The 72,089-nt window shown below is 39.6% G+C and overlaps 1 protein-coding gene across 1 annotated transcript; it reads right to left on the reverse strand.

The window, feature by feature from the left end:
- Nucleotides 1-3,261: 3,261 nt before the first annotated feature.
- Nucleotides 3,262-47,381, reverse strand: LOC127568721 (uncharacterized). Its single transcript, XM_052012791.1, has 6 exons — nucleotides 47,315-47,381; nucleotides 45,004-45,105; nucleotides 43,051-43,149; nucleotides 40,691-40,765; nucleotides 13,062-13,196; nucleotides 3,262-4,121 (listed from the first exon to the last, which is right to left on the reverse strand). The coding sequence occupies exons 4-6, from the start codon at nucleotides 40,710-40,712 to the stop codon at nucleotides 3,403-3,405; spliced, it is 876 nt and encodes a 291-aa protein (XP_051868751.1). The 5' UTR covers nucleotides 40,713-40,765; nucleotides 43,051-43,149; nucleotides 45,004-45,105; nucleotides 47,315-47,381; the 3' UTR covers nucleotides 3,262-3,402.
- Nucleotides 47,382-72,089: the final 24,708 nt, after the last annotated feature.

The following is a 72,089-nucleotide window of genomic DNA, read 5'->3' on the forward strand; positions in this document are numbered from 1 at the left end:
AATGGTTTTATAATCTCACAAAGATGGCCACAATACGTGAAAATATAACAAGCATAATAGAAAAATAATTTGTGCCAGTAAACAACGATGCAAGCTTCAAACACATTCTGTACTCAAAAGAGGTAACCTGTGCCATTTTATTTCAGTGATGTATGCAAATGCAAAAAGAGTTACATTGGGCGTTTTTTTAAATATTACTGTTATCTTCCACCTATCATAGGATCTCCACTCAGTTCTTTATTCATTCATTCTTTCATTAGAGATTGTCAATAGAACTCACATTCACAATCTTTATAAACACTTGAGCAATTTAGTTATTCAAAATCACCCCGGCCATTTATGTATCAAGAGCTACTACATTTAAAGGGACAATGTAGTGCAGCATCTTTCCATTGTGGGCTACCTACACTTACGTATGTTGGAAGAAATCTACATGCCACTTGCCTTGCTTTCACATTGCCCTTTACAATTTCTCCCTTCAAAAGCATATCTGGTGTACAAGAAATGGTACAGAACTACAACTACATTAGAAGGACCAGCACTGAAAACCCAACATATTCATCAAGGGATGGGCAAGACAGGGTAATTGTGAAGTTGGTAGTAACCAAAAATAAGTAAAATTTCATTTTTGGTACTTGTAGTTTGTTTCTGTTCCCTCAAAATGCCCCATTATAAGCAGCCATTTTAACAAAGAGAACTGTTGCTGTGTGGTACTAAGCAGATCTTTCTGTCCTTCATAACAAAGAGTATGCTATGCTGGAAATGGCTAGTCACAATGGTGAGCAACCAACAACGTTTCATTATGGAATTAGCTTCCACAGCAATACTTTCAGCTGTTGTCACATCTCCACTGAGTCTGTGTGTGCCACAGCATCTGACTGAAGCAGGCACGAGCACAGAAAGAGAATCACTTTGGAGGACGGATCATATCGTTTTGCAGCACAAGAGCCACAGAACAACCAAGCAGGAAGACTGAGGACATAAGAGAGGAAGTGCTGTTCCCTCTTCCGGGAGACAAGAAATCCAGAGTAAAGAGGCCAGTTTTCAAAAAGGGGACAATTAAGGAATATCAGTCTGAGTGCAAGTAAGGGAGAGTTTGCCCTTGCATATGGTACAATTTCCAGAAAACTGGGATGAATGCACTTTCATTTCTATAATTCTAATAATTTACAAGACAGCTGGAGGCTGTAAAAATATAGCTGACAGTTGTCCAGCTGTGATAGTTAGGTGGCACATTTAGTAGAGCTGCTGTGTCCTTTCCTGTGCTGTTGTAAGTATGGGATCTTTAAATGTAATCAGTAAATGTCCCTACCATCACTAATCTTCAATGGCTATTTAGTATCTTCAATGGCATTGTTTCAAGGGACAACCTCTTGGCATTTCTGTGCTACTGGGCATTCATGTGTATTTACCAACTAAATGAAAGATTAGCTGTGTGCTACATGTTGGCTGTTGCACCAAGATAAGAATGGACTTTGTCAGCCTTCATTGTTAAAGTCCTATATTAAAAATAGGCAAAGTATGAGTGCATTCACATAGAAATATTCTTGTGTTGTGAAAACTTCTTCCTTGCCTCCTGCAACAACCTCTGTCTTTGCAGGACAGCACTGATATACTCTGCAATCTCCACCCAGACATTGTGCATATTTGTAAGGATCAGAGGGGCTCCTGCATTCTAAACTGAACTAGCTTTTTTTGCAAAAATCTCAGATACCAAGATCTTCAGTGTTAGATCCTCTGGAGAACTGGTCCTGGCCCTAAGTCTTTTAGCTGCCTTGGGTAGTTTTAATATTTATTAGCAGTATTTAATCCTACTCTATTCTAGGGGAATAGCATGTCTTTCAAAATTAGCTGTGCAAACATTTGTTAGAGAACCATTGTAAATATGTTCTAATTAAGCTCATATGGCTTTCTTAGGACTCCTGTGACATTTAACGATTGACTCAGGACATCATCTGCTGTGGTAAGGAAGGAGGAGACACCCACTAAATTTTTTGAAAAAAAATTACTGAATAAGGCCAGGAGAAAAAGAATTGCTCTTCTGAGGATCCACAACAAAATTCTGAATTTCTACAAACAACAGTAATCCCCCAAATCCTGCTTCCCAACTGCAAAACAGGACCAGTACTTCCATATTTTATAACCTTGTTGCCAGTCTGTGGTCTCTGAGCCTTGCAATTTAACTTGTCAGCCAGTAATCTTTACTGGCTTTTCTCTAATGGACAGATAAGCAACTGGGTGATAGAATGTGAAAGACATGTAACCATTAAAATTGCCTGAGTCCTTCTTGGGAACTATAAATGGGGAAATCTATTGTGTTTTCCCAGTTTCTGACATATGTTTTAACTTAAAAGAGCAGGAAACCTGAAACAACAGAGCTCACCCAATATCTTCCTCACAGACATAAATATATTCTCTGCAAATCAGACAATCTATCCCAATCAAATTGACTTTGCAGGGTGATACAGTTTCAGTTTGCTTGTTACTGTCTCTCCATGAACTATAATGCTGAGACACCTCTACCACTGCACTGGGAGTCTCATTGAGCCAGAGAAAGAGGATAGGATAAACATGACAATGTAATGAAGAGAGAGGAGAAACAATGACAAAAAAAAGGCTTATTTATCAAATGCATATTCATATAAGATTAGAGACTACATTTGTTATTATTTCCCCAAAAATGAAATTCATATTTGAATTTCCTACTTCTATAATTTTAAAAAATGGGCAGTAAACAATCATGCCTTTTTTTTATTGTAGTTAATTGAAAGGAAGATCCACCATGGTATGTAATGGACTACAGCCAGTCCTGTCTACAATGAATGCAGATTATTGGAATTTGATTGGTAAGCTTTGAATGACCAAAAATCAGTATCAAATATTTACTGAAGTCACGGAAAGACTAAGGCCTTCAACAGCTGAGAAGTATAAATAAATGCAAAATAAGGGAAAATAAGTCCTCTGCGTACATCCATTAATTTTGGGGCCTTCCCATCATTATCAAAGGGAATGCTGACAGGTTTCTCAGAATCCCAAAGAACTGAAGTAAGATGGATGAGGAAGGCAGATTTGGTACGAAGCTGGCTTGCCTTCTTATCTTGCATGCAGTTAATAGCAATGTGGAGAAAAATGTAATCCTTTAAATTAGAGGAGGACGTGCAAAGTAAAAATTGAGCTCTGCGCAACAGTGTCTTAATGTCCAGTTTCAGTCATCAAATAACAAGAGAAATATTCAAGCCCTGGACTAAATAACGTAAAAAGTAAAACTAGTTGATTTTTATTTATCTGTTGGCTGTCAGTAGAATAAATTAGTTTTATTCTGTTTATCATTTCTACTCAAGCCGTACAATTAAACTGATTTTAATTCAGTGATTTAGGTATATTTTAGCTACAATTGCATTTTTAAGCATCAGTTTCACTATCAGTAAACATATATCTAACTGTGGTGGCTTTGCTACATGGTTCCTTATCTGCGCAGTACCAGTCACTTGAATCAACCTCCTTTGCTGGAATTAATGAACCAAACTCTGGTGAATCAAGGCTAGTACAGTTTCTTGCAGGATGCTCCAGTGAAGTCAAGGATGATCCCACATATTGTAAGGTATTTTTATGATCCAGAAAATGACAATTATTTTTTAATCCCATTTTGGAATATCCTTCAGAAGTTGATGGAGAATTCATTTGGTCAGAAATTCTGCTGGTGCTTTCTCTTACATTAGTGCTATGACTGAAGTCATCACTCTGGGACTTGTCCAGAAGGATTGAAATCTTTACAGACTTAACATCATCTCCATTTGCAAAATAACTCTGCATTAAGTTTAAAAGTGCTTCACTTGGTATTGAGCTATTTAGAGAACATTCAGACTTGTTTCCAAAATCATCAGCTATTTCTGAACTTGAAGAAGTTTGTGAAGATGACTCAGATCTTGGTGTTGAAATATCAGTTGGTAAAGTAGACAGATATTCTTGGTAAGAACTCTGAGATGAGGTCGTGCTATCAGATAAGTTATTACATGGAATAATTTCTTGATTTTTGCATTGAAAATTTGATGATGCTTGTTCAACTTCATCCAGGCATGGATCATTCTTGTTTTTGCAGTCTTCTGATGGTTCTCTAGAAGCTAGAACATATAGAAACCATTTTGTGAGCATATATCAATCTGCATCCTTGGGTGTTCTATTTATTCTATACTCTGTGTCAGAATGTTTATTGTTAAGAACCAAAATGATTTCCTAAGTATGTATATTTTAGTTTGAATTAAATATGAACTAAACTTTTTTGAAAAGTTACACATGATATTAAACCATTGGTTTTTAAAAAAGTTACATTGTTGTTTCCATATACTTTATGACAACACAGAAAATGACACAGAAGTTCAATCCAAAATATTCATGCCACTTGATTTATATGTGTGGTACAGTTTGGCAGATATTGGACATTAACAATGCTTCTTTAGGAATTAACACCTCTTAAAAGGAAAATGAACTGTGCCTGTAGAATGAAGGGAACACTCAAGTGGCTGCAACATGCACTGAGAGGGCACCAAACTTCTGTGATGCTCCCTTTGAAGTCTTGGCTCAGGCAGTATATGCAGAGGGCCAGTCTCTTATTCTCAGGAATTAGTTTAGTAGACAAGGGGAAAAGGTTACAGAGGACATGACTGTCAGATGTTTAGCACCCTGATTTTGGGTGCATTGCTGAAAAATTTAAATGAGCTCTTGAAAGTCAATCACAATTTTGAGAACAATCCCAGTTTTTCCAATGACTCTACGTAGCTGAAGTCTCATCCCCAGGATTATTTTCGCAAACCTCCTCTGCAGATTATCAAAACACATAGAAAACTAGTTATCAAGGGTGGACCTATAGTTGCACAGAGGGAGGAGATGTTGAGATGATGACTTATTCAGACCATATCCCCTCTTTTACTTTTTCTTTTCATTCTATATTCTGTATTACCAACTTTAAACGGTCTCTGTAAACATTTATCTCTCTCTGCTCTCCCTTCATACTAAAAACAGACCCATTGTTTTCTCAGGTGCATTTCTGACAGTGGCCCAGATTTCACTGAAATTGCATTGATGCTGTGCTCTCATAGGATAACTTCTGCACTCCTGCTATCTATTCCTCCAGTGCCCTTCGAAGTAGCAGAAACACGATTCAGTTATAAAAACACTGGCATGTGCCCATACATTGCAGTGTGCATAAGGCTCTGAGCATCTTGATATTACCAACCACCGCCCTAAAGAGTTTCCTCAATAGAAGCTCAGCCTTCTACCTTTGAAGATGAAGCCAATTTGTGGTAGCACTGTGTTGGGTAAATAAGCACAGAAGATATGTAAAAAGTGGAGATCATTCACAAATGCACTGATAAGGAAGTGACCAGGTCCAACAAGAGAGAGTATAACCACTTCCCCATGACATCAAAAACATCATCATGAAGAAACTCACACTATGAATATTCTGGGAGTTATCATTGACTAGATCTGGCTGGGCACTCAGCAGTGAGTGATTTACCTTTTAATCCCAAATCCTTCTCAGCAAATCAGGTGTATGGTGTCTAATTAGCTACTACAACAACATAATTCAAGGAAGCAACCGCGTCCATTCTGAATATTTGTTTCCACCATAAGAGCTGCACCATGGCTACAAAGGAACAGATGTTCCACCAAGTTGCCCTTTAAGTTGCACACCATCACGACTTGCAAATATGTTGCTTTTCTTTCATTATGACTGGGTCAAAATGAATACCTAATAATGAGTACTCTGCACAACAACATCAGTGGTTCAATAAAGCATCTTGCCCTATCTTCTCATGCAATAAATGCTGACTGTGTCACCAAAGCCAATATTCAATAAGAGAATGAAAACAAAATCAGATGGTGCATATAAAGAACATTTCAATAACAATAGAGATTGTTAGTACTTGGGAATGGGAGGGATGGTTCAGGGAGCACACCTGATGATGTGCAAAGAGCTCTGACAACTGAAGAATTGGTGATTGATGTCAAGCTGCTTTTCTGCTGCTCTTTCTACTACTTTTCAGGTTTTGCTGTGGTATTGGTAACTGTAAGTCTATTAACACAGTATGGGCTACACTAAAAACCTCTGAAGTAACATATATTGCTTCATCAGGTTAGTGGCCTGCTCGGGCATTTCTGGTGATAGCATGGCTCTCCTTTCTATTGTTGTGTCTGTGTACTGTAGGGGAGTCGTCAGCTTGTTCTGAAGAAGATAGTATGGGTTCTTGAGGTTGGGGCAGTGTCAGAGGAGGAAGAGTGAGATTGATTCAATATCATCCAGCAATATACTTAGAGTTAGAAGAACCAATAGCAAATGTGGGAACAGTGCCAAGAGAGATGCAGCCAGTAAATGGGTTAGTGAAACCTGCTTACTTCACCACATGAGCTACCTGGAATAAAGTCAGCAGAGAGGATTGTTGTGGAGTCCAAGAGTCATGATTGGTGCTAGGATAAAGATCCTGGATGCAGACAGAAAGTTGGGGAACAATAAGGTAAAATAAGTGCAGACTATGGCCTTTTTATCATAGGAGAGCCTGCATATGGACCCAAGCTGATGCTCTGCTTAGGTCTGTTGTGTCGCTCTGTTGTGTTCCACCTTGTATAGAGAAGTTTTATCATATTTTTGTCACAACAGAGGAGAATAAATGGAAAATGTCACCTGGTCCAATCTTAAGAATTTCACAGCATAAGAGATGAGGCCTAGAGAGAGTTTGAAATTCATAGGAAGGGTTGTTCATGCCTATTTTGTGGTAACAGCTAGAGATGGCGTAGTCAACAAAACAGATTGGAATGAAGTGATCTAGTATCATCCAGCATTATATGGAGAGCTGAGAAAAGCAATAGCAATCTTGTGAGTGGGAACGTTGCCAAAAGATGAGCAGCCAATGAAAAGATGAATGAAACCTAGTTACTTTATAAAGATGGTTGAATAGGAAACAAGCAGATGGACAAGAGATGAAAAATAGCCAAAGGCCAGCTGCTGGTGGGCCAAAGCAGTACCATATAGCATGGACTGATTTGCTTCCCATGCCACCCATGATTCTTTGCTGTCTTAAGTGTACCTTTGAAAATTGTTGCATAGGTCTCTCAGTAACATGAAAAGATAGTTGGAGCCTGCATTGCATTTTCCTCTTTGTTTCTAATGTTAGTTTTTTTTAAGTGGGTGTTAAAACAGCACAGGAACTTACTTTGCATATTTAAATTTACCCATTGTGATTTCAGGCTTCCATTCAGGATGATTGAAAACTGTGCAAACAATATGCCGGTAGTTATGTTACCACAACACATTTCACCCAGTTATTGCACACATTGGATCCACTGAATGCTTAAAAAAAAACTGGCCAACTACATACTAATTTCTATTCCCAGTGCATTAAAGTAACTTTTGCTGTATGTAGCTCAGTGCAAGTACTAATGTGTTGGTTTAGGCCTATCAAGTATATTGAGTTTGATACCCTTGCCCAAACCTATAACAGGACTTTTAGAATGAGTTCTATTTCCTTTTTGACTCATGGCTAGTCTCACATTGAGGTACCAATTTTGCCAATGGATTGAAATGTGACTCAGAAGTACCTTCTCCGGAATAGAAATTAACTGCCATTGGTTATTGAACAAGATTTATTTGTGGGTCGTCCCATTTTGTTTATAGTTCTTGAATGGAGGTTTCGTGAGTAGAACTGAATATTATTCATGCCCCTACTGTGGATGATTACAGCCTTTGAAATTAACTCATGAAATAGGTAGGAGATGACCAATATATTAAAATCAATAAGAGATAGGTAGTCAATTATTTTTCTTGGTCAATAAATATACCATCATCCACACCTTTCTCTAATTATTTAGGGTAATTACGACAGTATTGGACAAGAACTGCAAGAAGTGGATTGGGAGAGGCTGGTTGAGAGTTCATTGACATCTGACATGAGGGAGTCTTTTAAAGTTGTAATGAAATGGCATGCAAAACAACGTTTTTCACTGTACCTCGGTACATGTGACAATAATAAACCAATTTACCAATTTAATTTAGAAATCAAGAACATGCACAAACCAATGTATGGCATTAAGCAGAGATCTCAAGATGCAAGGAGAATAGTTCCTTGATGAGAACAGTAAACACAGTGTTGAATATCTTTCATAGGTTTTGGTATATTCTGATATTCCGATTTATATTCCATATAAATTTGTCTTTTAAGGGGCAGCAGTACATCTGCCACAAGGGTTCCACAATCAGCAAATGTCTAAGTGTTTAGAAGGGCTTTCTGGTAAGGACATACCAAATCAGAACATTACGGACACAGGAGAGGAACATACAGTGTTATTAAGGGAATTGTTACAGTCTGTGATGTAGACAAAAAATAAATCCTAGAAGGCTCTGATAGGGCAAAAAGAAATACCACTTTTTGGGGCTCATGTTAAAACAAAGAGAGGAAAGGTATAGATGAGACAAAAAGGAAAGCTGTACATAAGTTATTAACACCAGAGGATGTTTCCACTTTGAAATCATAGTTATGGCTTACCAGGCATTGCAGTGAGTTTACAGAAGATTATGTGTGTATAACCAGACCTTTGTGTGCATTAACACAGAAGTCAGCTGGGTGGGAGTGGACAGAGGAACATGAGAAGGTTTTCCAATATACTCAAGGAAAAGCTGCAGAGGGCTCCAGCTTTGAGAAAAATGGACCATACATAGATTTCTGGGTGGAATGTACAGCCACAGGAGATAGTTTAAATGCAGTACTCTTAATGTTAAGTCATGGGAAACTTAGAATAGCAGCACATGTGTCTCAGGCCTTATCGTGGATAGATAGATAGATATTTATTTATTAGTCACTTGTACATCAAAACACTCAGTGAAATGCGTCTTTTTGCATTACTGAGAATGTGCTGGGGGCAGCCCGCAAGTGTCGCCACTCTTCCGGTGCCAACATAGCATGCCCTCAGCTCTAACCTGTACGTCTTTGGAATGCGGGAGGAAACCGGAGCACCCAGAAAAAAACCCACATAGACACGGGGAGAATGTACAAACTCCTTACAGACAGTGGCGGAATTGAACCCGGGTCACTGGCACTGTAATAGCGTTACGCTAACTGCTACACTGGATAGAGATGATATATTTTTCCTGTCATAGATACGTGTTAGCCACCTACTGGCCAGTTAAACATTTTGTTTTATTCATGGGAACTAGTACAGTAACTTTGAGAAATGCACACATTCCAATAAATTATTAATTGATGGGAGGATTAAAGAATATATGATATCCAGTTCCACTAATAGTACATGGTCTGTGCTATTAGGTTCATTTGATCTTAAGGTGGAATCATTAAATCACTTCACCCTGGCAGTAAACGTAGGATACATGGAGACACCACATCAATGTACAGTAGAGGGGGAAACAGAAGGGGGATTTAAGAAATTAATTCATGCGCAGGTTAGGGATATCTTTATAGCGGATGCAGTTATGTGGAAAAGGGGTAAATATGGATGGAATATAGAATTCGGGATCCAAACAATGAAACAGCTGATGAACAGAATTTACCAAGTCATCTGAGCCTGTAGTAGGCAGAACTGGCTGCAGTGGCACATGTAGTGATTTTGGTTCCTGCCTCCGTACACTACCTGTTCAGATTCTATGTTTGACTTCAATTTATTGACAGAGTTTATATTTGGGAAAAACAAGGATTTAAGTTAGCAAATGGAAAAGCACTTTCTAGTGGTCCAGTGTTAAAGACATTTTGCATGTGGTGAGGGACAATGCAGGGAGATGTGACTATTTCAGACACCTCATGAGTTAATGACAGGAAGATCTATGAGAACAACAGTGTACTTTTTGTACCAATTCTTAAAGCAAGGCGAGAGAAAGTGGTAACCTGGGAGAGATTTATAAGAGAACCAAAATGAAAATTGGAGGAGCTCTATCAGCAAGATTAATTGAACATTGGTAGAACACATTAAGGCATCAAAATGAATAGAGAGCTAAATATGGGACCAAGGAGATTTCAAGTGATGGTGAGAAAATATGCAGTTTTTGACTATACGCATAAATAAATAAATAATATGTAACATTGTGGACAAAGCTCATCCAGTGGTTTGTGCTGTACCCAAAAAGTAAAATTATTTCACATCAATTGAATGAAACAACCAAGGGTATAAGAGACCGTCATGAGTATGGTGAAATGTTGGACCTTAGGGGAAGATGATTTGCCTACAGTAGTACATCACTAGTTTCAGATCCAGAAATCAGGCAGGAGATATGACTTGAGAAGTCATACATGCTAAGAACTATTATACAAATATTGTAAATGACTAGCAACATATTTAACCAACCAGATCTGTGTAGTTTGGATCATAATAAAGGGGTCATTGCAGAGCAAGCTTTTTAATTTGCTTTATTTCTGCAGAAAGGAATGAAGAGGGAAGTGGCACCTCTTAAGGTAATCATGAGGAGCTGGACAGTGTCTGCTGAAGCCGACTGCTGCACTTCAACTAGCACATTTCTGGGGAGAGCAGTAAAAATTGGGATGCACTCTATAGAGTTGTTTTTCACATAGGTGATTTAACAATAATGTCAGTTAAACAGAGCGGGTTTTAGCTTTCATACAGGATCAAGGTTAAAGGAGGGAGACAAATTTATGTGAAATGCAAATTTGAATCATTTAGGGAAAGCTAACCAGTGCACAACATCCAAACTGTGAAAGGCCACAGACATCTCATCATAGACATCACAGACTGTTCACATCTGCACCTTGAAAACCATGGGTAGGAGAGTTGAATATAACATCTGAGCTTATATGAAACCAAATATGTAAGGCATGGTATAGTCCACTGTTGGTCAAACTGAGATATGAGACAGATACTAATGTGAACATAATGCATTCAAAAACACAGTTATATGTGTGTTAGGATGACACAATTACAATGTACCAGTGAAAAACAGCATCAAATAAGTTTCCTGAATTTAAACAACATCTTTTGCTAAAATGTCCAGAGATACCAAGATCTAAAAATGGATTGGTATTGATCCCAAATGATCAAACGTTATATCAAAATGTACTGCACCAGGAAATTTCAGCTATTTTAAATTCAACTAAAGTGAAATGTCCGAAATGGTGTAAAAGAAATACCCAAAGGCTTACAGACAAAATGTGACAACATCTGGTGAAAAGATTTTGGGAAAATAAGGGAGATTCATGGGAATTTAAATCTTTAGAAAGTCATTTTCTTATTGCTATGATCACAACTCAAGCCCACAAGGGGAAAGGAAGAAATGAGGTCTCATAAATTATTTAGTAACAGAAGTTAGGGCAGGAATGGAGTATAATAAAGTAAATTTTGTAAGTAATGAATTAAAGAAAGCAAAGCAACAAATGTTTTATGGCAAAGCAATAGTTTAACACAGTAGCAGCTTTATGAAAATTTTCTAGTGCCTCTTCATTTTGCGAAGGCTGCTAATTCAACTTTAAATTTGTCTAGAAAGACAGATCAACTCATAAAACAGTTCCAAGGCATCCCAGGGTGATACATATATGATTTATGGTAATTGGTTAATACAGCAAACCAGCCACAATTTAGAAAGATTGGAAGAGACATGTACCTGAATCAATAAGCAATGAACATTTAGCACAATTAACAGACTATGAAATTTCACCTGATTTGAGCTTTTGTAAATTAAGAAGGTTAATTAGAGTTCAGTTATTCTATCACACATGTCATGATCTTCCTAATGATTTAATAGTACTAGTGGTAGTGTTGAGGTTTCCTCTTATTCTAACTCACCACAGACACCCATTTTGGGCAAGAAGCATTAGCCACATATTAAATTGGACAGATATAATATTCAGAACATCAAGATAATGCATCTTATGTAGTCTATAGTATTATTCAGATAGGTGTCTTCCCATAGACCTAATGGGATGTCAGAAAGGGAAAAGGTAACCTGTCCCTGCATACTACCTGATCAGAAATGACCAGTACATGGATTCTCTGGAAAGAGGGCAAATTGCATCATGCACTCTACATCAGCAAGTTATGAACCTGTTGATTTACCTTGGGTGGTGGTGGTGGAATGGAATGCACTGTGTAACCACAGCATTATTTTTCTTACACTGATAGCTTCATATGCCCAATTATATTCTCAACATTTTGTACTATGCCTTCTCCAAGAGGGTCAATAAGACGGAGCATCATACAATCCTCACACCCAGGAAAAGAATTGAGTCATGATATTTCTAACCAATTGTCTAATCTAAATTTTGGAGAAAACATGAACAAATTTGGATATGATATTGACTTGCTTGAACCTGAAGTCTGGACTAAAATAACCAAACCACTATATGATCTGGATGTCATTCAACATGTGATGAAAGTCAAAAAACTGTAGATGCTGGAAACACTCAGCAGCCATGCAGTATCTGTGTAAAGAGAAATGAAGTTAATGTTTCAGATCAAAGCCCCCGTGTCTGAACTGAAAAAGAGAAAATATGTTTGTTTAAATTGCAGAGAGAGTGGGGAGGGATGGCTAGGACAAAGGTAATATCACTGATAGGTTTGCCATGGTGATGAGTTGTTGGTGAAGCCATTTTGATCAATAGATTAATGAGGGCCAAGTCTGTCTTAATGTGGGAGATAATGGAACTGTCCTTGTTTCAGTCCTACTCAGACAGACTTCCTCAGCTCCTTTTCTAGTACACTGATGACTGTATTGGTGCTGCTTCCTGTATTCATATGGAACTCCAAAATGTCATTACTTTTGCTGCCAATTTCCACTCTGCATTGACCTCCATCTGTCCTTCTCTGACTTTTCCCTTCCCTTTCTGATCTTTCTCTCTCTATCTATCAATGGCTTCATCAACAGCTTATCACCATGATAATCCTGGCCACATCTTATCAGAGATATTACCTTTGTCCTATCCATACCTCCCCACTCTCTCTGCAACTTAAAACTAACTTGTTCAGGTGGATGGTCACAATTTTTTTCCCAGGGTGGGTGAATACAATTGTATGACTATATAATAAGTGTGCTTGATAGAAGAATAAATGAGTACCTGGATAACTGAATTGACATTCAGCATCACATTTTTCCACAAACATTTGATCACTAGATTCTGTTGTCCTAGTTCTGTGCTCAGAATCTTCATATGCACCAGGCATACTTCCTTTCAGACAGTTGAATTCATAAGCTGCAGACAAAGGAATCACAATTTTAGAAAACATTTTATCTTGATATTGTTTTATTGTTTGTAATATAAGTTAATGATTTAGATGAAAATGTAGGTAGTCTGATTAGTAAGTTTGCAGATGACATGAAAATTGGTGGCTAGTGAGGAAGGTTGTCAAAGAATACAGCAAAATGTAGATCAGCTGGAAATTTGGGTGGAGAAATGGCAAATGGAGTTTAATTCAGACAAGTCTGAGGTGATGCATTTTGGGAGGTTAAATGCAAAGGGAAAGTATATAGTAACTGGCAGGACCCTTCGGTGCATTGATGTACAGAGGGATCTTGGGATGCAAATCGATAGCTCCCTGAAAACGACAAAACAAATCGATAGGATGGCAAAGAAGGCGCACAGCATGCTTGCCTTCATCGGTTGGGGCACTGAGTATAGAAGTCAGGAAGTCATGCTGCAGCTGCATAAAATTGTAGTCGGGCCACATCTGATGTTCTGATCACCACACCATAGGAAGGATGTGGAGGCTTTGGAGAGGGTGCAGAAGATGTTCACCAAGGTGTTGCCTGGATTGGAGTGCATTAGCTACAAGAAGAGGTTGGACAAACTAGGATTGTTTTCCCTGGAGCATGGGAGGCTGAAAGGCAACCTGACAGAAGTATACAAAATTATGAGGTATAGATAGGATAGAAGTCAGTGTTTTTATCCCAGGGTGGAAATGTCAAATACTAGATGGCATAGATTTAAGGTGAGAGGGGAAAGTTTAAAAGAAATGTGTGAAGCAAGTTTATTTTTACACACAGAAATTGGTAGTTGCCCGGAACTCACTGCCGGGGAGGTGGTAGGAGCAGATACCGTAGCAACCTTTAAGAGGCATTTTGGTAGACACATGAAGAGAAAGGGAATAGAGGAAAATGGACCATATGCAAGCAGGTGGGATTAGTTTAGATTGGCATCGTGATTGGTGCAGACACGGTGGGCCAACTCCTCTCCAAAACATATATTCAGCAGATACACCTATGCAGTGTTGAAGGACTGCTGCCATTTTTTTCCCAAGTGATATTGGGTTCATAGTCTTTGAAGCTTCTCCTGTAATGCCTGAAATTAGGAATTTTGCTTCATTTATGATCACTGCCTCTCCAGCTGGCTTGAAAAATCTCATGCAACTATGCAGAACTGAAGTAAGCTTTCTTAGCAAGCCACTGCTCCTTCATCAAAAGGATGAAATGTCATTCATCGAATTTACTGTTGGCAGGACTTTGCAGTGTCCAAGTTGGCTACTGCACCTTCCTGTGTAGCAGTGACCAGTTCAAAACCAATACTGGATGCAAGGTGCTTTGGTATGTCAAACGATATAATACTGTCTCTAAATGATCGACTTGTGACCTTGTTACGGTAATCTACCTCATATGGTCATAATCTACCTCATTATGGCTCTGCCCCTTATTGTCTACCCGCACTGCACCTTCTCTGTAATTATAACACTTTATCCTGCATTCTATTATTGTTTTCCCTTGTACTACCTCAATGCACTGTTGTAATGAAAGGATCGGCATGGATGGCATGCAAGACAAGTTTTTCACTGTACCTCAGTATATGTGACAATAATAAACCTATTTACCAAAAGCAGGCTCTTTCTAAAATTCATTATTTACTTATCTGTTTAAAAAAAGTATTTGTCTCTTTGGAACCTGAGTAAAACTTAGTGAAAGGACGAGAAGAGAATGAGGCCACTTAACCCTTTAAACATGCTTTGCCACCTTCCTCAAATCCTTTAATACAATTGGCTACCAAAAATCTGTTCCCCCTACCCACGGAAGAATGTACCTGTGATTAAGGGAGTGAACTGAAGGTTTACCAAATTGATTCCCGGGATGATGGGTTTGGTGTATGTGGAGTGGTTAAACAGACTCACTTTAGTTTAAATTTGAGATATTAAGGGAATCAAGGGATATGGGATTAATTTTGAAAAGTGGCACATTAACTTTCAGTGATTCATGTATGCGGACTCACAGGTCCCTCTAAACACTCACACCTTTCAATCTCTCACCATTTTCTTAAAAAAAAGACCTCATGATCTTCCACATTACTTTCCTTCTGCCAGGAAATCGACTGTGATATTTGTAAGTTTGCTAACAAAGTAAATGTGGGTGGGAAAGTATATTGTAAGAAGGATACTAAGTTTCAAGGCACTTCAGACAATTGAGTGGTCAAATCCATGACAAATACAGTATAACTTGGATAAATGTGAAGTTATTCAGTTCAGCAGGCAAAACAGAAAGGCAGGAGCATTATTTAAATAGTGATACATTTGGAAATGGTCGAAAAGCAGCAGAAATCACAGAGTCCAGATGAAGGGTCTCAACCCATAACATTGACTCTCCATTTCCCTCCACAGATGCCGCTTGACATGCTAAGTTCCTCCAGCATCTTGTTTGTTGCTCCAGATTCCAGTATCTGCAATCTCATGTCTCCATAAATTTGAAAATGTTGATTTACAAAGGAACCTGGATGACCTTGTACATCAGTCAATTAAAGAAAACATGCAGGTGCAGGCAAATGGTATCCCTGCCTGAGGGGTATGGGATGCTTGGTCACAATCTCAGAATAAAAGGTATGATATTTAGGACTGAGATGAGGAGAAATTTCATTACTCAGAGGATGGTGCACTTGTGGAGTGATGGTGGAAGCCAAAAGTCTGTAGGGATATAGATTTAAAGACACAAAAGGTATCCAAGGGTTTTGGGGAGAGGGATAGAATGTTGTATTGAGTTAGCCATGCACATATTGAATGGTGGTGAAGGTTTGAAGGGCCAAATAGCTTTCTCCTATTTGTATTTTCTATGTTTTGTTTTTTTTATTCCTCCTCAAAACACATACTGCAACCCAGTTTTGGATCATCAGCAAATTTGGATATACTAGGCTCCCGCATCCAAATCATTATATGGATTTTGAACAGCTGGGGGCTCAACACTGATCCCCATGGCACCGCACAATTCATAGTCCCCCAAAATGAAAATAATCTGTTTATTCCTACTCTGTTTTTCTGGCCATTAACCAATCCTCAATTCACGCCAATACATTGCTCCCAATGCTGTGCAGTCTAATCTTATCTAATGATCTTGTGTGTGCCACCTTATCAAAGACCTTCTGGAAGTCCAAATACCAACCTCCATTGATTCCCTTATATATTCTGCTGGATACAACTACAAAAAATGCCAACAATATTGACAGTGTCCAATCCAATTATTATTTTCTAATTGCCCTGTTAGCATTTCCTTAATAGTAGATTCCAGTAATTTCTCCACTACTAATGTCAGGCTAACTGGTTTGTAGTTCTCTTTCTCTTTCGCTTTCTTAAATAGTGGGGTTACATTTACAACTTTGCAATCTATGTGAACTATTCTAGAATGCATTTCTCCATAGCCACCGTTTTTAAAACCTTGGAATACAGATCAAGAGGTAGAAAAACCATATGATATGGATAATGGGGGACTTCAGTTATTCATATATAGATTGGGACAGCAATATCATAATGGGTGAAGAGGAGGGGGAGATTCTTAAATGTGTTCAAGAGAACTTTCTTGATTAGCAGATATCTATCCCAATGAGGGGGCAGCATTGCTGAATGATTCTGGAAAATGAGCCAGGCCACATGGAACAAACATTAGTGGAGAAACAGCTATCATATAGTAATCATAATGTCATGAGGTTTGGAAAAACCAATGAAAAGGATACTGGTCAGCATTAAATGAAAAAGTCAATAGGATTAGTGCCAATTGCAATGGGATGAAAACAGATCTGGCCCAGGTAAACTGAAATCAAAGTTTGACTGGTAAACAATGGGAGACCTTTATCATTTGATCTACATTCTTAAGCGGAAAAAGGCAGAGAAATTAGTGCCAGAGCTCCATGGATGACCAAATTGAGGCTGAAACTGAGAAGACAAAAACAGCATATAAGAGGTGACAATTTGCTACACAAATTATAGGGCTCTGAGGTGTGCAGTGGAACAAAGAGACCTGGGAATACAGATCCATAGTTCCTTGAAAGTGGCGTCACAGGTAGATAGGGTGGTAAAGAGAGCTTTTGGCACATTGGCCTTCATAAATCAGGGCATTGAGTACAGGAGTTTGGATGTTATGTTGAAGTTGTACAAGACATTGGTGAGGCCGAATTTAGAGTATTGTGTGCAGTTCTGGTCACCTACCTACAGAAAGATATCAATAAGTTTGAAAGAGTGCAGAGAAAATTTATAAGAATGTTGCTGGGACTTGAGGACCTGAGTTATAGGGAAAGGTTGAATAGGTTAGGACTTTATTATCTGGAGCACAGGAGAATGAGGGAAGATCTTATAGATGTATACAAAATTATGAGGGGTATAGATAGATAAGATTTCTTTATGAGTCACATGTATATCGAAACACACAGTGAAATGCATCTTTGCGTAGAGTGTTCTGGGGGGCAGCCCGCAAGTGTCACCACCCTTCTGGCGCTAATGTAGCATGCCCACAACTTCCTAACCCATACGTCTTTGGAATGTGGGAGGAAACCGGAGCATCTGGAGGAAACCCACATAGACATGGGGAGAACATACAAACTCCTTACAGATAGCGGCGGGAATTGAACCCGGGTTGTTGGCGCTGTAATAGTGTTAATGCAATAGGGTGAATGTATGCAGGCTTTTTCCTCTAAGATTGGGTGAGACTAGAACTAGAGGAAATAGGTTTAGGGTGAAAGGTGAAATATATAAGGGGAATCTGAGGGGAAACGAGCTGCCAGTGGAAGTGGTAGATGCGGGTTCAATTGTAACATTTAAGATAAGCTTGGATAGGTAAATGGATGGGAGGGGTTTGGAGCGAAATGGTCCAGGTGCAGGTAGATGGGCCTAGGCAGAAATCAGGTGACATAAACTAGATGGGCCGAAGGGCCTGTTTCTGTGCTATAGTACACTATGACTCTACGCTATGACTCACTTATAGGCAATTACAAATAATTTCGCAGGAAAGTGAAAAAAGGGAAATAAGAGCGGTAGAGAGCATGACAAAGGACTGGAAGTAAACATAAACAGGAATCAAAAATATTATACAGGCAAGTGAATAGGAAAAGGATTGTAAAGAAGAGAGATGGGATTGATTGGAGACCAAAATGGAAATGTACTCTTGGAAGAAGAGGCCATGGCTGAGGTACTAAATGATACTTCTCATTAATCTTTACCAAAGAAGATGTTGCTGGAGCGCCAACAAAGGAAGATTAACGTGTGATTCTAGATGGAATAAGAATTGCAAAAAAAGATGCCATTAGAATGGTCAGCTGCACTAAAGTGGATAAATCACTTGGGCTGGATCGGAGGCATCCTTGGTTGCTAAGGTCCTAGCCATGATCTTCAAAACAGGTATAGAGCCAGGGGGCTGGAGGATTGCAAATTCTTGTTCAAAAAAGGATGTAGAGGTAAACCCAGTAACTACAGACAAGTCAATTTAACTTCAATGTTGGAGAAATTTCTAATAAGTGATCAAAATAATAATTAGGAATAGAATTAGTATCCACATTTGGATTGATTAGAGACAGCCAACAAGGATTTGTTAAAGGCAAATCATGTCTAACTAATTTGATAGAGAATTTTGATGAAGTAATGGAGAGGATTAATGATGGAAATGCGGTTGATGAGGTATATATGGGCTTCCAAATGGCATGTGACTGAGTGCCACATTAGAGGGTTGTCTTCAGGATTGAAGCCTATGGAATATGAGTTGTAGTACAGACTTAAAATTGGCTAAGTAACTGGAAGGAGAGAGTAGTAGCATGAGGTTTTGTTTTGGACTGGAGGGAAATATGCAGTGGAATTTCTCAGTGATCAGTACTAGAACTATTGCTTTCCCTAATATATGTTGATTTAGACTTGTGCATACAGGGCACAACTTTGAAATTTTCATTTGATACAAAACTTGGAGGCAGAATGAGCTGTGCAGGGGATAGTAATAGATTTTAGGGAGATACAATATGGCTATGGAAGGATGGGTAAGTGGCAGGTGAAATTTAATGCTGAGTGACTTTTGTTGAAAATCAACAAATTTTGTTGAAAATCTTTGTGATTTTTATAAATTACTTGGATGAGGGTGGGTTAGTAAGTTTGCTGATGACACAAAGGTTGGAGGGGTTGTGGATAGTGTAGAAGGTTGCTGTAGGTTACAACAGGACATTGATAGGATGCAGAGCTGGGCTGAGAAGTGGCAGATAGAGTTCAACCCGGAAAAGTGTGAAATGATACACTTTGGAAGACTGAATTTGAGGGCAGAATACAAGGTTAATGGCAGGACTCTTAGCAGTGTGGAGGAACAGAGGGATCTCGGGGTCCATGTCCATACATTCCTCAAGGTTGCCGCGCACGTTGATAGGGTTGTTAAGAAGGCATATGGTGTGTTGGCCTTCATTAGTCGGGGTATTGAGTTCAAGAGCTGCGAGGTAATGTTGCAGCTCTATAAAACTCTGGTTAGACCACACTTGGAGTATTGTGTTCAGTTCTGCTCGCCTCATTATAGGAAGGATGTGGAAGCTTTAGAGTGGGTGCAGAGGAGATTTACCAAGATGCTGCCTGGATTGGAGAGCATGTCTTAGGAGGATAGGTTGAGTGAGCTAGGGCTTTTCTCTTTGGAGAGGAGGATGAGAGGTGACTTGATAGAGGAGTACAAGATGATAAGAGGCATAGGTCGAGTGGACAGTTAGGGACATTTTCCCAGGGTGAAAACGGCTAACACAAAGGGGCATAATTTTAAGACGATTGGAGGAATCTATAGGGGGGATGTCAGAGGTAAATTCTTTTACACAGAGAGTGGTGGGTGTGTGGAATGTACTGCTGGCAGAGATTGTGGAGGCAGATACATTAGGGATATTTAAGAGATTTTTAGATAAGCACATGAATGATAGAAAAATGGAAGGCTATGTGGGAGGGAAGGGTTAGATAGATGTTAGAGCAGGATAAAATGTCCGCACAACATCATAGGCCGAAGGGCCTGCACTGTGCTGTTATGTTCTATGATGTGAACTATTATATTTTGGCAAGACCTGTTAGAATTTTGAATATTTCAATGAGAGCTGGTCGCACTTTGCTAAGCTGTAGTGAATACAGACCTAACTGACCAGATCTCTCCTCATACGATAGGCTCATCTTTCCAGGAATCAGTCTGGTGAATCTCTGTTGCACTCCCTCTTTGACAATTATATCCTTTCTCAGGTAAGCAGATCAAAACTACAGATAATAACTCAGTCTCACCAAGGCCCCTGTATAATTAGAGCAAAACATCTTGCAACAAAGGCCAGCATAACCTTAACTGCTTGCTGTATAAACATATTTAATTTAGTGATTGGTGCACAAGGACAACTAGATCCCTTTATACATCAACAATTCTTAACATCACTATTTAAATAATAATTTGCCTTTCTGTTTTGTCTAGTAAAGTGGAAAACCTCGCATTCATCCACACTGTCATGTATTTGCCCACTTATTCAAATTGCTTATATCACCTTAAAGCCTCTTTGTGATGCCCTCACAAATCATAATCACACCTGGTTTCATGTCTTCAGTAAACATAGAAATCTTACTTTTGGTTCTCATCCTAATCGGATGTATTGTGAATAGCTGGTGCCCAAGCACTGATACTCACTGTACCCCACTAGTCACTGTCTGTCACCTTAAAAAAGTCATTTATTCCTACTCTCTTTCCTGTTAAACAGTAATGCCAAATACATATCCACTGATTCATCCTTATCTAGTTAGATCGTCAAGTAACTTCAGTAAATTTGTCAAATGTGATTTCCCTTTTATATATCAATGCTGACTTTATCTAAGCCTGTTAATATTTCCTTAGTGCTTTGTTATCACATCTTTTATAACAAACTCTTGTATTTTGCCCACTATTGATGTTAGGCTAACTGGTTTGTAGTTGCCTGTCTTCTCTTTCCCTTCATTGTTAAATAATGGGATTATATTTGCCACCATCCAATCTACAGGAATCATTCTATATCCTATAGAATTTTAGAAGAACCAATGCATCCAGAGAGAGTAAGCTGAGAAAGTATATTCTCATTGTGGAGCTATCAAGAACTCGGGGTCACAAAATGAAGGGGATTGACAAAAGAAAAAAAATGACATTAGGGAATTTTTTTTTCTCTGCTGCATGTGGTGAGAATCTAGAAATGCACTGCCAGGGATAGTATTAGAGCCAAATTCAACTGGTGGGTTTGTGAAAAGAAAGAAATTGCAGAACGACAGGGAGTTTACGGGGAAGTGAGTCAGTATGGATTCAATAGAATGGCTCCCTCCAGTGCTGAAACCGATATGTGATTTTGTGGCATAATTGATATGTCATACAATACATCTACAGGTATAGCGTCTAGTTTTGTTGAAATAAAAATGTTTGTAATTTTTCATGAGAGTTAAATTTCTGATTTTGTACTGGTATTTCTAAAAGTGAATATGTATGAAGGTACTGAAAGAAAATTCTTTATAAACATGTAGCTCCCTTCACCATCTCCAACACCGCCACTTACCCTCCCCCTCCTTTATCATATTCATAATTAATTTGCATTTTTTGGTCTGTTGACTATCCGACCACAAGGAAACCACCATCATTTAAGAGATTCCAAATTAATCCACTGAAAAGTCTGAACTTCCAGAAATTCTATTGCACCTTATATCTGTACCATTATCAATTCTCCTGAAGCATTTGTTCTGTCAACTTACAAATATGTTTCCTAAACTTAGTCCAGCAAGGTTGCAAAAATTTCACAGGAGAGTCAAGGACTGCCAAATATGCTGTTACGAACTGGGTTACTATTGGTGCATGTCCCTTTAAGATAGGGCATAGCAGGTGTGTGTGGCGTGCTTACATCAACAGAAGATAAAGGACGTTGTTGAAGGAGTCAGTCAGAGGAGGGAGAGAGAGAGAGAGAGAGCGAGAGAGAGCGAGAGAGAGAGAGAGAGAGACCAACTTGCTAGTCTCTATCGATGGATGGAAAACAGTAACTGTGCCTGTCACTACAATCCACCTATGGATTTTTGGAGTAATCCGGTGGAGTCCACTTTGTCGTTAACCTGTGGAGGGAAACAGGTATTTGTGTGGACGGCCACGTCTCAGATGCTTTTCGGGGTGGCAGATACTTCGGAACGACACAGTGGAGTTCACTTTGTTGTTGACCTGTAGAAGGAAACAGGTATTTGTGTGGATGGCCACGATTCGGATGCTTTTCAGGGTGAGGAAGTCACTACCGAGTAAACACTGAGGTGTCGTTTGGGTTCCATCGTGGAACATTTGGATTTTGTAATTACTCTCTATTTTCTCTTTACATCTATGTCTTGTCTTCAGACAACAGTGGTTGTTGAAGAAGCCTTTGCTCATGTTTTACCTTATGGCTTGCTGACTAGAACTTTAAGAACCATTCCTGGACTTGGAGTTTGGGAATTTGCCACACCCACACTACGAGTTTAGTTTTGGGGTTAATGTTTAAGGTTTATCATTTGTACTTCTAACATTCTAACATTTTTACATTTATTTTTCTTATTATCATAAGTAGCTATTAATAAAGTAGTTTTTAACACTGAATCATGACTCTGTGTGTTTCTTTTGTTGCTGGTTTGTAACAATGCACTGGGCTATAGTCGGAGAACACGGGTAAACTATGAGCTCGTAGACCAGTTGGACCACCTATCTGCCTGACCCACAATGTATTGTCGATAGTTCTGTAAGAAACATGGGGCAACTATCTGAACTTCAAAGCCACATCAGTTCTCCTCAATGTCTTGAAAATTCCATTCAAATCACCTCCTCAGATCTATGTTGGGTCTCTCTGATCAAAGTGGTCAACCTATCATTAATTGCCAACTCAAGAAATTTCTCTCTAGATGTCACACCAACATGTCTATAATTCCCTGGTTTCCCACTCTCAACTTTCTTAAATAACAGAATGCCTCACTTAATTTTTAAATCCAAAGGCACGGTTCTCAAATCTGGAAACATTGGAACATTACAGTTAATGTTCTAACCTACCTCCTTAAAACCCAGGGGATTTGTCACTCTATAATTCCATTTTTCCTTTCAATACTTTTATTTTGCTTAATATTGGTAGGCTGTTGTGTAAGAATCCTGATCTCATACCTACTTTACAAAATTAAACTCTGTGGGAGCAGCTTTGTAATCTATCAAACCGTATGTGAATGGTAACCTTTGAAGTTTTTTCTTCATTTAACTTTTGAAGGTATATCATCTTTTGCTGCATTTGTATCTTCTGTAAAACCAGTTCAAGATGGGGCCCTTTGCAGACTTGTGAGAAGTTCTTTTCTCACCAAAAAAACCCTTGCAGCATAAAAGAAGGTCTTGCTGTTTGCTCGGTCCCTGTGACTGGGTTATTTGTAGGCTTTCCACCAGACATGATAAATGATATTCATGTCTCCACCTTATCTCAGTCTCCCTCAATGAATGTTATTGCCAAGGTCTCTGTTGCAGTTGCAGTGCAACATCCACCTTTATAGAGTATCAATCCTATTAACTCATTGAAAACAAAATATCCCGAAGAGTCTTGACAGTGTGAATGTGGAAAGTATGTTTCATCATGGGAAAATCTGGAACTGGTAATCACTGTTTAAAAATAAGGGGTTGCCTACATAACACAAAGGTGAAGTGATTTTTTTTGTCTCAGAAGGTCATGAGTTTTTGTAATACTCTTCCTTAAAGGGTGGTGGAAGTAGAATCTTTAAGGAATTTTAAACCAGCAGCAGACAGATACTTGATTATCAAGGTTGTCATGGGTGGACAGGGATGCAGAGTTGAGGTTACAATCAGATCAGCCATGCTCTTGTTGAATGGCATCACAGGCTCTAAGCTCCAAATGGCCTGTTTATTAATAAGTTTGTTGTGATTACAACAAACCTTTGAGCAGTATTGTTCCCAATCATTCCTTTCAAGTTGGTAATAGCATGTTCAACAACTCATCATAAATCTCTGCACCTTCCTGATTGGGAGACTTGACCATTACCTGGCCTTCCATGTAAATGAATTATACATTTCAAAGGCAAACTCTTAAAAGAGTTCTTCCTAAACCATGGTTTCTCCTCTGCCATTGTTATCAAAGCCCTTGACCGCATTTCCTATGCCTCTGTCTCACCTCCTCTCCTTCAGGACAGAACAAAGATAGGATTCCTCTCATCCGCACCTCAACTCCACCAGCCTCCACATTCAACAGTTCATTTTCCACAATTTCCACCACCTTCAGAGAATTTCCACTGCCAGATACATCTTCTCCTTTCCTCTACTTTAGCACTTCACAACCATGTTCCCTTTGCAACTCCCTGGTCCACTCTTTTGTTCCCACCAACCACCCACTGTCTTATGGCACTTTGGCAGCTTGCAACCACAGGCGATGCAACACGTGTCCTTTCACCTCTTCCCTTCCCACCATCCAGGGACCCAAACAGTCTTTCCAGGTGAAGCAGCTCATACGACTTCCAGTCCAGTGCACTGCATTTTGCATTCACAATGTGGTCTCCTCTACCTTGGAGAAACCAGACACCGATTGGGTGATTGCTTTGTGGAACACCTGCATTCATTCCGCAGGGGTGTCCCTGAGCTTCCTATTGCCTGCCATTTTAATTCTCCATCCATCGGTCTGTACTCCTCTACTGTTACAATGAGGTCCAATGCAAGCCTGAGGAACAGCACCTCATCTTCCATCAGGGCACGTTGCAGCCTTCTTGACTTGATAGTGAGTGCTACAGCTTCAGGTAACCTGACTCCTGTCTGTATCAGTCATCAATTTGTGACATTGGCTTAGCTTATTTGCTGTTTTTTAACCTTTTTTTTCCTTTATTTTCCTCTGAGAGTGGAGAAATGGCCAGCACAACCTGCAGGCACGCCTCGCTGCTCTGCATTTTTAAAAAAATTTTACTTACAGCGTGGTAACAGGCCCTTCCGGCCCAATGAATCTGCGCCGCCCATTTTAAACCCAAATTAACCTACCCGTATGTCTTTGCAATGTGGGAGGAAACCGGAGCACCCGGAGGAAACCCACGCAGACAGGGGAGAACGTACAAACTCCTTACAGACAGCAACGGGAATCAAACCCCGATCGCTGGCGTTGTAATAGTGTCGCGCTAACCGCTACGCTACCGTGCCACCCCTCCTACTTTTCTCCTCCTACATTTCGCAACTCCTACATTCTTTTTTCTATGTTCTTTTGCCTAAATTCTCACTTTCCAACTCATTGACCAGACAAACCTTGTTTACAATTTATATCCATAGACACCCTGGTTTTACCCCATCAGAAACATTCAGCCTTCCCCCATCACCCCTGCAGCTTAACAAGCTCTTTTTGTCTCCTTTCCAGTTTGACGAAGGGTTTTCAACTTAAAATGTTAGTGCTATTTCCCTTCCCAGAGATGTGGCCTGACCTGCTGTGTAGCTCCAGTGTTTTCTGTTTTCTTTCTAAGTAGAGTTTGATTGGATCAAATACTGCTCATACAAAGGTGTGTGTGTGTGTGTGTGTGTGTGTGTGTGTGTGTGTGTGTGTGTGTGTGTGTGTGTGTGTGTGAGAGTGTGAGAGAGAGAGAGAGAGAGAGAGAGAGAGAGTCAGGGGGGGGGGCACATGACAGCAAGATGGATAAGGATTGCGGAATTATACGTGAGGGAAGTTGTATTTGAGATGAACTGACTGGCAGCCTCCAGTATTGAGAATGAGAACTTATATTGAATTTGAATTGAGAACTTATACAAGGCATCTTCCAGCTAATGCTGAGTCAAGCTGATCCGAAAACTAATCACTCAGCATCTCAGGCACAGATGCTGCCTGACCTGCTGAGTATCTCCAGCATTTTCTGTTTCTCTGCTGAGCACAGATTTGTGAGATCCATGAACAACTAAAAAAGTGAAAGCTATGGGGGCAGATCCTCCAGATTAAAGTCTTCCCCAGGTAGGTCATCTTTTATACACTGGCAAGGCTCAAGGCAGTGCAAAGCCTCACCCTGTGAAAGTACTAACCTTTGATAGTCAGGGAGGCACTGCCTTCCAGCTTTCCTGCTATCAAAGCAGTCATTTTAATTGAATGTATGTGAATACCTTTTATGTTTAGAGTCATAGAGTTATACAGCATGGAAAGAGACCCTTCAACCCAATTTGTCCATGCCAGTCAGGATGCCGACCTGAGCTAATGCTATTTGGCTGCATTTGGCCTATAATCCCTCTAAACCTTTCTTATCAATGTACCTGTCTAATTATCTTTGAAATGTTGTAATTGTACCTGCCTCTACCACTTCCTCTGGCAGCTCATTCCATAAACCAACCACCCTCTGTGTGAAAAAGTTGCTCCTCAGATCCCCTTTAAATCTTTCCTCTCTCACCTTAAACCCAGGCCATCTAGTTTTCGACCCCCCCCCCCCCCCACTTACCCTGGGAAAAAGACAGTGACCATTCACCTCATCTCTGCCCCTTGTGATTTTATAAACCTCTATGACGTCACCCCTTGACCTGCTACACTCCAGGGAAAACAGCCCCAGCTTATCCAGTCTCTCCTTAGAACTCAAGCCCTCCAGTCCCGGCAACATCCGTGTCAATCTTTTCTGCACTCTTTCCAGCTTAAAGACTCCCTTCCTATAGCTAGGCAAACAGAGCTGCACACAATACTCCAAGCACAGTCTCACCAACATCTTGTAGAGCTGTAACATAACATGACGTCCCAACTCTTGTACTCAGTACCCTGACCAATGAAGGTAAGTTTGCCAAATAAAATCACTAAGCAATCACTAAACATTCAAACTAGGACCCATTTAAAAATTAAAAATTGTTAAAATAAATTAAATTCATCCAAAAAATCAATAACAGAATAAAAACTCATAGACACACCCACATAGAGACAAACTAACCTAATTAAATTATTTTATTTACCTTTCTTTTGGCAGTCGATTTCTGTCACTGATTTCAATAGCACTGCTGCACTAGTACCAGGTTGAACCTGTAGCAGATTCACTGGGTGAACTTCACAGCCCTGAAAGCTGTGAAATCTGCAGAGGTTTGCATTGCCCTGTTGATCACAACCTTAAGGGGTTCATTTTCTCTCTCATACAATAATGGACAAGCCATTCCCTACCAGTCAGAAAGTCTCAAACAGCCAACTCAGAAGCCATTCCCTACCAGTCAGAAAGTCTCAAACAGCCAGCTCAGAAGCATAGTCAATGTTCACAGGGTGAGTAATACGTGTCTATAATGGACCAATGGAAAATTATAGTGTGTTGATGATGCAAGTCACAGAAATGCACAAATTCTTCTACAAAATCACTTGATGAAGAGGTTCACCATGAACAATGAATCTCCAGAACCTGTTGGTTGATTTGCACTGCTCTGCTATATGGCTCAAACAAACTGCTTCTTGCTTTAACCTCCCTCTTCTTTTAAGAACTTGCTTGATTTGCACATTAATTAACTGTGCAACTGCTGTTTAACAACATGCCAACTCTTAATGCAATGTAAATAAATCTTCCTCTCCAAAGTGGATAACTTAAACTGTTGAATCCATTCTTACATTTGGCAAATTGCTGTTAAAATATTCTCTCTTTTCTGCCTTTATTTCCCTCTCCCTTAAAGCAATTTTTATTTCCTTCTATTAATACTTTAAGGCCCCAATGGCTATACCAACAGGAACCAGACAAGTAGGCCAGCAGGTGGAGGGATTGAGAGGAAGGTAGAGGTTAGGTTAGGCAAGGCTGAAAGGAAGGACAGGCAGGGATAGGTTAATGAATATGGTGGGGCTGATAGGGTGAAGTGTATTTATTTCAATGCAAGGAGAATCATGGGTAAGGCAGATGAACTTAAGGACTGGATTAGTACATTGCCACATGATATTGTAGCTATTACAGAGACCTGGTTAAGAGAGGGGCAGGACTGGCAGTTCAGTGTTCCGGGATTCAGATGTTTCAGATGCAATAGAGAGGGATGTAAGAGAGGTTGGGGAGTTGCAGAAGAATGTCAGAGCAGTATTTAGAGAGGACATCCTGGAGGCAATATGGTGAGAGCTCAGGAATAAGAAAGATGCGATCACTATGATAGGCTTCAGAATCAGATTTATTATCACTGACTTAATTGATGTGAAATTTGTTGCTTTGGGCAGCAGTACAGTGCAAAGACATAAAATAACTGAGAGTTACAAGAATAAATAAACAGTGCAAAAAGAAGGAACAATGAGGTAGTGTTTGTGAGTTCATGGATCGTTCAGAAATCTGATGGCGGAGGGGAAGAAGCTGTTTCTGAATTGTTGAGTGTGGGTATTTAGGCTCCTGTACCTCCTATACTATTGGCATAGAGTAATACTATAGGCTTCCCAATAGTCAACAGAAGGTAGAGGAACAGATATGTAGGCAGATAATGGATAAACGTAAAAGCAACAAGGTAGTTGTATTGACTGGACTTCCTTAGTGCCAGAGGGTTAGAGAGGGCAGAATTTGTTAGGTGCATCCAGGAGGGTTTCTTGAAACAGTATATTGTTAATTCAACCAGAGAAAGGGACATACTCAACCTTGTATTGGGAAATGAGCCTGACCAGGTGTTTGTAGTTTCTGTGGGCAAGCATCTTGGGAATGGTGATCATAATTCTCTAAGTTCCAGAGGAAGCGGGTGAGGTACTAAATTAATACTTTGCATCGGTATTCACCAAGGAGAAGCATATGAAGGATAGCGAGATCAGGGAGGGGTATGCTGATATTCTGGGGCATGTTAATATCAAGGGGGAAGTGGTTTGGGTCGTTTGAAGAACATTAAGGTGGATGAGTCCCCAGGGCCTGATGGGATCTATCCCAGGTGATTGAGAGAGGCAAGATAGGAGATTACCAGGGTTTTGACAGAGACCTTTGTATCAAAGGCTGAGGAACAACCTGATAGAAGTATAAGTTATGAGAGGCATAGAGTCTTTTTCCCAGAGTGGAAATGTCAAATATTGGAGGGTATAGCTTTAAGGTGAGAGGAGGAAAGTTTGAAGTAGATTTGCGAGACAAGTTTTTTTTACTCAGAGGTTATTAGGTGCTGGAATGCACGGCCAGGGGAAGTGGTGGAAGCAGATACGAAAGCAACATTTAAGAGGCATTTAGAGACATGAACAGGCATAGAGGGACCATGCACAGGCAGATGGGATTAGTTTAAATTAGCGTCACGGGGGGCACAGACTGAAGGGCCAGTTCCTGTGCTGTACTGTTCTATGTTCGAAGTTCTAAGTTGCTGCAAATTAGATGCAAGCTGAAGGGTGCAGTAAAAAGTGTAACTAATAGTGCTAAGTGTGCAATTTCCCATTGTAGCAAGAATCCATCCCTTATTTTGCTTAAGTAATAATGGGGAAAAATTGATGCTATAAAATCAATCTTACAAAAAGTGAAAAAGAACTATTTATGTTGTACTTTTCAATACCTCAGGATGACATCAACAAATTTACACACATTTTTAATGGAATAAAATATTCCAAAGCACTTTACCAGAGTGTTTTAAAATAAATTTTGAAACTGAGCCACGCAAAATATTTTTTAATATATTCATTCAAAGGATGTGGGCTTCGCAGGCTGAGCCAGCATTTAATTACCGAGCTGCCCTTGCGAAAGAGATGGTGAGCTCCCTTCTTGAACTGCAGCAGTCCTTGAGGCATGTGTATACCCACAATGCTGTTAGAGAGAGAGTTCCAGGATTTTAACCCAGCAATGGTGAAGGAATGGCAATACATTTCCAAATCATGATGGCTAGGAGGGCAACTCCAGCTGCCTCCATACCTTTGACCCATCCCCTGGTGGATCTGCTCTCCCCTCCTCCCCTATCCCTATCTCTTACCTGCATCTACCTATCGCCACCTTGTGCCCACCCCACCTCCCCTTTTTTGTCTACCTATCACTGCTCTGATTTCCCCCCCTATATATTGGATTTCCCCTCTTCCTATCTTCAGTCCTAAAAGGGTCCTGACCTGAAACATTGACCATCTACTTTTCTCCACAGGTGCTGCCTGGCCTGCTGAGTTCCTCCAGCAATTTGTTGTTTTTTAATCTGGTGTTATTCCCATGCTCTCACTGCCCTTGTCCTTCTAGCTGGTCATGGGTTTGGAAGGTGCTGTCTAAGGAGTTGCTGCAGTGCATCCCGTAGATTGGACAAGCTACTGCTACTGTACATCAGTGTGAGTGAATGATTGTGGATGAGGTGCCTATTAAGCTGTCTGCTACGTCTTGTATGGTGTCACGCTTTTTGAGTGTTGTTGAAGCTGCACTCATCCAGGCAAGTGGAGGGTATTCCATCACACTTCTGACTTGAACCTTGTAGATGGTGGACAGGCCTTGGGGAGTTAGGAGGCAAGTTACTCGCTGTAGGATTCCTAGTCTCTAACTTGCGCTTGTAGCCACATTGTGTATATAGCTACTCCAGTTCAGTTTCTGATCAATGGTATTGCCCAGGATATCGATAGTGGGGCATTCAGTGATGGTAATGCCATTGAATGTCAGCGGGGTGATAGCTGGATTTTCTCTTGTTGGCTATCATCATTGCCTGGCATTTGTGTGGTGCAAATGTTACTTGCCACCTATCAGGCTTTGCTGCATTTGGTTGTGAACTGCTTCATTGTGCAATCATCAGTGAGTATCCCTACTTCTGACCTTACAATTGAAGGAAGTTCATTAATGAAGCAGCTTAAGATGGTTGGACCTTGAACACTACCCTGAGGAACTCCTGAAGAGATGTCCTGTGGCTGAGACGATTAACCTCCAACCATCACCACCATCTTCCTTTGTGCTAGATATGATTCCCACCAGTGGAGGGTTTTCTTCCCAAATCCCAATGACTCCCATTTAGCCAGGGCTCCTTGATGCCATACTTGATCCAATGATGCCTTTACGTCAAGGGCAGTTATTCTCACTTAACCTCTGGAGCTCAGCTCTTTTATCCATGTTCGGGCTAAGGCTGTAATGAGGTCAGGAACTGAGTGACTTTGGTGGAACTCAAGCTGAGCTTCTGTGAGCAGATTGTTGCTAAGCAAATACTGCTTGATATTAGTTTAGATGATGTTAGTTAAGATGACCAAATGCTTTGTCAGAGCTATAGGCTTTAAGGAGTGTTTTATAGGAGGATAGATAGCTAAAGGTCGAAATTTCCAGAGAGAGAATTGTACAGCTTAGCGCATTGGCAGCTGAAGGTACAGCCATCGGAGGTGGAACAATTAAAATAGGATTCTGGCTTAAGGCCTCTGGAACAGTGATGTTTTAGGGGGAGAGGGTTTGCAAGGTGAATACAGAATTGGGAAGGGGTAAGATTAGGAAGCAGGAAAAGGAGAGGTTTAAAACAAGGACATGGGCAGGAGTGTTTAGATATCAAGTTCATGGAGGGGAAAAAAGAGGGAGCTAGTCAAGAATGCACAAGAATAATCATCTCTAAAGAAAACAAAGATATATATTGGTGTTTCAGCAGCAGATGAATTGGAATAGGTGTGGAGTTGAGAAATAAAACAGACATGAAAAAGGTGGCTTTGGAGATGCGTGGATATGTGGTCTGAAGGTCATTCTGGGGTCAAGAGTCATATCAAGGTTGCAAGCAGTCTGATTCAGTCTCACACAGTGCCGTGGAAAGCGATGGAGTCAGTGTCTAGACAGTTATGGATGATTTCAGTTATTCCAGTACTTAATTGGAGGAGAATTCTATTCTCTGAATATTATACATCAGATGAAACACAAAGTGGAGCAATCAAGAGAGCTGGTGGTGAGATAGAGCTGGATGTTGTCAGTGTAGGTGCAGAAACTGTTTTCAGATGAAATTTCCAAGGGAAACTGAAATGGGTCAAGTATAGGCCCATGAAGGAAACACCGGAGGTGGAATAAAAGGTTCCCTGGCTATGATTGGAACCAGATCAGCGAATGACCATCCAGCTGGATGACAACAGAGAGACATTGGAGGAGCATCATGTGGTCAACCACACCAGGGTTGAAAAGGACAAGAAGGAATAGTGCCATAGACACAGTTACATAAGATGTAATTAGGAGGAACATGCAGTTTTATGATAGAAAAGGACTTGGAATGGAACAACAATCTCAAGACAGGAGAGAAAAGTTTTTAATGCAGTGGTAATTTGTAAGAACGGAGGAACCAAGGTCATTTTTGTTTTGGAGAGGGATGCTGATAGGAGACTTGGGAGACAATAACCGAGCTCAGAGAGCTATTAACAATATTGGCTAAGTTAAGGACCAGGGCAGGAAGGTACATGGTCAGCCACTTAGGAGGAATAGATGAGACAGCAGAAAATGTGTCTGATTCAGGAGTATAGAGAGGGTATGAGGGGAAATTAGGGGAAAAGCTAGAGAAAAATTTAGATTAGAGCTAGGATAGGGGATAGCCTTAGTAGAAGTTTGCCCTAGCAGGCTAACGGAAGTGTGGAATGTGGCAGAAGAGCTGGTTATTACATCGTACAGTACCAATCTTCCATGTTGAGCATCAATGGTCATTTGCATCAGCAATCAGTACACCTTAGAATTTATATTTCACTGTCAAACCTCTATTGTTAGCTAGACCAAGTCACCATATTCTTGCTTCACACAGCAGTATTACGATCTTGCTTGTGAAATTACATAATTTTCATTCTCCATTGATAAAACGATTCATTGAAGTAGGTGCAGTTTCAACCAACTATCTGACTGTGCACATATTGGCAGCTGTAATTTCTTGGATTCCAGCAGTGACTGCATTGGAAATGAAGTGCTTCAGGATGTCAAAACTACTACATTGTTTAAAAAAATAAAGGGTTGCCTATTAAAGACAGAGATGAGACAAAATATTTTTCTCTTAGAGGGAAGTGAATCTTTGGGATTATCCCTCAAAGAGCAGTGGACGCAAAGTCTTTGAATACTGTATTTTTAAGGCAGAGGCTGAGAGATTCTTGATAAAGCAAGGGGGTGATAGATTACTGCAGGTGGATGGAATTCAGAGTTGAGGTTACAATCATATTGGTCACAATTTCAATAAATGGCAGAGGAGGCTTGAGGGGTTGAGTGGCCCATTGCTGCTGCAATTTCTATACTTGTTTGTTTAAATATTCAGAGCTAGGCCCTACTATAAATGCCAGAGCCAGAAATGTACTAGAGTGCCTCTAACTAGGACAGGTCAGGTGATCCCAGTATTGATTATGCGCAACACCTATTGGATGTGTCAGGCCAGAGAAGGAATAAGGATATCTGTCTTTCATTTACAAACTTTTAACATAAAAGTTTACATATTATTTGTTCTCTCCACAGCAGCTCGGTCAATAGTGCAGCCATAAAGCAAGATTGAAAATTGGTTCCAAAATTAGTTGTCTTCTTTGGAATGAAGATTATCATAATTCTTTGTAAACTCAATAATGAAGTATCATGTTAAGGTACAGCCCTAACCATTTCAAGCACTACAATTTCCATGTTAACAAACAAGAAAATTAGTCCCAGTAATATCAGACTGATGTACATGATTCATATTGTCCAACCGAATTTATGTACTGGAAGCCCTCCTCCATTTGAGAAATTGTACATTATCTTTCTTCTTGCCTTTCTCCATTATTAATCTAAGCCATCTAATTTCATGATTCCCTAAATGTTCTCCCACTGACACTTGGCCTACTTCATTTCCCAGTACCAGATCAAACAATACCTACTTCGTTCACAAACTATAACAATTTGGCTGAGAGGACCAAACATAAAATTTCCAAGTTTGTTGATGACATGAAACAAAGTGGGAATGTGAGTAGTGATGAAGAAGCAAAGAGGCTTTAAGAGGATTCAAGCAAACTATGTAAGTGAACATCATCATTGCAGAAAGAGTACAGTGTGGAAAAATGTGAGGTTCTTCACTTCAGTACAACAAACAGAAACGCCGAGTATTTTTCTGAATGATGAGAGATTGGGAAATGTTGAAGGAATTTGGGTGATCAGTCACTGAAAGCTAACATGCAGGTGCAGAAGGCTGTTAGAAAGGCATATGCATGTTGGGCATTATACACAAGTAAAGAGGTCTTTCTGTAATTATTTAGGGTCTTGGTGCGACCACACCTGGGGTATTGTTACAATTTTGGTCTCCCTATCTAAAACAAAAAGAAAGTTCTTAGTTTTGAGAGAGTGCAGTGAAGATTTACTAAGCTGGTTCTTAGGATGGCAGGTCTGTCATATTAGGACAGACTGGCTGGAAAGATCTCCACTTTTAGAATTCACAACGAGACGTGACCTCATTGAAACATACACATTATGAGAAGGCTCAATAAAGGGAATATGTTGCCCCTGGCTGAGAATAAGAGGCTCATAGTGTCAAAAATAAAGAGCAAGCCATTTAATACTGAAATGAGAGAAATTTCTTCACTCCTTTGAGTGAAGAAATTCTCTACCCTGGAGAGATGTGGAGGCACAGCCATTGATTTCATTCAAAATGGACATTCTTTGGATATCTGGATAATAGAGGAATCAAGGATATGGTATAGGGCATAACATTGGTGTTTGAGGTGGAAAGCGAGCCTTTTTTCTTGTTGAATAGTGGAGCAGCTCGAGGGGCTGAATGACTTAATCTGCTTCTAACAGTATCTGCTATTACAGCGCCAGCGACCCAGGTTCAATTCCGGCCACTGTCTGTAAGGAATTTGTATGTTCTCCCCGTGTCTGCGTGGGTTCCTCCCACACTCCAAAAAAAAGATGTACAGGTTAGGAAGTTGTGGGCATGCTACGTTGGCGCCAGAAGCACTGCAACACTTGCGGGCTGCCCCCAGAACAGTCTACGCAAGAAGATGCATTTCACCATGTGTAACGATGTACATGTGACTAATAAAGAAATCTTAATCTTAATGGGTTGCAAGAATGCAGATCAAGGAAGTTTTCCTAACATAATTTTCCTCATTTTCTTTGCCCCTTTCTCTAACATTATTCCAAGCAAAATTAGATTAAATGAAAGCTAATATGCAGGTGCAGCAGGATACATTTCTTTCACATTTCTGTAATTTCCCTGCAGACTTGCTCCAGCATTTCCATCTCTTTATTTTGCTATGTATGGCAATATCCTCAATGGCATTATAACTTCCTTTTACTTCAAATGGATTCTGTATGTCTTCTCAAAAACAAGCTCTCTCACCAGCACTCTTCCTTAATCTGTACTGACTTTTTAACCACCTTTTTTATTTTTCCAAATCACCTCATATCCAGGAGTATTTGATGTCTATTCCTGTCCTTTTTTTGAACCATGTTTCAGTTAACACTACTGCATCATATTCAAAAATTGTTCATTTCATTTTGTGTGTTTACCCACATGCACACTAAATCTGTTTCTGTACTTCTCGTACTTTCAATTAGTCTGCTCCCACTGAAATTTCCTACTGCAATGCATCTGCCACTCCCACTCAACTTATTCCTCACTTCTAACTTCATGCTGGTGACCATTCCCATTTATTGCAATATAATGGGTAGATGTTTCTGCGATTTTCCTCTGCTGTGGTGAGAATGCCAGAATCATTCTTGGGTACCAGTTTATCAACAGTATGTGGGCAGTGGAACTCCTGCACCCTCTGCTGTTAACTTTGAAGAATTACACCAGTTGTATGCTGCTTAGTGTGAACTTTGGATCATGCATAAGAATTTTACTTAAATATATAAAAAAAATTTTGCATCTTGCCTATATTTATCTTTCCCCCACTTCTCCACTGATTGCACTTCCAATTCAGCTTCTTATATTTTCTTTAATTTTAATTTTACATTTTTAAAATTTCTAACTCTTCAACTCTAGTTCACATATTGAGATTTCTGCTTGTTATTTTTCACTGTAATATTAAATCTATCTTCTGACTTTAAATCATTGGTTGCAGACTTTATTGGCACATTTAGCAGTTGATGCCTGTCCTAATTCCCTTTGTAATGAAGGTGGTCCCACAGCGCTATTAAACAGGGTTTCATAATTTTGAGGACACACAAGAGACTGCAGATGCTGGAACCTGGAGAAAAAAAACCAAACTGCTGGAGGAACTCAGCGGGTCAGGCAGCATCTGTGGAGGGAAATGGACAGTCAACTTTTCAGGTCAAGACTCTGCACCTGGACTGAAAGGTAAAGGGGAGATAGCCAGTATAAAAAAGGGGAGGGGAGGGGAGGGCAAGGGAGGGCAGGGGAGGAGCAAGAGCTGGCAAGCGACAGATGGATACAGGTGAGGAGGGGGTGATAGGCAGATGGAGGGGACAAGAGTGGAAATAGCAACAGAGGCTGGGAGGTATTAAATGGAGGAAATAAAGGGCTGCAGATGATGGTATTTGATAGGAAAGGAACCAAATAGGGGAGGTGAAGTAGGCAGCTGCCTGGATGAGTGCAGCTCCAAAAACTCTCAAGAAGCTCAACATGATCTAGTACAAAGCTGCCTGCTTGATAGGCACCCATCAACTACCCTAAACACCACTGGCCCACAGTGCCTCAGCTACTCCTGCAGCAGCTCCAAACCCCACAAACTTAACCATCAAGAAGGACGTGGGAAGCAGGTATGTGGGAAAACCACCACCTACAAATCCCCTTCCAAGTTGCACACCATCCTAATCTGGGAATATGTTGTTGTTCCTTCATCACTGCTGAACCCAAATCCTGGAACAACTTACTGGAAGGACTATTCCAGCTCAATTAGTCTGCTCACAATCAGCTTCGTAAGGGCACTCAGATATGGCTATTAAATATTGGCCTTGCCAAAGTTACCCAAACGCATAAATAAAAAAATAAAATTTCATTAAAATACCAGTAGTGTTGCTAAGATTTCCTCAAAATAATTCCTGCAAATGATACTGTACAGTTATTAAATGGAAGCTTACAAGTGGATGTAAACATCAAGTACAACTGGGACTGGCAGCTGGAAGAACACTGTGCTAATTGTAATGATGGGCAACATTCAAACTCAACCGTACATTGAAAAAATGCTGTCTATCATCAGACTTCATCCAGATAACGCTTATATGTACATTTTCACATCCTTGTGCTATTGACTGTGCAAAATAAAAACAACTCTAAGAGAAACTGTGTTATTAAAAATTAGAAGCTCAACATGGAGGGCCAAATGTGCAACAATAGATCACAGCCAATATAGGGTGTGTTTAATATTTTCTATACATTTAAATTTGCATGTTATAAGATTATGATGTTATAAATCATATATACAGCATATATAAGCATATATACAGTCTGAATTAGCAAGTGATTCAATATGATGATTTACTTTGAGTGAGACATGTATGTAGGTGGACAGATATGTACCTGAACAGGGGTCCAGATACGAGTCAATTGTTGAAGATTTTCGTCTACCTTTCTGTGCTTCCCTGATCAGTTGATTTTCTACAAAAGAGAACAATTTATCAGCTGGATATAAAATATAATTTTGTCATCGCCAAATTCTCTCTCTACTTTGTGAACAAACTGTTGACTCATTGAGTTTGCTTGGGATATAGACAGATTAAGAACATCAACAAAAGCTTGGCAGATGGAGTGTAGTATAAGGAAATGTGAGGTTACCTACCTTGGTAGGAAGAAAAGAAAGGCAGATTGCTGTTGTATGGTGGGAAGTCTAGCCTATAAGGGAATTGTGGTTGAAGGGTACAGACAGAATGTGGAACTGAGACCAATATCAGATCAATCAGAGTCATAGGAGGTAAATAAGTCTCAGAACTTACATAGTGGCCAGCAAGCAGGCAGAAAACTGATAACAGCATACAAATTGTTCCAATCAGAGATCAGCATCACATCGATGTTCAGAGCAGGGACTATCTGTGCTGCAGTAGGCAAAGTTGCCAGGCACCTGGGGTCACTGAAATAGCCCATTAAGAAGAATGCTTTCTATCCTTTCCAATCACATCTCATAAGTACATTTACTTTTGCTGATGTTACTCAGTTCCTCAGCTGCCTTAATGCCAATTGCTGTACTGCAGCCTTATTTTTCTCAGGAGTGTAAAAGTGGTCCAATTAATTTTCTTTTGGAAATCTTCCTGTATGTATTTTTTTGGGTAAAGTACTAGATTAAGCAGTCTGCCAGGCAGAGGACAAATAAATGGTGTTTCAGCCTGTGCAATTCCCATCTTTTGGGAGCCATTTCTTGGCGAAGGTAGACATCGAGGATGAAATTTACAAACCCTCACTGTGCCAGCACAGCCTGTGGTCATTGAGAAAAAGAATATTTGAAGATCAAGATCTCAGAGTTGGTGCAAAACATATGATCTAATATGGCTAAATTCTCAGTCTTCCTGTACGCTTCTGAGATTGGAACTGCACTTCACTGCACTAAAAAGATACCACAATTGGCCCCTCCGCAAAATTCTGTGAACTCACAGGAAGGAGAGTAAAGCAACATCAGTGTCCTCTCCCAGGCCACCATCCCCAGCACTGAAGCCCTAGTTATAGGTTGGGCAGGCCAGTTCATTTGCGTGCCCAGACTCCCAAAACAGACAGTCTATTCTGAACTCTGTCACAGGAAGAGATAACCTGGTGGACAGAAAAAATGATTCAAGGATGATGTAACATGTAGAGTAGATAACGGGGAACTGTGGACCCAGTAGGTTTTTCGGATTTTCAAATAGTATTTGATAAGGTTCCCGCTCAGGAGGTTGTCAACAAGGTTAGAGCACATGAAACCAAGTTTGATATACAACATTGATTGAGATTTATTAACAGATTGTAAGGCTGTGATTTAGCGAGGTACGACAGGGATCAATGATCAGGTCCCAGCTTTTCACAATCTATTATCAATGATTTGGCTGAGGGAACTAAATATTGTACTTTCAAATTTACAAATAAACATAGAACAGTACAGCACTGGACAGGCCATTTGGCCCATGATGTTGTGCCAATCTTGATGCCAATTTATGGGCAATAAGACCATAATAAGATAATAAGACCATAAGATACAGGAGCAGAATTAGGCCATTCAGCCCATCAAGTCTGCACCATTATTCAATAATGGCTGATCTTTTTTCTTCAAACCCTGTCTCCCGCCTTTTCACCATATCCCTTAAACCCCTTACCAATCAAGAACCTATCAATCTCTGCCTTAAATACATCCAATGACTTGGCCTCCACAGCCCTCTGTGGCAACGAATTCCACAGATTCAACACCCTCTGGCTGAAGAAATTTCTCCTCATCTCAGTTCTAAAGGGATATCCCTTTATTCTGAGGCTGTGCACTCAGATCCTTGGCTCTCCCACTAATGGAAACATCCTCTCCATGTCCACTCTATTCAGGCCTTACAATATTCCATAGGTTTCAATGATACAAAACTGGGTGAGATTGTGAAAACGGGAGGATGTGAAGAGGCTTCAAGGCAAAATGGACAAGCTCAGTGAGTGGGCAAGAACATAGCAGATGGAATATTATGTGGAGAAATGTGAGATTATCCGATTTGGTGCACATAAAGAGAAAGAGTATTTGTTAAAATCAGAACAGGAAAGGAAATCCTGTTGAAATTATATAGACCCTTGGTGAACTGCACCGAGAGTATTGTGTACAATTTTGGTCTCCTTATCTAAGAAAGGGTATACTTGCCTCAGAGAAGATGCAGCAAAGATTCATCAGACTAGTTCCTGCGGTGTTAGAGTTGTTGTATGAGCAGAGTTTGAGGAGGGGCAGACTGAGAATATATTCTCTAGAATTTAGGAGAATGAAATGAGATGAATGAGATGGATGCAAATGAAATTTTTAAATGGCTTAATGGGCTTGAGGCAGGAAAGAGGTTTACTTTGTCTAAGGAGTCCAGAACCAAGGCGCAGAGTGTCAGATTAAGGGGTAGGCCACCTAGGACTGATCAGGAAAACATTTCTTCAAAAGATGGTGAATCTTTGGAATTCTCTAGTCGGGGAGCTGCAGAGGTTCAGTCACCGTGTACATTCAAAAGAGAGATCATCGTGATCTTGGACATCAAAATATCGAGGAAGATGGGTTTGTGCCAGAAAATGATGCCGGAAAATAAGCCACAACCTTGATAAATGGAGGAGCAGGCTTGAAGGGCCTGATGGTCTACTCCTGTTTCTATTTCATAGGTTCTTCTATAGCTGTAAAAAATGTACACTCAAATATGCACAAATATAAACCCAGCCAGGTCTGACTGCCAGTATGAAAATTATAACAATTTTGAACTTACAATTATATGAACTCAACAATTTATGCAGAGTGAATATTCAAATTATAATTGTATATCTTGAATGTGGACACATCACTATTTCTCCTTATTTGTCTGGGACTGAACAATTCACACAACTGCTGTAAAATTGTGTTTTGCTAAAAATCAGAAACCCAAAACAAAATGGCCAATTTGGAAAAATATACTGCACCCAATCCTGACTATGCTTCATGTGACTGTACATATTTGAACTTGCATGTACTAGCCAAATGATTTTATAACTCAACGTATATTCAACCACTATTTAATCAGATTAGCAAAGGGCACAATATTATTTTGTGCTGCATGAACGTCTGGGTGGCTGTGTGAAAAGGTAGTTGAGTACCTGGCAATGGAACACATCTCATGCTTGATGAAGATGTTCTTCTACCCTCCACTGGTTGTTCAGTCTGTAGATTTTCTACAAGGGAATTCCATTTATTAGCAAGGTAAAGAAAACACAATTACAACATTAGTGTATTTTTGATTCTTTCATTCAAATGCCTACCTTATGCAAATGTATTTGAGCCATTAATTTTAAAGAAATGCATATAATTTTAGAGTTTTTGAATGTTTATTCTTAGATTTTTCTGTAAAAAGTTCAAATTACAGTTTCATACATCAAGTTGCTGCTCATTTTGAATAACCTTTGTATTTCAGACATGAATTTGATGGATGCATTACATGCACTTCTAGAGGAGATTGACATGGGTCATGTTTCTGCCATGTAAAACAAGCATAAACATGATTGAACTACTTTAATGATATCTTGATGACAGCATTTAGATGGTCTCATAATATTCCAGTGTCTGTCCACACATGATATTTTCTATCCACATAGAATGCATTGCTAGGGACTGAATTGCACATAAGTAATTGAAAAAGCCAATTAGAAGACCATGATCCCACTATTGAACAACAGGCCATTGTCATCCATTCATATTTCTTCTGGTCATATTATCTCCCTGGTCTCCATTCTCAATGTCCAAACTACACACACAGCCCCCATTCTATCTTCTCAAAATTTGCACGTGGGACCATTTTGGTACACCCATTGACCCAGCTTGATCTTGTCCCACTGAATTTATTTCTTCCTACCTTGCCTCTATTCTTTCTCCCTTTGTCCAGTCTCCTCCCACTTACGTCCATGACAAGTTTGATACCCTCTACCAATTTGCCATTTTCCAGTTACTTGATTCCAAAAGGCTCTTTTTCAACATGGACATGCATGGACATACACCTCTACCCACATAAAGACGATCTGAGGGTCCTTCACTTCTTCCTTGAGCAGAGGACCAATCACTACCCTCCACCACCACTCCCCGTCTGGCAGAACTTGTTCTCATACTGAACGCCTTTTTCTTTAACTCCACTCATTTTCTCCAAATTAAAGGAAGGGTCTAGAATGCCTGTGATTTTGTGGGACATGTGCAACAGGCTTCTATCTCGCCTCTTTTTCTGCTGCAGTGTTGGCACTGTTAGTGTTGATCCCTACTCTCATTCAATACTCAAAGTTCATCACCTTTGCTACCAATTTCCACCCTTTCACAGGATCCATTTTCTAGGAACGTGACATCCCCCACCCCACACCGCCTGTAGAGTGATGTAGAAGAGTTAGTTACATTGTTAATCTGACATCTGATTGTTCAGGAATCCCGATTGTTTGGCACCTGGCTCACACAGTAGTCTGAAGTGTGAGCTGGACAAACAGAGTATGAGCAAGTATGCAGCCAGAAGCAGAGTCCAAAGTGCTTGTATATTTCCTGTTTCCATTACACTCACTGGGTTCACTTGAAAGCTTACTGTGTAATATGTGAAAATAGCAATAGCCTGGAAAATCTGATTACCCTGCACTGCAAAAGTCCTAAAGGCGTTGGATTATCAGTATTTTATATTACCCGGACATGGACCTCGGTTTTTTGTAGATGTTTTTCTATTTTCTGCTGCTGCTTTAGTCTGTTCATTTTTTACAATGGTGCCTCGATTAGCAGTTGGATAAGAAATGTAATTACATACTTGTTTAAAAGAATGAACATTAGATCGAACAAATAGTTACTTTATTTCACTGTGCATTTTCCATTTTATATGTTCATATGAATATAGAGCTGAGATTTCCAGATTGATCATACATGGGTCATTGAACATAAAGTGCAAATTACATACTTTTACACCAGATTGTTTTCCATTTTAAAAATCATGGTTGTTTTAGATGGCAGGTTTGTAGAATGCATTATGTGCATTTCCAGTGGAATATATTATGGGTTCTAGAAGCTCCAAATTGTAATGAACACGATATACATCTGAATACTTTAAAGATGTTTGATGGCAATATTTTGGTATTCATATAACTTACTGAAGTGTCTATGCACACATAACACAGTTCACAAAGAAATAAAATGTCTGTTGCTGGGGCTGAATTGCAGATATGAAAGCCTATTGATATGCCCATTGAGAAGAATGCTTCCCACTTCTTTCAGTCACCCCTCATAAGTTTTCATGTTATATTTCTGCTGCTGTCACATGGATGTTCAGATGCCTGTGACAACTATTGTGCTGAAGCCTTGGATATGCATTATATCTTTGTACATACTTAAACCATATAATTTTATAATGGACTAATGTTGAGCAGGTATGCAGTGCCAATACGCAAAACTTATGATAATTTTATTAATGTGTATGTGAGTACATAATGAAGTAGAAGAGTACCTGGACATGAACGGTGGCTTCTCGCGCTTGAAGTAGATTTTTTTTCCCCCTCTGCTGCTTTAGTCTGCTCATTTTTTACAGTGGTACTTCTATCAGCAACTGGATAAGAAATACAATTGTCATTAGTGGTACCATCATTCTTTGACTTAATTAAGCATTTACTTCAAATATTTACTTTACATTAATCTTATGTGCATGAGACCACAAGATATAGGGCCAGAATTAGGCCATTCAGCCCAATGAGTCTGCTCCACCATTCAATCATGGCTGATTTTTTTTTCTCAACCTCATTTTCCACCTCCCCGTCACCCTTGGCCCCCTTACCAGTCAAGAACCCATCAATCTCTGCCTTAAAGACACCTAATGATTTGACCTCCACAGCCCTCCGTGGTAACAAATTCCACAGATTCACCACCCCCTAGCTGAAGAAATTCCTCCTCCTCTCAGTTTTAAAGGGATGTCCCTTTATTCTAAGGCTGTGCCCTTGAATCCTATCAGAAACATTCTCTCCACATCCACTCTATCCAGGCCTTTCAATATTCAGTAGGTTTCAATGAGGTCTCCCCTTTATCCTTCTGAACTCCATCAAGTACAGGCCCAAAGCCATCAAATGCTCCTCATGTGTTAAGACTTTCATTCCTGGTAGCATTTCTGAGAACCTCCTTTGGATCCTCTCCAGGGCCAGCACATCTTTCCTTAGATATGGGGCCCAAAATTGCTCACAATATTCCAAATGCAGTCTGACCAACGTGTTATAAAGCCTCGGCAGTATATCCTTGCTTTTATATTCTAGTCCTCTCAAAATGAACGCAAACATTGCATTTGCCTTCCGAACTACCAAGTCAACAAGGGAATCCTGAAATAGGACTCCCAAGTTCCTTTGCACCTCTAATTTCTGAATTCTCTCCCCATTTAGAATTTTTAGACTGAGCCTGCCCATTTTAAATATCTTGTGCATTTTAGGTAGTAGGTTTATAGATTACATGCAGTTCCATTGGAGTATTCAAGGGTCCAAGAAGCTCATACTTGAAATAAGCATGACATTTACTGGAATAAATTAATGATGTTCTGATGGCATCATTTAGGTTATCAACTTCCTGTATCTGAACAAGCATCACAGAGTTCTCAAACAAATATCATGAATATTTTTGTTGCCAGGACTGAATTCCTAAGAAAGCTCACTGAAATACCCATTGTAATGAATGCTTTGCTTCTCTTTCAGTTGCTTCCCATCAGTTTTCATGTTTTGCTTTTGCTATTATCACTTGGATGTTCAGAAGCTTTGTTCCAATCATTTTGCTGTAAAGGTGACCCAATTAGATTCCCAGTGAGAAATCTACCATACAGTATCTGTACAATTAGAGGGAAGTACTTGATTAGCAAAGGCCTGGCAGCAAGGTCACGAAAAAGTAGACAGGGCTTCAGTTCAGTTCTCAATAGTATCACCCCCAAGGGATTTAGGAGTATGATGACTGGAGTATGGGCTGAACTTTGACTGGAATAACTGGACTATTTAAATTAATTGTAGCATCCTATATGTAGCTATAATATGCAATCATAATGTATACGTACCCATCATGGATTTGCTGCTGGTATGAATTATGGATATTATTAAAATGGGCAACAACATTATGCACACTCAGCCCACTCCACATTGCAAATATGCATTCTATAATTACACATTTTGAGTAGAAAGTGCACACTTCACAGATTCAGCCAATTGTGTTCTGAGTCGAATAAGTACAATTCTATACAATTTGGTGTATTATTAAAAACTAGAACCACATAACAATGTGGCAAAATTTGCAAAAAGTACACCATCACTAATGCTCATTATGCATCATATCCTTGTACACATTTGAGCAACGTAATTATAGTGGATCAAAGGTTAAGCAGGCATGCAATGCCAATAAGCGAAATATACTTTTCAATGTTAAGTGGGCAGAAGAGTACCTGGACATGGATCCTGGCTGATAGTGCTTGAAGTAGATATTTTTCTCTCTCCTTCTGCTGCTTCAGTTGGTTCATCTTCTACAACAGAACATCTATCATGAGCTGGATAAGAAATAAAATTATCATTAGTGTTACCTTCATTTTTTTAATCAAATATTTACCCCACATTAATATGTGCATATGAATGTACAGCTGAAATTTTTAGATTGATCATACAGAGGTCTTTGAGCATTAAGAGAAAAGCAGATTTACATTGAATTGCTGCCCATTTTAAATATCCTGCAGTTTAGACAGCAAATTTGTAGATTGCATTCCATGCATTCAAGAAGCTCATACTGGAAATAAGCACAACATTTGCTGGAATAAATTTATGATGATCTGATTGGCATCATTTAGGTCATCATTTTCCTTTGTCTGTACATGCATCACACACTTCTCAAACAAATGTCATGTATACAGTATTTTGGTTGTTGGGACTGAAATGCCCATGAACGTTCACTGAAAAGACCATGGTGATGAATGCTTTTTTTCCTCTTTCAGTCACTTCTCATCAGTTTTCGTTGTGCTACTTTTGCTGCAAACACTTTGATGTTCAATTGCCTTGATCCAATTGTTATGCCACAGCCACTGTTTTGCAGTAGATGTGACCCAATGAAATTTCCAGTAAGAATCCTGCAATACCTGTGCAACTCTTGTCTTTATCGGTCAGGATATTGAGTACAGGAGTAGAAACATCGTGTTACAGTTGTACATTGGTAAGGCCACATTTGGAGTATAGTGTACAGTTCTGGTTGTCCTGCTATAGGAAGAATTTCAGTAAATTGGAAAGGGTGCAATAATATTTATGAGAATGTTGCTGGTACTAGAGGGTTTGAGTTATAAGGAGAGGCTGGATAGGCTAGGATTTTTTCCCTGAGGCATAGGAGGCTGAGAGGTGACATTATAGAGGTAGATAATATCTTAGGGGCATAGATAATACGACAGTCTTTCCCCTAGAGTAGGGAGCCCAAAACTAGAGGGCATAGATTTAAAGTGGGAGGCAAGGAGCAACCTTTTCAGAGGGTGGTGCATATATGGAACCAAGGGGAAGCGGTAGAGGCAGGTACAATTATCACATTTAAGACATTTGGATGGATACATGGATAGGAAAGGTTTAGAAGGATATGGGCCAAATGCAGGCAAATGGGACTTGGTTTGCACGGACGAGTTGGGCTGAAGGGCCTGTTTCTGTGCTAAATTGCTCTTTGATTCTGACTCTAATTGGAGGAAAATACTAGATCAAGAATTAACTGCCAAAAACATCATGAAAAAATGCACATGGGCTTTAGTTCAATTCAGAATAGTATCATTAGTATCATTCCCAAGGAATTTGTGAATATGATATCTTAAATATAAACTGATCCTTGACTCAAATAGCTGGACATTTGTTTACAATGCATTGTTAAAAGCAGCAAGTGAAATCAGAAGAAGAAAGCAGTTCAAATGGTGCCATCCATTATAATTTTTAAAATTTAATCTCTAACCTTGTCCTTTTATTCAGACTACTGATAATTCTGGATCTGTGACTTGAATATTGATCAATTTGTTTCTTTTTAATATATTTCCATTTTCACAAACATAAAACCACTGAGAGCTCAAAATTATAATGACCTCTGCAAAATCACCTTACAAAATAGGAAAACCAAACTTGTAGGATGAGGCAATCTGAGTAAACAATTGGTTTGGGTCAATGTTTTATTTCTAAAATTTGCTCTGAAGGGTTTAAATATCTTTTAGATTTATTGAATCCTTTGCTAATTGAAAATGCACATGTATCTATCATCAAGTTAAATACGTACAGTATTATACAGCCATAATATGCAATCATAATCTGCTTTTCACTTAATGCTCAAAGACCTCTGTATGATCAATCTAAAAATTTCAGCTGTACATTCATATGTGCATATTAATGTGTGGTAAATATTTGATTAAAAAAATGAAGGTAATACTAATGATAACTATATTTCTGATCCTGGCTGCTAGCATAAAATGATAGATATTACTAAAATGAGCAACCTAACGTTATACGCACTCAACTCTATCCACACAGCAAAAACACCCTCTATAAATATGCGTTTTATGTAGAAAGCACACACTTCACAGATTCAGACAACTGTGCTCCAGGCTGAATAATTGCAATTCCATAGAATTTGGTGCATTATGAAAAACCAGTACTGCATTGCAATGTGGTAAAATTTGTAAAAATACACTACAATTGTGCATCATAACTTTGTACACATTTAAACTTGCCATATGAACAACGCAAGAGTACCTGGACATGGACTTTGGCTTCTGGTGCTTGAAGGTTTTTTCCTCCTTTTTGCATCTTCAGTACCTTCATTTTCTGTAAATGAGCTTTGATTAGCAACTGGATAAGATAAATATACACTGGAGTAATCTTGATTCTTTTAATCAAACAAATATTTACTTCATTTCATATTAAATATGTTGATAATTGTCAGTTTTACATTATGTGCACATGAGCATAGGGCTGAGATTTTTAAATTGTTCAAATTTTTTTGAGCATGAAGTGTAAAGTACTTACTTTTATCTATTTTAAATATCCAGTGCTTTTAATTGGCAGATTTGCAGGATGCATTATGTGCTTTTGCAGTGGTTTATTTTCATGGGTTCATGAAGCTCCCACTTGAAATAAGCATGACAATTAGTGGAATAAATTAGTGATGTTCTGATGGCAAAATTTTGGTGATCATACAAATTTCCTGTGTCTCTACATTCTTCTTCTTCTCATGCAGGCTCTCAGGATCAAGAATGCTTTGCTTACACTCTGGTCATGTGGGTTCTGAGGTGGCTAATAAGGCCTATGTGGGAAGCACAGACTCTTCTACACTTGGTGCAGAAGAAATTTGATGGGGTGGGCGGGTGCATAGCTCATGAGGTAGTGTGCTCCTTCTGCCATTGGTACAGGTCTTCTGTGTATTTCCAATGCCTGGCCTCAAAGTTCTCAATACCATCCCAAATGTACCCTCTCTACTTTGACCATTCATAGGCCAGAGGTTCCCAAGGGTTAGTGGGGATGTTGCACTTCAAGGAAACTTTGTGCAAACCCTTGTAACTTTCCTTTGTCTACCTGGTAATTGCCTCCCCGAATAGACTTCAGGAAAGGAGTCTGGTGTCAGGCGTCCGAACAATGTGGCCACCCAATGTCACAGACTCATGGTCCACTGGGCAGCAGTGATCCCAGCCATCCAACATACTTCTGAGATTGGACCACCAATTGCAAACATATCAAGGCACCGGAAAAAGACCACCAACGCTGCACAAAATCATCCAAATTCACTGGAGGTATAAGCGAACCAATGTCAGCATCTTCTCCCAGGCCAGCAAACCCAGCATTGGTGATATGGCAGAATATATACAGAGCCAGCTGATAGCACGTCCTCAGCAAGTCAGATTTGTGATTCAGCTCAATGAAAGTACTGATGTTGCCAGTGCTGCGCAGTTGTTGGTTTATGTTTGATATTGCTGGGAAGGAGAGGTTTTGGAAGACTTTGTTTTGCAAGGCGCTCCCAGGGTGTACAGCCGGTGAAGAACTTTTCCATGTGCTTGACACTTTTTTTGTACAATCGGCATTGGCGTGGACACAGTGTATTGGAGTATGCACAGATGGTGCTGCCACAATGACGGGACGGAAGTCAGGTCTAGTCGCACGAGTCAAAGAAGTAGCTCCACATGTAGCAGCAACCCACTGCACGATTCACTGTGAGGCTTTGGCTGCAAAGGATATGGATGAAAATCTTGCGGATGTATTTTCCATGTGCATTAAAATCATTAACTTTATCAAAGCCAGGCCGCTCAATCATCGTTTGTTTGAAAACCTATGCCGTGAAATGGAAGCCGAGCATAAGCATTTGTTGCCACATACAAAAGTAAGATGGCTGTCACGAGGCCGCGTTGTGCAGCGTGTATATGAATTGCGAGATGAACTGCTCATTTTTCTAAATGAGCATAACCGATCATTGGCACAGTTCTTGACAGATGAGACGTGGGTTGCCAGATTAGCTTATCTTGCAGATATTTTCAACATTTTGAACAGCTTAAATCTATCATTGCAAGGACCTGGCTCAAATGTTCCGAAAACGCATGACAAAATCAATGCCTTCCAGAAAAAATTCCGTATCTGGAAGGGAAGATGCGAGCAAGGCGTCTATATATTTCCGTTGCTGGCTGACTTTCTGACAGTGAACGAGACTAATACAGAGGCCATTGCGAGCACCGTTTTGAACCATATTCCACAGCTGTCACATTATTTCCATGAGTATTTTGGCGACGATGACATGAGCATGTTTGATTGGATTCGAAATCCATTTGAATGCATGCTTACTGATTTAACCGGACGTGAACAAGAAGAATTGGCTGAACTGTCATCTGACAGGACCTTGCGCTTGCAGTTCGACCAAATGTCACTGTTGTCGTTCTGGATAGCATGTTCCCAGGAGTATTCACTGCTGTCCGGCAAAGCCGTCAATGTTCTGTTACCATTTGCAACCACTTACTTGTGCAAAATAGCATTTTCTGCAGTCAGTGCCATGAAAACCAAATACAGATAAAGACTGAATATTGAGGATGACATACGCGTATGTTTGTCACACATACCACCATGTTTGGACAAACTCTGCAGTGCAAAACAGGCACAACCTTCACATTGAACTGAACACTGAAAGACACCACTGGTAATTATCGGTGATTGAAATAGTTACTATTTCAATAGGGCCTATGTGCAGTAACTTAAGTGTTGTATGCATGAATTATCGATTGTTTGATTTTGTGGGCTTTGGGGGTCCGCCATCTAACAAGGACATGTTCTGGGGGGCCGCAGCATGAAAAAGGTTGAAAACCATCGCTTTAAAGGATTGAAATGTAGCACCACTGAAAACTTTCCTAATCAGTACTGTGAATCTACTTAATGGTGGATCAAGAGGTTTAGAATGTACATTCTGAACCATGCACATACATACCAAATGCAGCCTGGCCTTGTTGCTAATATGACCATTACAGATATAATTACTTTGAGCCATGAGCCAAATACAAACTTAACTTTCTATGAACAGTGATGATGCACTCTATACCCATATTATGTATAGACACACACACATTTTGTACAGGTATACACATGTTATGAATAGGCACACACACATCACTGCTTTTCTCAGTTGTGCTGTAGGTTGTACAATGAATATAACTGCAAACAAAATGTGGACAAGTTTACAAAAAAATGCCCTACAGTCAGTCCTAGACATGTTTTGTATATTTGTACACATCTTAGCTTGCACACATCTTAGTTATAAAATTTTATATTTGATGGTAAGGTGATACACAGTGCCAATTAACAGAGCACATTTTTACTTCAAAAATGTATGGCTATGTAGATATGGACTTTGGCTTGTAACTTGTGTTCTAGCTCCTTCTGCTGCTTTGATCTCTTGATTTTCTTCAATAGAACCTCGAGTTGTTGCTGGATAAAAATATAATTACATCTTTGGCACAACCTTCCTACTTTTAATCAAGAAAGTATCTATTTTTCCTTATTTAAATTTTCTGATAATTATCAATTTTAAATAATAGACATAGAGTTTAGATTGCTTATACCCAGATCATTGCATAGAAGTGGTTGGTTATGGTCTCTTACGGTAGGCTGATGCCCAATTTAAGGCTGTGCAGTGGCACAGTTAGTGGAGCTGCTACCTCACAGCTCCAGTGACCCTGGTTCAATCCTGCATTAATTAAGACAAGGCAGTACAGATACCTTATGGAAAAATCGTGTTTAACTAACTTGGTAGAATTTTTTGATGCTGTAATAGATAGAATTGAACATGGTAATCCAGTCCATATGATGTATATGGACCTCCAGAAGTCTTTTGAAAAGTGCCACATAACATGCAGAGTTGAAACACTACATGTAATAAGACAAGTGCAATGAGACAGGTAAAATTAACAATCTTGTAGTTAGGAATCCTCTTGGAAAGAGTGATCACAGTATGATTGAATTTCTCAAACAAATGGAGGGTGCAATAGTTCAATCCAAAACCAGTGTACTATGCCTAAACAAAGGAGACTACAACGGGGATGAGGGAGGAGTTGGCTGGCGTAGAATGGGAACACAGGCCATATGGTGGGACAGTTGAGCAACAGTAGAAGACTTTCAAAGGGATTTTTCACAGTGCTCAACAAAAGTATATTCCAGTTAAAAGCAAGGGCAGCAAGGGTGGGGGAGCCAGCCTTGGATAACTAAAGGAAGGCATCAAACTAAAAGCTCATGCATACAAAGCCACCAAACTGGAAGATTGGGAAAACTTCAAAAGCAACAAAGAACACTAAGCAAGCAATAAAGAAAGGGAAGATAGATTATGAAAGTAACCTGGCACAAAATATAAAAAACAGAGAGTAAAAGATTTTATAATTATATAAAGCGGAAAAGGGTGGCTAAAGTGAACGTAGGTCCCTTAGAAAGTGAGAAGGGGAATTAATATTGGGTAATGCAGAAACGGCCGAGGCTTTGAACGACTATTTTGTGTTGGTCTTCACAGAGGAGGACACGTCCAAAGAGAGATATTATGGATGTAATGGGAGGTGAGGACCTCGATACAAACACTATCACTAGAGGTAGTGCTGAGCAAACTAGTGGTAACTATGGGCCAGTTAGGTTAACGTCTGTAGTCGGGAAAATGCTTGAAGCTATCATTAAGGAAGAAATAGCAAGACATCTGGAGAGAAGTGGTGCCATCAGGCAGACACAGCATGGATTCAGGAAGGGCAGATCCTGTTTGACAAACTTACCAGAGTTCTTTGAGGATATAATGAGCGCAGTGGATAGAGGGGAACAAGTGGATGTTGTATACTTGGATTTCCAGAAGGCGTTCGATAAGGTGCTGCATAAAAGACTTATCCATAAGATAAGAATGCATTGAGTTGGGGGTAATGTATTAGCATGGATAGAGGATTGGTTGACCAACAGAAGGCAGAGAGTTGGGATAAATGGGTGTTTCTCTGGTTGGCAATCAGTGGTGAGCGGGGGTGCCGCAGGGGCCAGTGTTGGGCCCGCAACCGTTCATGATATACATTAACAATTTGGAAGAGGGGACCGAGTGTAGTGTATCTAAGTTTGCTGACAACACTAAATTGAGTGGAAAAGCAAATTGTGCAGAGGATGCAGAGAGCCTGCAGAGAGAGACAGATAGGTTAAGTAAGTAGGCAAGTGTCTGGCAGATGGAGTACAATGTTGGTAAATACGACGTCATCTATTTTGGAAGGAAAAATAGAAGATCAGATTATTGTTTAAGTGATGAAAGATTGCAGCATGCTGTTGTGCAGAGGGACTGGGGAGTGCTTGTGCATGAATCGCAAAAGTTTGGTTTGCAGGTGCAACAGGTTATCAAGACGGCAAATGGAATGCTGGCCTTCATTGCTGGAGGGATTGAATTTAAGAGCAGGGAGGTTATGCTGCAACTGCACAGGGTACTGGTGAGGCCACATCTGGAGTACTGCGTGCAGTTCTGGTCTGCTTACTTGAGGAAAGATGTACTGGCTTTGGAGGTGGTGCAGAGGAGGTTCACCAGGTTGATTCCAGAGATGAGGGGGTTAGCCTATGAGGAGAGATTGAGTGGCCTGGGACTAGACTCACTGGAATTCAGAAGAATGAGAGGGGATCTTATAGAAACATATAAAATTATGAAATGCATAGATAAGATAGAGGCAGGAAAGAAGTTTCCACTGGTAAGTGAGACTAGAACTAGGGGACATGGGCTCAAGATTCAGGGGAGTAGATTTAAGATGGAGATGAGGAGGAACTGCTTTTCCCAGATAGTAGTGAATCTGTGGAATTCTCTACCCAGGGAAGCAATGGAGGCTACCTCATTACATATATTTAAGACACCGTTAGATTTTTGCATAGTAGTGGAATTAAGAGTTACGGGGAAAAGGCAGGTAGGTGGAGCTCAGTCCAAGGCCGGATTAGCCATGATCTTATCAAGTGACAGAGCAGGCTCGACAGGCCAGATGGCCTACTCCTGCTCCTATTTCTTATTTTCTTATGTTCAATGACAGTATCATGAACTGCAAAGAGGATAGTGACAGATTGCAGCAGGATATAAACAAGCTACTACAGTGGATAAACACATGGCAGAAAATGCTTAAGACTGAGAAACATGAGATGATGCATTTTGATAGGAAAATGAGGAGAGGCAATTATGAGATACTATTCTAAAAGGGATGCAGGTGTATGTGCACAAATCATTGCAAGAGGCAGGGCAGGTTGAGAAAGAGTGGATAGTGGGATGCTCTTTGCATTAGTGGAGCTGTCAAGAACCAGAGGTCACAGACATAAACTAAAAAGGGAAGAGAATTATGAGTGATATGAAAAGAATCAGTGATTGGAATCTGGAATACATTGCCTGTAATGTGATGAAGGCAGGATCCACTGTGGTCTTCAAGAGGGAATGGGATAAAAATATGGTGATGAAAATTTTGCAATGCTACAGAGAAAAGGGCTGTGTGGAACTAGAGAGTTGGTCTGGTGGACAGTAAGCATTATACACGATGGGCCAAATGGTCCTCTTCTGTGTGTGACCATTCTATGATCCTATGAACTGTCGACTTTAGTAAAGTATATTCTTAAAAGCAACAAAATAAATCAAAGGATGAAAGTAGTTCAATAGGTATTAATTTTCCTAATCTAGTCTATAATTCTGAGCTTGTCCAAAGCTCTAATAAATTTGTACTTGTTGATGAAATTTTCAGATAAATATACGTTTTTTTTAAAAGTCAATTCCATACATAGAGCTAATGTTATACAGAGATAAAAAAACACCCCATAGTATCTCTGTATAATCACAATGGAACTTATTGTTGGTATAACATGAACAAATGGCAAACCGAGGAAATTTGAAACAAACAAAAAACTTTGGAAAGAGAAATAGAGCTAATGTTTCAAGTTCAAGACCCTTCATCAGAGCATTAACATTATTTCTCTTTTGACAGATGTTGTCGGAACTGCTGAGCAATTTCTGTTGGCGTAACAATATGGATATTACAGCAATGAGGAAATTAAGAATACATGAATTCACCTTTCTATACACTGTGCACTGCACTCCACAATTACACATGATGTATAGACTTGCAGTTTTACCCCAGTATATAGGAGGGTAGAAGAGTACCTGGACAAGAAGCTTGGCTCTGTGGTGAAGATTTTCTCCTCTCTCTTTCTGCTGCTTTTATTTGTTGATTGTTTACTAAAGCTGCTGGATAAAAATATAATTACATCATTAATAGACCTTTCCTGCCTTTAACCAAATAAATATCCTCCCTAAGTGTGGTGATCATTGTTCATTTTAAAAATGTGAATATAGATAGGTGTTAGATTTTTATTCCCAGATCTTTGTGTAGAAATAGTTAATCGTGGTCTTTTACACCGGATTGATGCCCATTTTGAATGTACTTTAGATTGTAGATGGGTGCATTACATGCATCTCAAGTAGAGATATCTGATAGTATCTACGAGGCGCTGCCTCAAGAAAGCAACATCCATCATCACCGATCCCCACCATATGGGCCATGCCATCTTCTCGCAGCTACCATTGGGCAGGAGGTACAGAAGCTTGAAGTCCTACACCACCAGGTTCAAGAACAGCTACTTCCCTCAACCATTCGGTTCTTGAACCAACCTGCACAACCCTAATCACTGCCTCAGTATAATTGCACTATGACTACTCTGCACTAAAATGGACTTTTTTTTGTTCTATTTGTGCTTTCTTGTAATTTATGTACAACTTATGTTAATGTTTTTCTTGTGAATGCTGCTTATATGGCATCATGTGTCTGTGATGCTGCTGCAACTAAGTTTTTCATTGCACCTGTGCATACATGTCCTTGTGCACATGACAATAAACTTAACTTCCAGGATGAAATTTCAGGTTGAGATTTCAGGTTGAAATCTCCTACTTGAAGTAAGCACAGCTTTTGCTGGACTATTTTATGGATGTCCTGGTGGCAACATTTAGATGTTCATGCAATGGTACCTGCATAACATGCTTCTCACCCAAATGAAATGCATTTTTATGGGATTAGGTGATCTGATATAGATGCATTTTCAGGAGAATACTTTCCAATTTCTTAACATCCCTTCTTACTGTTTATTATCATTTTGTTTCTGCTGCATTCATTTTTGTGATTATGTACCTTGTGTTTTCTACTGGCCTTATTTCTCCCAGCAGCTATAAATGTGGCCCAATAATATTCTCAGTGTGAATCCTTCTGTTTGGGGAAAGTAATGGATCAGCAATGCCCTGTCAAGAGGGTCAAGAAAAAAAATGGGCAAATTTTTGAGTTCAATTCATGAAAGAAGCATTCAATGGGTAAATGTGAGAATGGTATCTCAATTAAAACCTTCATCCTTTCTTGGTATGTCCCAGTATTTATATGGAATGTGTTGCTAAAATTAAAAGATGAAGGCAAATCAACAGATGACACAGTTAATTTTCAAAATTTAGCTTATAACTAACTTTGTCCAGAGGTTTGGTAATGTTGTAGCTATGGTTGAAATTCAGATCAATATATTCTTTTTAGTAAATTCCATTTTTATGAAAAGCATAACTACTGCATACTCAAAACTATGGAACTATAGTAACTTCTAAATAGAAAGACCCAAGCTATAAGAAAGTGCAATCATTGCTTAATTGGGTTTGGTCAACTTGAGCCTTACAAATTTTGCATTGAAAGATTGAACAGTCTTGGAACACTTGTAGATCCTTTGTTGATTGGGTCTGTACTGTATACCTGCTCAATGCTTTATGAATTGTTTATGACATTATACAATCTCAGCTGTGTACAAAGATATCAAGTGAAGCTCAGATTTGCTACCAGTTTATATGTTATTATGATGGGCCAATTAAAAGTATACAAACTCAACTTTCCGTGCTCTGTGAATATGTACTCCATAATCAGACCTCTTGCATAGAAATGCTCCTGTCATTCTTTTACTCAATTGCATTGTAGGTTGTACAGTAAACACAACTACATACATAATGATATTAGCGAAAAACAAATAGAAATAAGCAATGTGGACAAATTTACCATAGTTCCCCACAGTCTGTCCTTGCTGTGCTTTGTACATTAGTACACATTTGAGCTTGCACATTAGAGCCATACCATTTTATAATTGATAAAATTTTAAGTTGTTATTTTGTGCCAATTATGAAAGCATACAAAAATGTTCTGTGCTTCATAATATGTAACACGTTAATACGTACTAAGTAGGATCTGTACCTGGACATGGACTTGCGCTTCTGATGTGTGATGAAGATGTTTTTCTATCTACTGTTTCTGGATCAGTCTGACATTTAACAGAGCTTTGTTTCACTGCTGCATAAATAGTACAGATACATCATTTGTGCACTCTGCTTTCTTTAAATCAAATATATATTTTACTTTATAGTAATTATGATAATAACTGTCAATTTTAAATTAGCACACACAAATACTGATTGAGCTTAGATTTTCTGATCGTTTATGCCTAGATCTCTGCGAAGAAAATGCAAATTATGGTCATTTATACCAGATTAATGTACATTTTGAATATCCTATGCATTTTAGAAGGCAATTTTGCTGAGTTCATTCCATGCATTTCCACTGGAGAATGTCATATTTTCAAAAAGTTCTTACCCAAAATAGTCATGAACTTTACTGGAATATTTTATTACTGTTGGATGGCAACATATACAGAGCCACATGAACTTACCATGTTTGTACATAGAATCATAGAGCCATACAGCACAGAAACAAGTCCTTCGGCCGAACTCATCTGTGCCAACCGATTAGTCTATCTGAGCTAGTCCCATTTGACTGCGTTTGGCCCATATCACTCTGAATCTTTCCTATCCATGTACCTGTCCAAATGGCCTATAAGTATCGTAATTGTACCCACCTCCACCACTTCCTCTAGCAGCTCATTCCATAGTCGCACCAACCTCTGTGTGAAAAATTTGCCCCTCAGGTCTATTTTAATTCTTTCCCCACTTTAAATCTATGCCCTCTAGTTTGGACTTCCCTACCCTGTGGAAAAGACTGTGGCTATTCACCTTATCTATGTCCCTCATGATTTTATATACCTGTAAGATCACCGCTCAGCCTCCTATGCTGCAGGGAAAAAAGTCCTGGCCTATCTAGCCACTCCTCATAACTCAAACACTTCAGTCCTGGTAACATGCACGCAAATCTTTTTGGCACCCTTTCCAATTTAATGATATCCTTCCTAATAGCAGGGTAACCAGAACTGTACACAGTACTCCAAATGTGGCCTTACCAGCATCTTGCACAGCTGTGACATGATGTTGCAACTCTTGTACTCAATATCCTGATTGATGAAAGCAAGTGTGCCAAATGCCTTCTCCACCACCCTGACTACTTATGTCGCCTCTTTCAAAGAACTATATATCTGCACCTTAGGTCTCTCTGTTCTACAACACTTCCCAGGGCCCGACCATTTATTCTGTAAGTCCTGCCCTAGTTTACTTGCCAAAATGCAAGACCTTGCATACATGTGAAATAAACTCCATCTGACCACTGACTCAGTTGATCAAGATCCCATGGAATCACTGTCCACTATACCACCAATTTTAGTGTCATCCATAAATTTACTCACCATGCCACCTACATTCTCATCCAAATCATTAATATAAATTATGAACAACAATGGACCCAGCACAGATCCCTGCGGCACACTGCTGGTCACAGGCCTCCAGTCTGACAAATAACCCTCTACCGTCACCCTCTTTCTCCTAACCAATTCTGTCTGCAAAACATAAAATAAAATCACACAAATAGTGCATTTTTCAGGGATCAACTCACTTCTGAAAGCTCAATGAAATGCTCATTTAGAAGAATGCTTTCCAATTTTTAAAAAAATATTCTTCATCACATTTTCATGTTTTAATCCTGCTGTTGTCACTTCAGGGTTCTGTGCTGTGTTGCAGCCTTATTTCCCCCCCAACAACTGTAAGTGTGACCTAATGAGGTTCTCAGTGAGAACCCTCCTAAATGAAATATTCATTACAAAGTGTTATGCCATCAAGTCCTGCCAGGCATGTCAGGGAAAAATGGTCATCCGATTGAGTTCAATTGCTGCACTCATAAGGTAATTGTGAGTATGATGTCTCAATAGCTTTCACTGGTATAACAGTACATTTGAGTAAAATATCCACCATCATCCACCATCAAAGATCCCCACCATCCGAGCCATGCCATCTTCTCGCAGCTACCATCGGGCAGGAGGTACAAAAGCCTGAAGTCCACACCACTAGGTTCAAAAACAGCTGCTTCTCTTCAACCATTAGGTTCTTGAACCAAATGGCACAACCCTAATCACAACAGTTTAGCAACACTCTGACCACTTTGCACTAAAATGGACTTAGTTTTTTTGTTCTTATTGTGTTCTTTTTTGTAAAAATTGTGTACAATTTATGTTTAATTTATGGTTTTCTTGTGAGTACTGCTTACATGATGCTATGTGCCTGTGATGGTGCTGCAAGTAAGTTTTTCATTGCACCTGTGCAAACATGTACTTGCGCATATGACAATAAACTCGACTTTGAAATATTTTCTCTTTGGCAATAATACAAGTCAGAGGAAGAAATATGTAATACTATATTTACTTAACTAATCAGTGCCAATGAGTAAAACATACAATAATATATGTACTTCATGAATTTGAGAATATATATTGCAAGGTAGATGAGTACCTGGACATGGACCTTGGCTCATGCTGTGTGATGAACGTTTTCTTCCATTATCCTCCGCTGCCATAGCTTGTTGAATTCAAAATACAGAACCATGATTAGGTTATATCAAAAAAGATCAATGGTGTACACTTTGTCTTAACAAATGTCTACTTTACATGAAATGTGTTGATACTTAAAAATGTTAAGTAAGTGCACATGAAGATAGGTACATGGAGCTGAGAAAAATAGAGGGCTATGGGTAAGCCTAGTAATTTCTAGGGTAGGCACATGTTCGGCAGAGCTTTGTGGGCCAAAGGGCCTGAATTGTGCTGTATTTTTTCTATGTTTCTATGTTTTCTAAGATATAGTTTAGATATATGCAACATTTACTGATGGATCTTTTGGCAGAACAATGAATTATGATCCTTGCACTAAACATCATCCATTGCCTGCATTTGTAATGGAGAATGTCATGGGCTCATGCAATTCCCACCTGAAATAGGCATGAACTTTATTGGAATATTTTAATAGTGTCCTAATGACAACAGTTAGATGTGCAAAGAGATCTCCCATCTCCATGTGTGCATAACAGTTAACGTTCTCTTCACCCAAATGCACTTTTATGATGCTAAGAACAGAATGTCATTTGGAAGCACATTAAGAAGAAAGGCTTTCCATTTTTTTCCATCACATTTCATCTGTTTTTAATATCTAATTTTTACTGCTCTCACTTATATGTCCTGTTGGCTTTGTGACAATAGTGGTGCCTCAGTCTTATTCAATGGCAATAAGAATGAGAATTATCCCACATCTGTTCTTTTTGGGGAAAAGTATTAGATCAACACACTAGATCAACAATTCTGTCAGGATGGTCAGAAAAACTATTTTCTGTATCTGTACAATATTGTATACTAGTATTCATAGGGAATTGTAAACACCATACTGTTTATATAAATTTTGATTGCAAGTTCTGCCTGAGCAATGTTACTTTTGTACATAGCTCAAATTCAGATAAATGTGCTTTTCTTTTAGTTTTTCGATTCCCCTCACAAAAGACTATGGATGTACAATAAATAGATATGCATATAAATTAGTGTAATAACAGATAAATAAAAGTATTATATAAATGTAACATGCATATTCAATTGTGTGTAAAAAAAAATCAAACCACATCCAGTAGCAACTGCCAGCAAAACATTTCCAAATGAAAGCAATGTGGTACATAATGTTTTCAAACTTAACTGCCTGTATGCTGTGAAAATGTGATTCATGGCATTCATTTTCTTTAGAATGTGGATGCACCACTGTTTTATTCCTGGTATTGCAAGTTCAGCAATACATAAAACCAAATATTAATTTGTACATTATTATAAACATGTGACTTAGGAGCAGGAGTGCACCACATAGCTCCAAAAGTACACTCCACTATTTAATAAAAATGTGAAAGATCTGACTGTCATCTCAACTCTGCATTCCCATCTACCCACGGAAACCTTTCACCACCTTGCTTATCAAGAATCTATTTACCTCTGCCATAAAAAAAATTCAGACTTTGCTTCCACCCCCAGTTGGGGAAAAGAATTTCAAAGACTCTCAAGCTTGAAAGAAAAAACATTGTCTCATCTCTGCCTTAAATTGGTGACCCCTTATTTTTAAACAGTAATTTGGTTTATTAATTGGTTTATTATTGTCACGTGTACCGAAGTACAGTGAAAAACTTTGTTTTGCATGCCATCCACACAGATAATTTCATTGCATCAATACATTAAAGTAGTACAAGGGAAAAACAATAACAAAATGCAGAATATAATACAGGCAGACAATAAAGTGCAAGGCCTTAACAATGTAGATCATGAGGTCAAGAATCCATCTTATCGTACAAGAGGTCCATTCAATAATCTTATAACATTGGGATAGAAGCTGTCTGTGAGCCTGGTGGTACGAGCTTCCAGGCTTTTGTATCTTCTGCCCGATAGGAGGGGGAAAAGAATGGGTAGGATCTTTGATTATGTTGGCTGCTTTATTGAGCCAATGAGAAGTGTAGACAGAATCTATGGAGGGGATTCTGGTTTTCGTGATATGCTGAGCTGTGTCCACAACTCTCTGCAGTTTCTTGTGGTCTCGGGCAGAGCAATTGTTATACTAAGCCGTGATGCATCTGGGTAGAATGCTTTCTACAGTACGCCTATAAAAATTGGTGAGGGTCAACAGGGACATGCTGAATTTCTTTAGCCTCCTGAAGAAGTAGAGGTGCTGGTGCGCTTTCTTGGCCATGGTGTCTATGTAGTTGAACCAGAACAGGCTTTGGTGATGTTTACTCCTCGGAACTTGAAGCTTTCAACCATCTCGACCTCAGGTCAACAGTGACTCATAATTCAAGATTCTCCCACAAAAGGAAACATTCCCTTCACATTTATCCTGTCAAGATCCCACAAGGTCTTATATATTTCAATCAAGTTCTCTCTCACAGTTCTAAACTCCAGAAGGTGCAAGCCAGAACACTGAAGCTCAAAATTAATGTTCATTTAAAGAGCCAGATACATCTGTCAGTTTTGGCTGAGCATTGCACAACTCTTCAACAAACCACATGCAGACTGCCCCAAACTGGGATCCCAGTGTCTACAACCCCAAGAGCTTTCAGGAGGTTCCATCTCAAAATTAGGTAGTCAGAACTTCTGGAAGAAATCTTGCAAAAAGATAAGTGCTTTCATGTGTAGCAGATTAGAAATGAGTAAAACAACTGGAGAAAGACATCTGAAAGACTTGTGGAAGGAAGTTGTCTGGGAGGTGTCTGCAAGGTAATGCTTGGACTTTTAGGAGCTTTGCAATGCAGTCAAGTGTCCTTTCATAAGTGGATACAAAAGAGCGCATTGACTTATGTAATGCAGTCTAGCATTTCTCAGCAGAGATCTTGAGGCACAATGTCTAAAATTGAGGGTGACCCTAACTTTGAGAGCAGGCTCTTGTAGTTGCTTGATAGGATTCCACAAGCGGTTTTTACACAAAGAAACTACCTCCATTGAGCACAGTTTTCAGAAAATTGTGTAGGTTCCTCTGCCTACCAGGAGGATTTGACTAACCCTCTGACAGGATACTGACACCCCCTCATGAGGATTCTATCACCAGCTCCCATTATTGTACCATGTATTCATTCCTTGCAAACACTTCCCAGTAGCTGAAAGATGGTTGATTATATTGTGGTGTGACCTATTAAGGGCTATTTCCTTGGGTCAGATTATGAGGAAAGGTACTGCTAATGTAGAAAATTCAACCAATATTTATGAAACAGAGTAGTGTTAAACAAAGGAGCCAACTAGTGCTGATTTCGAATTGGCCAGACAAAAGAATGGCGCAGATGAATTTCCAGACCAAAACCTGAAGACATTATTGTCAAATCTGCAGAAAATAGACTGCAGACAGCTATAGCTGTACATTTGCTCTTTCTTGTTAGAACCATAGAGAACCACAGCACAGAAAAAGGCCCTTCGGCCCATCTAGTCCATGCCAACCTGATCTTCTGCCTGGTCTCATTTACCTGCACCTGGACTATATCTCTCCAAACTCTTCCCACCCAAGTACCTATCCAAGCTTCTCTTAAATGTTACATTGAACCCACATCTACTACTTCCACTGGCAGCTCTTTCCACACTCACACCACCCTCTGAGTGAAGAAGTTTCCCCTTAGATTCCTCATATATTTCACCTTTCACCCAGAACCTATGTTCTCTAGTACGAGTCTCACCCAACCTTTGGGGAAAAAGCCTGCTTGCATTCACCCTATCTATACCCCTCATAATTTTGTATACCTCCATAAGATCTCTCCTCATTCTCCTGCACTCCAGGGAATAAAGTCCTAACCTATTCAACCCTTCTCTATAACTCGGGTCCTCAAGTCCCGGCAACATCCTTGAAAATTTTCTCTGCACTCTTTCAAGCTTACTGATATCTTTCCTGTAGGTAGGTGACCAGAAATGCACACAATACTCCAAATTTGACCTCGCCAATGTCTTGTACAACTTCAACATAACATCCCAACTCCTGTACTCAATGCCCTGATTTATGAAGGCCAAAGTGCCAACAGCTCTCTTTACAACACTATCTACCTGTGACACCACTTTCAAGGAACTATGGATCTGTATTCCGTGGTCCCACAGTTCTACTGTACACCTCAGAGCCCTGCCATTCACTGTATAAGTCTTACCCTGGTTTGTCCTCCCAAAGTGCAACACCTCACACTTGTCTTCATTAAATTCCATCTGCCATTTTTCAGCCCATTTTCCAAGGTGGTCAAGATCATGCTGCAAGCTTTGATAGCCTTCCTCGCTGGCCACTATGCCCCCATTCTTGGTGTCATCTGCAAATTTGCTGATGCAGTTTACCACATTATCACCTAAATCATTTATACAGATGATAAACAACAACAGACCCAGCACTGATCCGTGCAGCACACCACTAGTCACAGGCCTCCAATCAGAGAGACGACCATCTACTACCACTCTCCAGCTTCTCTCGCTAAGCCAATATTGAATCTAATTGGCTACTTCATCCTGAGTGCTAAGTGACCTAACCTTCTGGACCAGCCTCCCATGTGGGACTTTTTCAAAGGCCTTGCTAAAGTCCATGTAGACAACATTCACCACCTTTTCCTCATCGACCTTCTTGGTAACTTCCTCAAAAAACATGGTTAGACATGACCAATCACACACAAAGCCATGCTGACTATCCCTAATAAGGCCCTGTTTATCCAAATACTTATCCTGTCCTGTCCTGTCCCTTAGAATACCTTCCAATAATTTACCCATGACTGACATCAGGCTCACCGGTCTATAATTTCCCAGCTTATTCTTAGAGCCTTTCTTGAATAATGGAACATTAGCAATCCTCCAGTCCTCCGGCACCACACCCGTGGCTAAGGACGTTTTAAATATCTCTGCCAGGGCCCCTGCAATTTCTGCACTAGCATCCCACAAGGTCCGAGGAGACACCTTGTCAGGCCCTGGGGATTTATCCACTTTCATTCACCTCGAGACAGCCAGCACCTCCTCTTCCATAATCCGGATGCATCCCATGACCTCACTACTCATTTGCCTTAGAACTATAGTCTCTATGTCTGTCTCCACAGTAAATGCAAATGCAAAAAATTCATTTAAGATCTCCCCCATCTCTCTCGGCTCCATGCATAGATGACCACGCTGATCTTCAAGAGGACCAATTTTGTCCCTTGTTACCCTTTTGCCATTTAATATAATTTTATAATTCAACAAATGTTAGGCAGATACGCATTGCCAATTAGCAAAAGATACAATGATGTTAAGTATTTCATGAAAAGGCAGACAGACAAGTACCTGGACATGGACCATAGTTTCCAGTGCACCTTTCTAGTTCTGCTACATTATTCTGTTGACAATCTGCAACAGAGCTCCGTGTACCTGTTGAGGAAAAAAAAATGAATACATCATTGGCATACCTTTGCTCCACTTATTAAACAAGTATTTATTTTCACCTTAGGTCAATGTGTTTATTTTTAACATTAAATAAATGCACAATTTTAGTACTTGGATTTAATACCCAGATCTTGGAGCATGAAATGCAAATTACAGACTTTTATGTAAATTTCTGCCTATTTTGAATATCTTATGCATTTGAGATGACAAATTTGAAAGGTGCATTACATGCAATTCCATATAACTTCATCTTCTATGTCCCAAATCCTGAGACCATGGTTCAAGTGATGACATAGATGCAGAGGAGTAGCAGCTAGTTTTCTCTTTCCATCTTCAGCTACTTATTGACCTAAAACAGTTTTCACAACTTCGCCACAAAATGGAGAGGCAAGCAAAGAGAGAAAAACCGTGAATCTTCCACTCCTTACGCAGGTCATGAAGACAACAATTCCTTTTGTAGTCCTGAAACGTCCTTGCATAAGTGAGCAGTAGTCAAGTTTCAGGAAATAACAGCAAGTGATAATGCTTGATAAATTTAATATCACCTAAGTTAACAAAAAAGAGCCATTATTTAAATTTTTTAGATTTTATTTACAGCATGGTAACAGGCCCTTTCGGCCCAATGAGTCCGCGCCGCCCATTTTAAACCCAAATTAACCTACCCGTACGTCTTTGCAATGTGGGAGGAAACCAGAGCACCCGGAGGAGACCCACGCAGACACGGAAGAACGTACAAACTCCTTACAGACAGCGACAGGAATCGAACCCCGATCGCTGGCGCTGTAATAGCATTGCGCTAACCACTACGCTACCGTGCCACCTCATTATAACAAATGTTATAAAGAGGTTGCTTCAAAAATGATGGTTGGACACATAATATGAAATGAAGTGGCTAGGAAAAAAGAAAAAAGTTAAAAATCACACAGCAAATGTTAAAATTACTGTGAGATGGAAATAAGTACAAGATCTTGGCGATATGAATGTGATGATTTCTAAGTTTTGCTAACTTGGATTTGGTTCAGGAAAGTATTTCTTAAATAGAAGCTCAAGGGTGAGTATTCTGTTGCAGTTTTCAACTTAAAAGCATCTTCAGTTAACAATGAGAAGTTTGGGGCACATTTTGGAAGATATTTGGTCATTTCTTTAAAAAAATAATTTGAGTTTAAAGATGGGCTTACTGGTTATAGCAGGAAACTATGACAGTAGAAAGGAGACATAACAGTTATTAATGGAGTTTATATGATGGTGCTCAAAATTACAGGCTTATAGCAATGGTGTTACAGTGACCTTTGCTGCATTTCAGAAAATGGGAGAAAGCTGAAGGTGGCCTCAAACTTAGAGCATTTAGAGCCAGCCATGAAAAAGGCAGAATACTAATGAATGTAATACTAAAATCTCCAAGGTTGTTCCATCAGTTGAGCAGCATTTTGCTGGTCAGCAAAGGAGTAAATGTAACATAGAAAGAGGTTCTAGGTAATAGGTAATATTAGCAGAGGGCCCGAGTGGATGTAAAGGTCCTATCCACCTTGTTCACTGTGGGAAAGAGGAAGCCAACATTTTGAGGTGTGAGCTTGCCCGATGGCAGACAGAAATCAATGAAATAGATTCCCCAGGTTCAAAAGTTGTTGACAGGAATAAGCGACAACGAGGATGACCTCTTCTTTCCACATCCTTTTAATCTTACAGTTAATGAGTAAAAGAAAACCTTTTTTTAAACTTAAACTCAACCACTCCATTAAATGAATGATAGACCACCAGATATGCCAGCTGGACATGGTTTAAAAGGGTTGGATGTGAAGTGTGTCTGGCCCCTTGGCTCAGTAGGTTAGGGATTATGCCTGATTTCAATGGCTAGTCCCGGGTCAAAGTAAGAGGTCAGGGACACATGCATCTGATATCCAGTGCATTTTGTACCACAGCATGTAGCAAGGTCTAAAGGAGCCAGCTTGATATCCCATTAGTTGGAGAGAAGGAACAGTTTGATGTTTCTTCAGGTCCTCATCTACTTGTTAATCAAGCACAATGCAAAAGTAATGCGGGGAATATTGGACAATAAGATCACATAACACAGAACAAATAACCAAATTTGTTGCACTTTATCTATATTTCACCACAGAGAAGTGGAGCACAGTGTAACCATACAACAAATGTGGATAGTGGGTTAATGGAGCGTACAACAGTACAATTTTTTTTTAGTCTTTCCATTGTATTCATGTGGAAAGGATTTCATTAACTTAGTAAATATGACATGGATGAAGGCCGTCAAAACAATTCCCTCAATTACAAAAATATCCCCTCTGCATCATTCTCTCTTCCAATACTTGTTTCTGTGATCACAAGAGCCACGGATCCAAAGTGTTGTTTCTCTTTCCCTACATGTTGCCTGACCCGCTGAGTTTTTCCAGCATTTTGTTTTTTTGTTTAGAGTGGGAGTGGGATGGTGAAGTGGCAGGCAACTGGCAACTGGCAGCTCAGGATCACTCCTGTGGACTGAGCGCAGGTACTCTGTAGCTTAGTTGTATCAAAACTCAGTTACACGTCATTCAATAACATACTGTATAACATATACAGTATATGGAAAGGCAAAAGACATGTATAATTCCATCTTCATAGAAAGAGGGAGAGTGGAAATTTTAAATGATAAACATCAAGAGAGAGGACACATTAAGGAGTCTGGTATTCATATCTTATACAATTGCAATCTTGTAATGACACAGGAGGCTATGCTGGCTTCTAGGGGAGCAATATCATTGGCCCCATTACCCTTCCTCCTTATATCCCTGCAACTTATTCTCCCTCACACATGCCCATCAACTCCCCATTTATTCTTTTTGCCATTAATATTTAGTTTGGTGGTGGAAAAGGGCAGACAAAGTCCAATGTAGAATTTTTTAATTGGATGGGAAGGGATCAGGAAGATCCGTATATAAGCAAAGTAAAACTGCAATGGGTGACCTTTAAAGGAGAGATGTTTCAGGTACATTCACAAAAGGGTAAAAATGGTAGGGGAACCAGAGCCAGAGCTCCTTAATTGAAAAAAGGAGCTGGAGAACCTTATGAAACAAAAGAGATAGGATGTTTGACTCACGTCAGCTGAAGGATTCATGTGAGAAGCAGACTGAATATTAGTGACGAGATAGTAGGGATAGTCAGGCTACAGAGGGGTCAAATAGATGACCTACGCATGGGGGAAGGAGCATGGCTAGAAGTCTTTACCGAGGAACTCCAAAATCTTGGAAGAGGATCTAGTAAAGATAACAGAGTGAAAATTAATGACATGGTGTTAGAAGGCTAACTATGAATAAGCAAATTATCTGTTTCAGATGGTTTGCTGAAGGAAAAAGAAGCAAAGATGTCTGAAGAGCTTGCCAAAATCTTCCAATTCTCTCATAATCCAGGGTATTTGCCAGAGAAGTGAAAAATCCAAAAATAGTATGTTCAAAAAGGGGTGTAAGGATATACTCAGCAATATAATTAGTCAAATAATTACCACCGTGGGAAAACTTTTATAAATGGTAATCAAGAACAAAGTTAATAGGCACTCAGGGAAATCTGAGCTAAGAAAGGAGAACCAGTTTAGATTTTTTTTAAGAAACAAATTGTACTTGATCAACCTGACTGAATTTTGTGATATGGTACAGAAAATGCTGATGAAAGGAATATAGTTGAAGATTTTCAGAAGGCATTTCAAAACCCCACACTAAAGGCTGGCTACAAAATTGAGGACCATGGAGTAAAAGGATCAGGGATAGTATGGAAACAAAGCAGAAAGTCATGGTAAACTGTTGTTTTTCAGACCAATGGATGGCAGATAGTAGTACTCCCAAGGGGTCAGTGTTGGGGACTCAGCAATTTCTATGATAAATATTGATGAGTTGTTTCTATGGAAAAGAATTTCAAAATTTGGAGATGACACCAAAACTGGAGTTGTGAACGATAGTGACAAGGATAATAGCAGATCGCAGTAGTACATAGGCTGGCAAAATGGGTAAATAACATTTAATACAGAAATGTGTAAAGGTGATACCTTTTGGGAGAGAAAATGAAGAGAGAAAACATAGGATAAATGGTAAAGTTCCATGCAGAAACAGAGACACCTGGGTATATACATGCATAAACCTCTGAATGTGGCAAGACACATTGAGAAAGCTGTTAGCAAAGCACAAGGGGTCATGGCTTCATAACTTCCTTGCTTTGGTACTTGAGGCCTCCAGTTATGCTCAACTTTTACAAAACACTTTGGGCCACAAATGGAGTATTGCATCCAGTTCTGGTCACTACACTTCTGAAAGGTTGAGAAGGTCCTAGCAAAGATGAAGAATGACTTAGTAGAATAAAAATTTAGCAGAATAACCTGGGCTACACTGCAGAAGTTGAAGTTGTTTTATCACAAAGATTTGATCACAGAACAAACATAATGATGTTTTAGAGAGGGTAACTAGAGAGAAGCTGCTCCAATTAGCAGATATTTATTCATTTTCCAAGTTCTGGGCATTGCTGGCAAGACCAGCAATTATTGCCCATCTCTAATTGCCCTCAAGAAGGTATAAATAAGCCACCTTTATGCAGTCCTTCTGTGATGGTACTCCCATAGTATTGTTGGGTAAGGAATTCCAGGATTTAGACCCAGCAACAACAAAGAATCAACAATATAGCGCCAAGTCAGGATAGCATGCAAGTTAGGGAGGAGTGTGTTATTCCCATTTACCAGCTGCCCTCGTCATCTATGGTGGCAGAGATCACAGGTAAGGGAGGTACTGTCAGAATAGCTGAGGCAAGTAACTGCGGTGCATTTTGCAGACGGTACTGCAGCCATTGTGCACTGTTGGTGAAAGGAATAAACACTGAGAGTGGTGGATGGAATGGTAATCAAGAGAGCTCCTTTGTCCTGACATTGTCAAGCAGCAAAACTTGTTGGACTGAGCAAGTGGAAAATATTCCACCAGGCTCCTGACTTTTGCCTGGTAGATTCTGGAAAGTGCTTGAGGTGTTAGGAGGCGAGTCACTCACCATAGGATACCCAGCCTCTGATCTGCATGAACTTTTACTTAAATGTTATAGGAGCTACCTTCCCATTACATGACACCTTAAAATACAGTGACAGAGGTTAGAAGCTCATTTCTGGCTACAAAAACTCAGCAAAGGCATGGCTATAAGTCACATAATTGTGCATTCTGAGATTGAGAAAGGAGGAGAGGAAAGGCAGCATATGTATTGTCACTCTTGTGCATGGAGGGATGTTCTCTCTCCAAAGATGTTACCTGATCTGTTGAGTATTTCTAGTCTTTTCTGTTTTTATTTCAACCATTTATTAAGTAACAATTTAGCTTTAATAGTTATTAAATGCTCATGTTCAACTTCAATGCTCATGTTCAGACGAGTTGTAGATTGTTTTGACCCCTGATGATTTAGCAGTAATTAATTTACTCAAACAGCTACTCAAAGGTTAGTAAATTAGAATACTTTTGATCCAAACTAACTTGTGCAAGATCATTCAGTGATTCAAGTCAGACCTTTCCTCAGAGATTTAAATAAAAAACAGAAGATTCCTTGGAAAGAAGTTAAAAGGGGGAATTAAGAATTTGCCAAGATAGCCAGTTCCAGCTTTCTTATATTGAACAATAGCAATGAAGAAAACAATCTTTCTGAAAGCGCACAGATTTTGGGCAGGCTTAAAAAATACAGAAAAATGAAATATTCAATGTGTATTCTGCACACAGAAAGTGCCATTTCATGTGACTACACTGTTTTTCTTTACAATGTGCATGATCATTTAGGTATATGGAACATTTATCTTGGTTGGCAAACATCAAAATAATTTGCAATTTAAAATCGATTTGATTTATCTTCACACCACGTGAGTGACATTTCACTGAGCAGTAAAGAACATTCTTGATAAACCTTTGCAGTGATATCCAAAGGCAAGCACAAGTAAAAGAAAAATAAACAGCAAATGCATCTAATAACAGTAAGTCTAATTATAATGTAAAACCATATGAATAGAACACAAAGCACCTGTAATTTGGTGACATACCAATCAATTCAGGATCGTATTGACAAGGATCACTTCTTCTGTCGCACAGAAGATTGTCCAAGTTTGCAGGTTCAACAGGACATATACAGTCTCTTCTCTCATATTCTTCCTATAAGACATATTTTCCATAATCAAATGAATGAGATTTGGTAACATAACTGGAACAAAAAGATGGATGTCTTTTTATATTTCAGTTTGGTGTAGACGCAGACTGCATTTGTGCTAATCTACCAAATTGAGACAGATTAACAGATAGCCAGATTTTCACTAATGAAAATATACTATTTGCCAAACATTATGACAGCACTTTCAGCCTATTCCTGACATGATTTCAGTGATTTAGAAGTGTCTAAATGCTGCCCATTGTAGCAGCATTACCTACTTCAAATATGTTCTTAAGAGAAGATAAGGTGAAGGTCTTATATTGAAGTTTCTACCCTTTAGTATTTCAACAACAGCGGCAGGCCACAGCAAGCTGCTGATTAGAAATATTTGTGCCAACCAAGTATCCCAAATCAGGAAATGGAAATCAAAAAGAAAAGCTGCTGGTGGTGAAAATATGAAGTAAAACATAAAACATTGGAAATATATAGCAGGTTAGGGGCATCTATGAAAATCAAATAAGAGTTAATGTTTTAGGTCAATGACTCTTCATTGGAATCAGAGAAAAAATAAGTTTGTTTTAAGTCACACAGAGAGTGGGGGAAGGGGAGAATGGAAAGGAATACCTTTGATAGAGTGATGCAGGGTTGCCATGGGAATAAGTTATAGTGCTCATCTGGTCAGTGGGTTAATAGAGGCAGTTAGAGACAGAGAGAAAAAATGAACAAAAGCTATAAAATGAGGGCAGCTAGAGAGCAAGAAACAAATGAACGTAAAGGTTGAAAAATGCAGGGCTGTGGGGTATGCCCAACAGGTCAGGCTGTACTAATGGAAAGCACAACTGGAAAGAAATGGAAAACTGGAAAACAAAATGGAAAGACTAATTGAGCCAACGGTATGGGTGGATGACTTCTAACAGTAATGGGCAGTTCTGTTACAGACAAAGCCAGTTACATGTTTATTTCCACATATGTTGCCTAACCATATAAGTGATTTGGATGTGAATGCACAAGGCTTGATCAGTAAGTTTACAGATAACACAAAATTAGGAGGTGTCGTTGATTATCGTAGAAGGTTATCGTAGATTACAGGGGAATCTTGATCAGTTAGGGAAGTGGGCCAAGGAGTGGCAAATGGATTTCAATACAGATAAGTGTGAGGTGATGCATTTTGGAAAGTCAAACCAGCATAGGACTTATACTATAAATGGTAGGGCACTAGTGTAATGGAGCAGAGGAACCTAGGAGTACAAGTGCATAGTTCGTTGAAAGTGGAGTCACAGGTAGATGCGTGGTGAAAAAGGCATTTAGCAAGCTGGCCTTCATCAGTCAGGGCATTGAGTATAGGAGTTAGAACATTATGTTGCACTTGTACAAGTTGTTGGTGAGGCCGCACTTGGAGTATTGTGTACAGTTTTGGTCACCCTGTTATCAGACAGATGTGGATAAACTGGAAAGAACGCAGAAAAGATTTACGAGGATGTTACCAGGACTAGAGGGCCTGAGTTACAGGGAGAGGTCTTTATTTCCTTGGAATGTAGGAGGATGAGGGGGCAACCTCACAGGAATGTTTAGAATTATGAGAGGCATAGATAAGGTGGATGGCAAGTCCTTTCCGCATGGTAGGGAGCTCAAAGCTAGGGGGCATAGATTTAGGGTGAGAGGGGAAAGATTTAAAAGGGATCTGAGGGGCAACTTTTCCACACAGAGGGTGGTGAGTATATGGAACGAGCTGCCA

This window comes from Pristis pectinata, chromosome 3, assembly GCF_009764475.1.
Source record: "Pristis pectinata isolate sPriPec2 chromosome 3, sPriPec2.1.pri, whole genome shotgun sequence".
Taxonomy (NCBI): Eukaryota; Metazoa; Chordata; class Chondrichthyes; order Rhinopristiformes; family Pristidae; genus Pristis; species Pristis pectinata.

Bases quoted from the DNA above. Each gene is read 5' to 3' on its own strand.
- LOC127568721 (XM_052012791.1), bottom strand. From the start codon at position 40,712: ATGAGATGTGTTCCATTGCCAG. The intron at 13,197-40,690 runs GTACTCAACTAC...CTTTGTCTGCAG, and splicing joins GAGATGTGTTCCATTGCCAG to CTTATGAATTCAACTGTCTG. The intron at 4,122-13,061 runs GTACTCATTTAT...TATATGTTCTAG, and splicing joins ATGTCAATTCAGTTATCCAG to CTTCTAGAGAACCATCAGAA.